Source organism: Neltuma alba, unplaced genomic scaffold (genome assembly GCF_004799145.2).
Source record: "Neltuma alba isolate B1F8T4 unplaced genomic scaffold, ASM479914v2 tig00010956_pilon, whole genome shotgun sequence".
Classification (NCBI taxonomy): domain Eukaryota; kingdom Viridiplantae; phylum Streptophyta; class Magnoliopsida; order Fabales; family Fabaceae; genus Neltuma; species Neltuma alba.
Window position 1 is genome coordinate 59,875 of NW_021635723.1, and position 72,089 is coordinate 131,963.

A 72,089-nucleotide genomic window follows, 5' to 3' on the forward strand; every position below is an offset into this window, starting at 1 on the left:
GAATCCATGATGATCTCAGGTCAAAGGGCACGTACAGTGACATGGTTTGTATATGAGAGAAGCTTATGACTTAACCCATGCAGCTCTCTCATAGCGGGTCAGTCCAACACCTTGTACTCTTACATGTGCCTATGACTTTAATTTATATCTCTATATATCTTTAAAGTCATACTGGTCTTATTTCATCTCTGCTCCCATATAGATGACTGACCAGGGACATTTAGGATAAATCATGAGTTATCCAAGGATAGTCATCACAATAAACATGCAAATAATATGATAACGTAATTAATAAATTCATAAATCAACAATGTTCATAACATAATGATTGGCCCCTAGGGCACAATTTCCAACAAATATATAGGCCAGCTACAACATACTCTGTTACTCTGTAGTGCTCTGTTTTTTCCCCCCTTTTCCATGAAAATTCTGTTCACCATATGCATAGCTAGAATGAAGGAGGCAGCGGGTACTATTACAGCTGTGAGAAGGAAATAATTGAAATTTAAGAGTAAAGCTTTTGTAAGAAGAGATAAAGAAGATGATGGTGGAGAGAGAGATTTGGAGAGGAGAGGGAGAAACTGAAAGAACAGACAAAGATGAGAGGGACGGGATATGAATGGGTAGCGGGGAGAAAGAGAACTGAGTGCGGAGACAATGCGATGGAGAGAGAAGAAGACGATGTTAGCTTAAATTAATAGCTAAATTAACAGAAGGACTTACATTATTAACAGCGCAAAAAATAAGGATTTAATAAAAAAGAAAAAAACTATAAGGACTTAATTCAAAATCTGATGAAATTATGAGGACCGCCATATTAATTTTCCGAGAAAGATATAAAAAATTAGAGAGACATATAATTAATCAGAATTAAAAATAAAAAAATGCATTAAATGATAAAACAACTCCAAATTATGATCTCTAAAAAGAATCAAATCCTTAGAAAGATTTCATGCTTGTATTTTGAATGGAGTAGAATGTCTTATAAGTTAAAACATAAACAATTATGTTTTATTCATAATTTTTATTTGCTAAGGAGTAAGGATAGAGCTGGAAATGCGGGCTGGCGGTGCGGATACGGGCCAGCTCGCAGCGGTGCGGGCCAAAAGCGGTGCGGGCTGAAGTAGCCCGCACTTTGGCGGGCTGGCATTTTGCCAGCCCGAGCCCGCCGGCCCGCCTAACTTTTTTTTTAAAAAAAAAATTATTACTTGTATAAGTTTGGACTTAGTTTGTAATGTTAAAATTGGATTTGGAGTTTTAAACTTGAGTAATGAGTTATAATAAAATAATGTGAGGATTAATTTATAATTTGAGAAGATATTTTAGAAAAACTAACACATATTTTTTTCTAAATAATTAATTTGACTATTTTTCTTATCCAAATTAATTAAGTAGATCTTTTATGTATGTATTACATATGCAATTACATGGATGAGAAGATGTAAATATGAAATTTGGGGGTTAAAATCCTCCAATTATGTTGTATAACATATTAGAAATTATATAAAAATTAAAATTTAAAAAAAAAAAACGGGCTAGCCCGCCAACTGGCGGGCTAGCCCGCGGCGGAGCGGGCTGAAAACGGTGCGGGCTGGAGTAGCCCGCACCTTGGCGGGCTGGCATTTTGCCAGCCCGAGCCCGCCATTTTTGGCGGGTTGGCGGGTTGGGCCCGCCGTATTACCAGCTCTAATAAGGATACTGCACGGCTGCCGGGACACTGTACAGGGCTATTTCATCCCTCCCCCACTCACTCTTGCGCCATTTCCCCGCTCTGATTCGTTCAGCCTTTTTCACAGGTTTATGCTTCTATTTTGGCTGAAAACGTCGTCGTTTGCGACAGCGGATGAGTGGATGGCAAAGGAGAGCAGCCGGATTCCACCAGCACGTTGATGGCGGGCAGATTCCGCTGTAGTGGCTGATCCTCCACCTCGATCTTCTTCTTCTCCTTCGAACTTTATGAGTTGCAGACTGGTGTAGTAACTCTGATTCGCCGCCCCAGCATTAGGCTTCTTCTTTGCCGGATCCTTCTTCCGTCGGCCTTCGTCAAACGGGATTGCAGCTCCAAGGTGCGTTGTCAAATATCCCTTGAATAGGAATTTCAAATGGCTGTATAGTTTATCATTCAAGTGAACTTATGCATAGTGAATACCCAACAAGGACTTAATTTAAAGATTGAAATGCTACAATTAATCTCAGTTGGTGGGTTTTTGCCTATATTTTTATGCGGATTGAGTCAAGGGTTGAAAGGGATGAATGTTACAAGTTTGCAAGCGGGAAAGCAATGGGCCAAATTTTTATTTCTTTTTTTTCCAATAGGCTAAATTTTCAGATAAGTATTATAGGAGGATCCTTGATCTTTCATAAGTTTCTACTACAAGAGGAAGAAGAAAGAATACAAGAATCATGGAAATCGGACCTTTTCGAAGTCTTAATGTTTGAAGTGAGTTTGACACTTCCGTTTTTAGTTTTCTAAATTCACTCCTAATTTGGTGACTGGAATTTACAATGCAATACGATTTAGTTAAAGCTCATTTGTTCAAGGTTCGGTATTTAATGAGATGCGTCCGCGCAATAGTTTCTGCATGTCCGACGTAATTTTGTCAATGAATAAATCTCTGTCAGTTTCTATTATTGGGAAGGAAGGCAGTTTGATGAACTATAATTATCTGTCCCCGTAGGAACTCGAGATCGTGGGATAGAATTCTTGTGTTTGAGGAAACGTATTTCATAGTCTTGCAATGTACTATGGCTAGCGTCCGAATGGCAACATATAGTGATACTGATGGTGACACGCCTAGCAAATTGACCTTGAGTCTTGAATTTGATAGTTTGCTTCCTAGTTCTTATTTCTTAAATAACCCGTTCCTTTATTTTTTCCTTTAAATGCTTTTCAGACATGAGATGCTAGGTTATGCAGGAATCAAAGACAAATACTATGCAGTTAAATTCCACAAAGTTATTCCTTTTTTATTATGTAATATTACAATTCTAATATGGATTAAGTGGTTACTTGCTGTAATGGTATAACTTACTGTAGCTTCTATATATAGTCAATTTTCAGACTTTTCTAGGCATGACCTTTTATATAATAATTGAATGAATGATTTTTACATGTAAAATAATTCTGTAAACTTTATGCATGTTTCTTTATTCATTATGTTCTTGTAAAGTACCGCGCAAAAATATGAGTCTCTAAAACTAAATTGGCTGTTTGGATGTGGAAAAGGTGGCCTAGCAGGGGATGGGTTGGGCAAGTCCAGCCACGCTAATCCATATCCCTCAATGTAATGTTATGTTCTGGCAAATGATGTAGGTTTGAGGAATGTTTCAGAGGGAGTGACTTTGTCTCGGTGTAGATTACATGCATCCCTATATATTTTTATGAACATGACATTTTGACATGAATTAGTTAAATTGTTAGTTAAATTGGTGATTTATATATCTTGGAATACTTTGAATCTTTTGGTGGGTCAATTGTCTTTAACATGATGTACCTGGGAATTATTTTTATACTCTTATTTGCTTACAAAACTTCCTCTTATACATTACAGCTTTTTTGATAAAAGTTATAACTTTTGAGTAAGAAGCACTGGAACTTTCTACTTTTTTTTTTTTTTTGATGCTCTTGCAAGCCTTATTTTCTCATCCTCTCAAGTCTTCAAAACGTACCTTGATTTTAAAACCTTTTAGCTTGGACGAAATCTTTTTTTGGATGATGAGATTTGGACTTTTGACTTATTTGTGGTCTATTCTTTCCAATTCTTTTTCCAGTTCATGATTTATTAAGCAAATAGGTAGTAGTTTCTTGTTTTAGAACTCTTTTAAGACGCATGGCACCATCTAAGCTGAGATTTTTCATTTCGACTTTAACATGCATTTCTATCCATGGAAGGTTCTACTCCCAATAATTCCATATTGCAGAGATCTCAACCCCATACGCAATTGTCCTTTCCTTTACTCTTGCTAGATATATGGGCTTCCTTGACGAATATGCATTAGGATAATATGGCTTTATTGTGATACTGGGATTACTTTGTTCTTTTATATTTTGAAGGTTGAATAAACTGATCTTATTCACTTATTTTCATCAGAGATTACAGCAGTTCAAATAGATAAAAAGTCTCTCAATCATTAGAGCAATATTCTCGGATACTAGAAGAAATACTAGCTTAGATAAAAACCCCTGCATTTTGACGCATCCTCTATTCATGACATAGTTTTATGTTATATATAGGTATCTACTGGTGAGAATGCTAAATGCGTCCCTGTGACTCTTATTATGTTACATATATTTTAGTTTCTTTATCTTGTTTATTTTGTTTTATTTTATCACGTATCTAGTAATAGTCAAGTTAAATCTATGTAGTTTGATGTCCTGATTTACTTGAGAGAATCAAGTGTCTCGATCTCTCTAAACCTACAGACTTCAATATGTGTAACCTAGGTTCTGATTGAGAATAATATGAACCAGACAAGAAGTTCCTCCTGGTATTTTTACTCAATGTTCATCTACAATAATTTCTACATTGTTCTTGATATATTTTTTGGAATTGAAATATTACTTACAGGGAAAAAATGAAATTGGATCCAGGGATGTTATGATATTGGAGTTTTGGTGAACTTGTACTCAGTTGCTTCTTTTCTACTTCAGTTTCTTTAAAAAAATTATAAAAATTTTGTCTTCTTCCTTGTTTTGACCAACCACAGAAATTCAGAGACTTAAATTCAGCGAATCCATGTGCTTTCTATTTGGAGCTTGGGTTTTCTTCTTGGATTCAATTTATTTTATCTATCACAGTAATTTTTGTTCAAGTGCATCAATCATCGAATTCATACTTTGTCTTGTAGATGATTGATTTTGTTTTTGATTCTTTATGATCAATAGTATTCACCCCCGTGTTATCTCTTCACTTCATTTTTCAGGTTTTTGCTCTTTTATCTCCTCCAACGTTTAACCCTCAACCGTAGCTGATCAAGGTATGCCCTTCTCAATTATCAATTGTTACTATGTTTAGGCAACTTGAATACTGTAAATTCTCTATCCATAAAATTAGTCTAGCTTCTTATACTATCTGCACAAAAATGGTGGCAGTATAGAGAAGTCATTATCCATGGAAAATGTCAAACTGGATGCTCAATGTGTTGCCCAAGTCTTAGATAGATGCTTTCCTACAGAACCTCATTCGGGTATTAGATTTTTCATTTGGGCTGGACTGCAGTCTAGGTACAAGCATAGTGCTTACTGCACAAGAAAGCATCATTTGGCATGAATCAAACCTCCCTCTGAAATTTAAGATTTCATTTCCAACCACCCAAATCATTAGTTGAATGTTAGGTCTGACTTTAAATTATTTTTTTGACCAAAATGCCCCTTTTTAACTTAATAATTATTTAGACATTTATATTTTCCAAAAAATGTTCTTTATAAAATCAAAAAATAATTCTAATACATATTTTTTAAAAATTTCTAATATGTTATAGAATTTATTAATTTTGATCCAAATCATAAAATTTTTTAATTTTAACATTTTATCACATTCATTGGAAGTTATTTACTTTGATTTCTTTTATATTGTAAAAACGTATTTCAAATACATAGTTTTTATTTATCGTGAAGTTTAAATGATATAAGTTTTAAGAATTTTATAAATTATTTAAATTTATAATTCAAAACTTTTAGACACAACTTCGTTACAAAGAGTATATATATTTATGAAAAAAATTAGTTAAATTTTTAATCAAGTCTTTTATGTTTGCCTTGACAGAATAAAATTTGTGTCATTGCTAAAATATAATTTAGGAATTTACTAGAAGGAGGGGTAAAATAATAAATAAAACTTATTTTGATATAAATTTCAGTTAAAAATAACATTTTTAGAATCTTTTTAGAATGTTCCTAGCAGTGTTAACTAATGGACTAAAAATTGCATGTTTTTAAAATAGAGGGGAGGTCTATGTAATTGATGTAAACTAGAAGGTTACTCAGAATATCTTATTCTTTATATTAAGAAGTGGGTAGTATATATAGATGCACGCATACTTACATTATGTAGCCCACTCGGATTGGATTTAGATTTTGTGCATCTTTTCCTTCTTGCAAAAAACACGTAAAAGAAAATTACTGGTCATCGGTCTCTGGGCAGCAGGGAAGAAGAACGAACCAGACCACTGAACTTTCACTTTGGTGTGGACGAAGGTAAACGAACCCTTCAACAGAGTTGTGAGAACCTACTCATCGAAGCTTGGAGATGTCAGAGTAGTCAGGGAAGTAGCCAGAGCACTTGGATGACTATGAGAAATGATGGATTAGTCATTGAGTTATAGAAATTCCTCAGTCAGCTATCTCAAAGTACGATTTCCACAAAGGCTTTTAACTGTCTCCATCTAGGTCATTTGCACTTAACTTGTATGGAGAAACATCTGCGAAATCAAGCTTATGTGCATTATAACCATACTAATCCTTGCCAATATGTGAGATGGACTGCAAGGTAACTTATTAATTTGATGGCTTGCTTTTGAAACTTCTTTAAAGTGATGGCTATTTTTGGATTTGACAGGGAAAGCTACCAATTTATGTATGCAAGGCCTTGGCAACTAATCAATGATTTTTATTTGCATGTTGTTCAAGGGAGGTTGTCTTTACCAGCTCTGTTTGGATCCCAGGTGTGTTGTTTTCTGAAGGAAAATAATACTTATCTTCCAATATAGTTCCTACTTTCCTTCATCGTTCGTATGCATCATACTGTGAAAAGTGGATTACTTGCTATTGGCATTTGGTTTCTATCTAGCTAATAATGTTCGTAAACAACTAATGTCAAGTTAATGTCTTTTAAACTGGTGAAAGGAGTAAAAGAAATAGAACTTTATTGTGGGAATGGTGGAGGTTTCTTACCTATCACCTTTCCATGTTGGGGGTAAAAGACTTTTCCTTATCTTTACACTTTTATTGTGTTTTTGATTCTGGAATAAATCCTTATCCTTGCTTCTTGAACTATGGTCTCTGAGTTTGATTGGTTTGTATGCACATTGTATAAAGGGTTTATGAAACAAATTTCATTTTGAATCAATAACTTTTAATTGGGTAAATTGAATGATTTGGAGAAGACTATGCTGTATAGTTTGCATTTAGTTGTTACCACTCCTTTGTGATGATAGTAAATGAAGAGCGTTATGTGTGTTGTGTTCTTGTGCAACCAGTGGACCTCCATGCTATGGCACCAAGAAGACATTCTAACAAGTTCAGTTTGTAGTCCTAATTATTTTGGGTTATATGGGGCAGTTTTTTTTTTCCCCGTCCCTTTTAAATATTATTATATGGTTATTTCTCTTTATTATATGAGTTATAATATTAACAATAAAATTGAGTAAACAAACTGTGAAGAAGAAGACTTGAGGAAACTTTTCAAAAGTAAAAATAAAAGCAATCTTCCTTTGTCCTACATCCCAACTGGTGTCATGGCTGTATTGATTTATTGAGTTTGTAACTTGTCAATTACTTGTCATCTCACTACCTAATTTTATCAATTTACATGCGAAACTTTGAGTATCGGAAAGTGATATTTTATTTAAAGGAATTTTATTACATATATAGAGGAAAATAGGGTCGATCGAATCTGATTTGGCCTCCAATAATCCTCCTAGAATCATGGAAATAATGAATCCTAGGATTATATCTTATCATGAATAATGGCTCCTGCTAGCTTAGCAATAGAGTAATTAAGTTAAACTTCTAGGTTTAAAATTTTGAATACTTTATTTTCTTGAATGGTTTTCTTAATTCTTGGATTAATCATGGGCCACTTCATTCATTGCAGTGCACTTCACTCAATTCTTGAATGGTTTTCGCTTCTACTATTTTAATAAGTTCTAATGATCTATGAAAACAGCCAATTACATGATTTCAAAAATACAGGGTAAGAACCATAAGGAACGTTTAATAATTTTGAATAGCTTGGAAATAATCATTGAACTAAAAGGTTTCCCCCCCCTACTAGCCTCGCATTTGCTTTCAAATTATTCAGAGACATGTTGCATCAATTTTTCTGTATGGCCTACTGGTTTTCTTTCTGAACATTAGTATATCATGGCATCCTATGCTATTTGCTTGAAGATAATGCATAATAGGTATCACAAAATGCTGTGTAATTTTCTATGTATTATTCAAAGGTTGATGAAGTACATAAATAGGGGTCGGATTCCCTACAAAAGGCTGGAAATCTGATTGGATTAAATGGTAATGATATTGAGTAATCAACCCATAGTTAATGCCCGTGATCCTAGATTCAGAAAAAGGAAAGAACATAGAATTAAGGATGTGATTCCAACAGCTAGTAAATCTGTCTTCGACTCTAACACTTCTCCTCTGGTTGGAGAGTAAATATCTAGCATTCTAAGCTTGCTTCGAAGACTTTCAAATTGGACTCTAGCTAGGGGTTTGTTCATTATGTCAACAATTTGATTTGATGATGTTGGCCATGGGCCTAAAAACCCTAACCCTAATTAGCATTGATTTGAAATTTAAATTTATGATGTAATCTAGTATCTAGGGATATTATTCTGATTTCATCTTTATTATTTGAATTTGTATTTCCTAGGATCTAGGTCAATCACTAGGATTTCAGCTTGTCACTCTCATCTATTAGGGTTTCTGTACTCTATTTATAGCCAGCACCTCATTTGAATAAAATATAAGTTCAGAACCATTAGAGTTCTTCATGGTATCAGAGCAAAATAATAACCTTTGGTATAGGCCTACCTAACGAAGGAGAAAACAACCCTAGATAGCCATAAACAAACCCCACTAGTTTGGCAGCAACAACAATCAGTTCAATTAACAACTAGAATTCATCCAAGCCCCTTCCTTTGGCCATTACCATTCATCGTCTCAATGGAGAATATTACCTCCAATAGTCCTCTAGTGTGAGACTCTTCATCATAGGCAGAAGAAAGTATGGATACCTTAATGGTACTATAAAGAAACCCACAACTAGCGACCAAAAGTATGCCACTTGGGAAGCAGAAAATTCAATGGTGCAGGTGTGGTTGATAAATTCAATGACCACCGAAATCAGCACTCACTTTTCTTTCTTCTCAACAGCAAAAGAAGTATGGGATGTTGCAAGGGACATGTTTGCTGTGATAAAAAACAAGGCTACCATACTTGAGATCGAGCGCTTCCTCCACGATTTCAAGAAAGGTAACCTTTCAGTGACCCAATACTACACTGAATTAATTGTTAAATGGCAGCAACTTGATGCATATGAGCCACATGCTTGGAGTTGCACTGGAGATGCAGTGCTCTATGCAAACATTAAAGAAGAAAAGCGCATCTTTAAGTTCCTTCTTGGGCAGAATTATGGGGCTTGAGAACTTGTCCCCACTAAGAGAAGTATTCTTTACAGTACGTGCTGAAGAGAGTCGAAAGAAATTAATTACTGACAACTCTGTTGAAGTTGTTCAGCCAAGTGCACTAACATCTAAAGGAGCAATCCAGGATAATCATAGAAAACTCAACAAATGGTGTGATCACTGCCTCCATGTGTTTTTGTGGTTGGTGCATGAATTGGCTTATTATTCCCACTGCATAGCTTATATCAGGGCGTGTATGGGTCAAGTAGATGAGCTTCCCTACTAGTCTCCTGTATTTCTCAGAGTCAACTAGGGTGGCCTTTGGCTTGACTTCTAGGTTGCATGAGGCCTCCACAGGGGTGTCACTTGGTGTAGCTTAAAGCATTCCTGATTCATGGAGGAGGTCCAGTGCGTATTTTTGTTGAGATACATTTATCCCTTTCTCAGTTCTGGCTACTTTCATGCCTAGGAAGTGTCTCATTTGACCAAGGTCTTTCACTTGGAATTCAGTTGCTAGTGCCTTCTTTAGAGATTCTATCAACTCTTCATCGTTCCCTGTGATAACAATGTGATCTACGTAGACAATTAGGATGGTGACCTTTTTGTTTTTGTGTTTTGCAAATAAGGTGTGATCAGCTTGACCTTGTGAGTATCCAATCCTCTTCAAAGCCTTTGCAAACCTGTCAAACCAAGCTTTTGGGGTATAATGATTTTTTGAGTTTGCACACTTTAGTGGCATTTTCAGGTCTTTGCACTCCTTCAGGTATTTCCATGTATACTTCCTCCTCTAGGTCTCCATTTAAAAAGGCATTCTTCACATCTAGTTGATGTAAAGACCAATCTAGGTTCGCTGCCACCTAGAGTAGGACTTTGATGGAGTTGAATTTGGCTACTGGGAAAAAAGTGTCCTGTTAGTCTATTCTGGAGGTCTGAGTGTATCCTTTCGCTACAAACCTTGCCTTGTATTTGTTTAGGCTTCCATCAGGATTGAACTTTGGAGTGAATACCCACTTGCATCCCACTGCCTTTTTTACTGGTGGTAATGTAGTGATATCCCATGTCCTGTTCTCCTTGAGGGCTCTCAGTTCCTCTTCCACAGCCTTTTTCCAATGCTGGCTAGTCATAGCCTGTTGGAAAGTTTCTGGTATTTTTATTGGTGCATTATTAGCAATAAAGTTTTGCATTTGATATGATAAATTGCCATAAGACACGAACCTTTGGATGGGATACTGGGTGCAAGACCTGACCCCCTTTCTTAGAGCGATTGGCCATCCCAATTCTTCAAGATTTATCCTCGAGTTAAAGTCATGATCATGCCTTATAGTGGGAGTACCCTCTGCTGATTCTTCATTAGGATCACTGTCATTTGTAATGTTATTTAATTCTTGATTTCCTAGGCTTTGTTCAGCTTCACTCTGGTTGAAGATTCTAAGTGAGTTTTGCAATGTTTCAATTCTGTCTTGAGGCATTTCAGTCCTAACTAGTGGGTTTTCTATTGAGATTTTGAGTTCATTAGGAAGCTATGTTGTTTCTGGTCTGATTGTTGATGTTTCAGGTCTATTTGTTATTTCTGGTATTGTATCAGGGCTGGTTGTTGATGTTTCAATTCTGTTTGGTATGTCTGGTATTGTTTCAGGTCTGATTATTGATGCTTCAGGTCTGTTTGGTATTTCTGGTATTGTTTCAGGTTGTTTGATGTTTCTGGCTCTCTGCTCCATAGTTCTTCTCCTAAAGGGGTAATTTAGGGTAGTAAGTATCATCTTCATAAAACACAGCGTTTTTAGTGATGTGGACTGTCTTGGTAGTAGGAGAGTAGCATTTGTACCTATTAGTGTTTCTGAATGATTCACAATATATTTCACTGAATAGCAATTTACATGATTTAATGATTCACAATATATTTCACTGAATAGCAATTTACATGATTTATAGGATGGGGAAGAATATTCCTAATTATTATAGATCTGATTTGGTTTCCCTAAATAGCTCCTAGAATCATGGGATAGGATAATAATCAGATATGATCAGATTTTATCTCAATCTGACTATTACAGCATTTATGATTAAATGATCCTGGACTACAGCATTTATGATTAAATGATCTAGGAGATTTAGGGTAAAATACTGGTTCATGGGCCGCTAACAGCCAGCCCACTTTCCCACACTCCCCCTCAAGCTGGTGAATAGATGTTGATCATTCCTAGCTTGTTTCTGAAACCTTCAAATTTTAGTTGAGTTAAGGACTTTGTCATCACGTCTGCAATTTGATATCTTGAGGGTATGTAGGCTAGGTCAATCACTTTATTGTCAATCTTTTCTTTGATGAAGTGACAATCTATTTCCACGTGCTTTGTGCGATCATGATGTACAGGATTGTTGGCAATTTTTATTGCTGAGAGATTATCACACCACACCTTTGTTGGTACCTTGCCTTCCATCTTTAACTCCTTAAGAAGCCTTACAAGCCATATCCCCTCACAAATACCTAGAGCTAAAGCCCTATATTCTGATTCTGCTGAGCTTCTTGAAACTACTGGTTGCTTCTTACTTCTCCAGGTTACTAAGTTTCCCCATACGTAGGAGCAATAACCAGTGGTAGACCGTCTATCCCTTTTAGAGCCTGCCCAGTCAGCGTCTGTGAAGAGTTCCACTTCTCTAGAGTCACCTTTTGCAAAGAATAGTCCTTGTCCTGGAGTATTTTTCAGATATCTTAAGATTCTGTAAACTGCTACCATATGTTCCTTTTGGGGACTGCTTGAGAATTGGCTTACTACACTAACAGGATAACAAATATCAGGCCTAGTGTGGGATAGGTAGATGAGCTTCCCCACTAGCCTTTGATACCTTTCTTTGTTTACTGCTTCTCCATCGGGTTTTATTGTCAGCTTTTGGTTTAGTTCCATTGGGGTGTTGGCTGGCCGAGATCCTAGCATCCCTATTTCCTTTAGGAGGTCCAGTGTGTATTTTCGTTGGGATACACTTATCCCCCTTTTTGTTCGTGCCACTTCCATCCCAAGAAAATATCGTAGTGGGCCCAGGTCTTTTATTTCGAACTTTGTTGCTAAATTTTCCTTCAGCCTTGCAATTTCTTTTTCATCATTACCTGTCAATACTATATCATCAACATATACAATGAGAGCTGTTAGTTTGTCATCATAGTGCTTAATAAATAATGTATCATCAGCCTGACATTGTTTGTAGCCTTGTCCCTTAATTGCTTGGGAGAATTTCTCAAACCAAGCTCTGGGGGACTGTTTTAGTCCATACAAAGATTTGTATAACCTGCAAACTTTCCCACAGTTTTTTGAATTTCTCATCCCCAAAGGGATTTCCATATAAACTTCTTCTTCTAGGTCTCCATTTAGGAAGGCATTTTTAATATCAAGTTGATGTAAAGACTAGTCCAAGTTTGCAGCAATAGACAATAGTACATTCACAGTGTTGAGTTTTGCTACAGGAGCAAAAGTTTCTTGATAATCTATGCCATAGGTTTGAGTAAACCCTCTAGCAACTAACCGAGCCTTATATTTATTTATACTCCCATCTGGATTATATTTTACTGTAAATACCCATTTACTACTTACCATTGTCTTACCTTTAGGCAGATTTGTAATTTTCCAGGTTTTATTCTTATGTAGAGCTCTTAATTCCTCTTCGATAGCTCGCTTCCAATTTGGATCTGAAATAGCCTCACTGAAATTCTTAGGAATTTTCACATTTTCTACGTTAGCTACAAAAGTCTTTAGATGAGGAGAGAGCTTAGCATAAGACACATACTTACTGATAGGATGCTGAGTACAGCTCCTTTTACCTTTTCTTAAAGCAATGGGCCAATGGAGATCTTCAGGACTAGGTTGAGGTGCAGAATCATGATTCTGTGTTGGATTAGTTGTGGGCCTTTGTTCAGTGTTTTGCTGTTCTTCGCTATGAGGAGGTGATTCTATCAAGTTTTCAGTCATATCTTGATCAGAAATAGAGTTTAGGGGTTCAAACAAGTTTCTGTTTTGAGGTACAGGCCTGTTTAGGTAGTTTTCAGGTCTGGTTGGGGTTTGGTCAGTCCTTTCTGGGCTATTTTGAAGGCTGTGTTGGGGTTCTGGAGATGTGGCAGGTATAGATGGTGGGGTAATATGTATATCTAGAGGCATGGAAGGGTTTGTGTAGGTTAAAGGTTCTGTTTGCTTGTCAGAGTGATCACAAATTATCCAATTATTTCCCTGATTCTCCCCCTGAATAGGTGATTTGTGATAATATGGCTGTGTTTCAACAAATCTCACATTCATAGTAATATAGATTCGGTTAGTGATGGGAGAGTAGCATTTATATCCCTTTTGGTTTGAAGAGTAGCCAAGAAAAATGCATTTTATTGCTCTAGGATCCAGTTTCCCCCTATGTTCATTGTAAACAAAAGCAGTGCAACCAAATACCTTTTTAGGTAAGGAGGTAAAGAGGGCAGAGTTGGGAAAATGCTCAAGAAGTGTCTGGAGAGGAGTTTTGAATTTTAGGACTTTGGAAGGCATACGATTTATTAAATGTGTAGCAGTAAGTATAGCATCTCCCCAAAATCTTGAAGGAACATTTGTTTCAAACATGAGGGCTCTAGCTACTTCAAGTAGGTGCCTATTTTTTCTTTCAGAGATGCCATTTTGCTGTGGAGTGTAGGTGCAAGAGGTTTGATGATGGATACCATTAGTGGCTAAAAAATTTGTAAAAGAGGAATTTAAATACTCTTTGCCATTATCAGTTCACAAAATCTGGATAGAGGTTTGGAATTGATTTTTAATAAAGGTATAGAAATTTTGAAAAAGCGAAAAAACCTTAGATTTATCTTTCATTAGAAAAACCCAAGTTAATCTTGTGTGGTCATCAATAAAGGTTACAAACCAACGAGCTTTGGAATGTGTTTCAGATTTAGATGGCCCCTAAACATCACTATGTATAAGGTAAAAGGGGTGAGAAGGATTATATGGGTGAGAAGAATAAGTATTTCGAACTTGTTTGGCAAAATAGCAAGTGTCACAATGAAATTCAGCAATAGCAATATCATTAATATTTGGAAATAAAACTTGCATATAGCGTAGACTAGGGTGGCCTAATCTAGAATGCCACAACATTATTTCATCAAGGGGCATAGGGGATAAGACAGAATGACAAATAGATTTTTGTAGGGAGGACCCTTGTATATAGTAAAGGCCATTCCATACTTTAGCAGCGCCAATCTTCTTCCCTAATGCCAAGTCCTGAAAAACACAGCTAGTGTTATCAAAAGTAACAAGACAGTGAAGTTTTTCAGCCACTTGTTGTACTGAGAGCAAGCTGCATTCAATCTCAGGAACATATAAGACATTATGCAGAGTAATATTAGGAGTAATGATCACAGTTCCCGAGCCCCTGACTTGAGCAAATTGCCCATTTGCAACTTCCACAGTTTTGTGTATGGAAAAATCACTAAAGTCAGAAAATAATTCCTTAAATCCAGTAATGTGATGAGTTGCGCTAGAATCTATAATCCATAGATTTTTAGATGTAGTCAGGCTATGAAAAACATGAGTGAGAGCAGTACCTGCATGGGCTAGAGTGACAGAAGGGGTAGTGTTCTCACTGTTAGGAGTAGAGGGCAGGTGCTTATCCAAAAATTTGCGCAGTAATAGCAGCTCATCATGACTAATGGTTTCATTAGAGTTAACACCTACTAGCATTCCCTTGCTGCCAGGTTTGCCCCTAGGTTTGTTGTTTGGAGGCTTGCCATGCAGCTTCCAGCACACTTCTCGGGTGTGACCACTCTTGTGACAGTGGTCACACCACTTATTACCCTTTTTTGCTTTGGGATCACTTTGTGGGCCATTGACAGCGAGAATAGAGGAGTTAGTTGAAGTAGAGGAAGTATTAGAGGCAGTGATTAATACCTTTCGGCTTTCCTCAAATTTAACAGTGTTGAATGCTTCAAGTAGAGATGGAAGTGGCTTGAGACTCATGATTCTTGCTCGCACATCCTCATAGGAATCATCAAGACCAAGAAGAAACTTATAGCAACGTTCTTGATCCACTAGTTTTTTGTAATACATGGCTGCTACAGTGCTGGGCCATTCATGGACCTCATAGAGGTTTATTTGCTGCCAAAGTTTCATTAGAGCAGTATAATATTGGGTAATAGTTTGATCACCTTTGGTTAGGTCATGGAGTTGTCGCTTAACCTGAAACAAAGCTGCTGTGTTTTCGGTGACAGAATAGGTAGCTTTAGCAGAATCCCAGATTTCTTTGGCTGTGGTGGCAAGAAGATAGTTTTCTCCTATATCGGCAGTCATGGAGTTAATAAGCCATGCCATTACTAGGTTGTTTTCTGCACACCATGTTGCAAATTGGGAGTCGGTGGACACTGGTGGAGCTTTAGTAAGATAGATCTCCTTATTCCGTCCCCGAACAAACATCAACATGTATCTGGACCATTGTAGGTAATTATGCCCATTTAGGCGATGGGTAACCGGGAATTGGGAGAACGCATCAGACTGAGGGACTAGGGCTAGTGTCCCTTGCTGTGAGGGATCGGAGTTGCTGCCTTCAGCAGCGAAGGCGCGTGGCTGCAGAAGAGCAGCTTTGAACGCCATTGAGAATATTTTCAGATCAGTGCTCTGATACCATATTAGTGTTTCTGAATGATTCACAATATATTTCACTGAATAGCAATTTACATGATTTATAGGATGGGGAAGAATATTCCTAATTATTATAGATCTGATTTGGTTTCCCTAAATAGCTCCTAGAATCATGGGATAGGATAATAATCAGATATGATCAGATTTTATCTCAATCTGACCGTTACAGCATTTATGATTAAATGATCCTGGACTACAGCATTTATGATTAAATGATTTAGGAGATTTAGGGTTAAATACTGGTTCATGGGCCGCTAACAGCCAGCCCACTTTCCCACAGTACCCTTTCTGGGTTGGCGAATAACCTAGGAAAATACATTTTTCAGCTTTGGATTTGAATTTGCCTTCATTTTTGTACACAAATACAACACACCCAAAAACTTTAGGAGGTAACTAATTGATTAGAGGGGAATTAGGGTAGCTTTCAATTATTTTTTGTACTGATGATTTAAAATCTAAGACCTTGGAGGGTACCTTGTTTATAAGATAAGCTGAGGTTAAAACTGCATCCTGTTAAAATAGATTGGGGACATTTTTTTGGGTCCTAATGGCATAGGTTACCTCTAAGATATGCCTGTTTTTCCTTTCAGCCACTCTGTTTTTGTTGGGGGGTATAAATACACGAGGTTTGGTGATGTATTCCCTGTTGTTCGAGAAAATCTTTAAAGGCTTTACTCAAATATTCTTTTGCATTGTCACTTCTAAGAACTTTGATGGTAGTTTGAAACTGATTTTTTTACAAACATAAATTTTTTTTTGAATGTTTCAAATATTTCAGATTTTTCCTTTAATAAGAAAATCCATGGCATTCGAGTGTGATCATCAATAAAGGTAATAAACCGGTGAGCGTTAGAGACAGTCTTTGTTTTGGCTGGGCCCCATATATCACTATGAATGAGTGTGAAAAGAGCAGTTGGTTTGTTTGGTTGTTTTGAGTAGGTGGCTCTAGTTTGTTTTGCAAATTGACAGATATCTCATGTAAGTGAAATAAAGTTTTCTTTATTAAAGAGGTGGAAACAAGTGCTTCATGTAATTAAAGCTAGGGTGGCCTAACCTATGATGCCACAATAGAATGTCTTTACTTTTTGTGTTGTGGCTAACCATGGCTTGATGTGTTTCCTTATTGTGCATTTTGAAGTAGTAAAGTCCATCTCACTCTTTAGTAGTGCCAATCGTCCTCGCTGAGGCTAGATCCTAAAAAATACAGCTGCTATCATCAAATAGGACATGACAAATTTGACCCTTGGTTAGTTTGCTTAAAGAGATGAGATTACAAGGGAGTTCTAGCGCGTATAACACTTTATGTATGGCTAAATGATTAGATAATTTAACTGTTCCAGAACCACACACATAGACACTGATTCCATTTGCTACCTTTACTTTTAAGTTTTCATGACAATGTTTAATAGTGATAAAAAGAGATTTGTTACCAGTTATGTGATCTGATGCTCCAAAATCAACAATCCATATATCATCACTAGTCACCATAACATTAAGGGCTATTATTGAGTTACCTGATTTTACTAGGTTGACATTAGGAGTGTTGGTTTGTCTTTCCAGAATTCGCCTCAGTAGTTGAACTTCTTGTGGCTCAATTTTTCTTCCTCTTCTTCTTTTTTCTTTGCATGGTAGCTTTTTCTTTCACTTTTTTGTCTATTGTTCAGATTGGGAGGTTTCCCATATAGCTTCCAGCAAATTTCTTTGGTGTGACTCTTTTTCTTGCAATGGTTACACCGCTTATCACTTTTCCTTTTCTGATTTGTTGTATTCCCACTCCTGATTGCCATTGCAGAAGCTTCATTTTGGGTTACTAGAGCTTGGGTGAGTTGCTTTCTGCTCTCCTCACATTTTACCATATTAAAGGTTTTGAAAAGTGAGGATATAGGTTTGAGTCCCATGATTTTGCTCCTAACTTCTTCAAAGGTGTCATTGAGTCCTAGCAAGAACTAATAGGTTCTTTTTGTTTCAATGAGCTTTGTATGATACTAAGTATCATTTAAACATTTCCACAAGTGAATCTCAAACAAATCTAATTGTTGCCAAATTCTCACGAGAGCTATAGTATTGGGTCATGGTTATTGTATGTTGTCTGAGTTCTCTAAGTTGTTTCTTTAATTGAAATAATGCTGCTGTGTTTTCCATAGAAGAGTATGTCTGTTTAGTTGCATTCCATATTTCCTTGGCCGTCTATGCTAGTAAGTAACCTTCACTGATCTTCGGTGTCATGGAATTGCATAGCTAGGTCATTACTTAGTTATTCTCGGCGAACCAGGTATCAAATTTTGGATTATTCGTGGCTAGTTGAGGGGCTTGATCGTTGATATATTTTTCTGTGTCTACCTCAAAGGTACATCAGTATACTTTGTGACCACTGGAAGTAATTATTTCCATTGAGTTTGTGTGCTATCGTGGGTTGTTCATTCTCGCTTGTAGCGGTAAGCTCTAGGACCATAATCGATCCTTGAGAACTTGCATTTGTTTCAGGAGATGCTGAATTAGATTGAGTTGACGTGGTGGACTTGCTATCTGATGATGATCCGACCATTAGGGCAGTTGAGTTAGGCCCCTTGTTTGCCTGGTTTGATCGTCGTCCCTTGAATAGTGGTGGGAACTTGTCACTGTTCATTTTTCTTTTCCAATTGCTCTGATACCATATCAGAAAATGTTATGTAATTTTCTTTGTATTATTCAAAGGTTGATGAAGTACATAAATAGGGGTTGGATTTCTTACAAAGGGCTGGGAATCCAATTGTATTAAACGGTAATGATATTGGGTAATCAACCCATAGTTAATGCCTGTGATCCTAGGCTTAGAAAAAGAAAAGAATCACAGAATTAGGGAGGTGATTCCAACGGCTGGTAAATTTGTCTTCGATTCTAACAATAGGTATATGGGTGTCTTTTGCTATTACAAGTTGATCATTCTCATTTCATGCGACTTTTTAACAGGCTTTTATTAATCAAGGCTTTTGTTAATCATGATACTAAAATACTAGCACACTCTAATGAAACTAATTCGGAAAGTTCTCTATTTGAAATAACTGTACTTAGTGATCAATATTGGCATGATCTTCAAATAAAAGTTCATTAATCTTATTGACTGGTTAACAGATACTTAATGATCAAAATGATACTGAAATACCAGTACTTTCTGATGAAACTAAGTTGGAAAGTTCTGTTTCTGAGGATCGCTTTGGGAGGTGGGCAAGAACAACATTCAAAATTGTTGTTTCATATCATGGGGCCTCATTTGATGGGTGGCAAAAGCAACCAGGATTGAAGACTGTCCAAAGGCAAGCTCTTATCATCATCATATTTATTTTAATTTATGCAGTTTCTGAGGCATTCTGGGTATCTTAGAAAGAAATAATCCTTTCTCCAAGACTTAACTTGTATATTGCCTAATGATTGAATTAGTTGTTTTTATTTTTGCAAAATTAAGATATGGCTAGTTGATGGCATTTACATATCTAATAACAAATTAGCTTTGTAGATGTGTGCTTGATTATTAGATCTATGACAAAATTTATTATGTATAATAATTATAATTATAACATGTGATATAAAGAGATTTGGCAAGAAAAAACAATAATATATGTTTAACGGATTATTTTTGCTCTTTTACTTATATTTTGATGCAGCATAGTAGAGGGATCTCTTGGGGAATTTGTTGATGAAAAGAAAGCACGACTGCTTCGGGATAAAGGTTTACTTGTTGAAGGCTGTGCTGTTGTGGCTGGGCGCACAGACAAAGGTGTGACAGGCCTTCAACAAGTATGTTCTTTTTGTAAGTCATTCCCCTTTTCTTAGAAGTTTGTCCGCTGTGTAAACTGAGATTTAATGGGAAGAATTGTACTTTATTAAATGATACGGAATAGAGAGGAGTATGATGTATAACCTACCTTGGCTAATTAGGGCAAATCTAGGGTAAATCAGAAAAGTAAATATATCCTAATGATAATGCTAATAATCTGGAAACAATCCGAAATCAAAAAACATGATATGAAGATAATACTGGATGCTAGTAAATAAAACTAAGTTTATTGGGCTTGGACAAAAGTTTATTGGGCTTGGGCTTTGTCTTCCAACTCCCCGTATCGATTATTCCTAGCTTGCTTCTTAGTCCTTAAAACAAGTTTCTTGGTAATGGTTTAGTGAACGATCCACCACTTGAATTTTGGTGCTGATGTAGGACAAATCAATGATGTCTCCTTCAATTTCCCCCCTTAATAATGTGTCTGTCAATTTCAACATTCTTTGTCCTATCATGATACATAGGATATGTAGCCATCTCTATAGTTGACTTAATATCATACCGTAGTTTCATCAGTGCATTGTGCACGAGTCTCAATTCTTTCAATACTCTGGTATGAGCTTCGAAAGAGAGAGAATGAATCCGATCTTTATTCCACGTGTCATTGATACAACTCAGTCCTATTTAGAAGTTGATAAGACTAACTAGTAGACTTGGTTAACAAAATAATCGAAGTGGTTACAACTATGCTACCCACTTAATACTCTAAATGAATGACATGTATCAAATACTCCCCCTGAAAATATATCCTTGTCCACAAGGATTGTATGACATGGACGGGTATAGGCTAGAAAATCAGGAAATTGTTATCGGATAAATGCCAAATCTTCTCACATAGTGTCTTCTGGTCATGGTAAATCGTCCTTCTTCGTTTGTATGTGGCAAGAACGTACTAACTGGGATACCGGTACGAGGAGCTTTCTTTAAAAGGGAAACATGGAAAACTGGATGAACTCTACAATTGTCAGGTTGCTTCAACTCGTACACTACTCGGCCAACTTTCCTAAGGACCTCAAGGGCCCGAAACAGCTAGCTGCCATCTTATGTAAGGAAGAGTTATTAATGAGGTTTTTTTGAAAAGGATGGAGTTTCAGATACCCAATCCCTCATCGCTTGATCCGAACTATGCTTGTTAGCTTGCTGAACCATTTGATTTTGTGCTTCCAACAAATGAGATTTTAAAAGTTGCGTGATGAGTTCCCTAGAGAGGCACACGCTATCAACCACCTCATTATTGGAATCGCCTGCCAAATATGGTAGATGAGTTGGCAGAACCACACCATAAATGGCTTGAAATGGAGTCGTTCTAATGGCTAAATAGTAATTAGTATTGTATCAAAGTTTAGCAAGTGAAAGCTACATAGCCCATTGCTTTGGAAAATCACCCTTCATACATCGTAAATAACATTCCAGGCATTTATTAAGGACCTTTGTCTGACTATCAGATTGTGGGTGATAAGCTGAGGAGTTTTTTAATGTCACCCCATAAAGTAGAACAGTTCACGCCAAAATTTGCCATAAAAAATAGGATCTCTGTCAGTTACAATGGACTTAGGGAATCCATGGAGTTTGACTATATTATCCATAAAGAGTTGAGTTAATTCTAGAGCAATAAATGGGTGTTTCAGCGCAATAAAATACACAGCTTGACTAAGCCGGTCCACTACCAGCATAATAGTTGTCTTAGGGTGAGATTTAGGCAGCTCACTAATGAAATCCATAGATAAATCAGACCAAATGTGATTTGGAATAGCTAATGGTTGAAGTAGGCCAGGTGAAGCCACTGTCTTGTTCTTAAAATGTTGACAAGTGACATAATTATGGACAAATTTTCTTGCAGCTTGTTTAAGGCCTTTCTAATAAAAATTAGAAGAGATGTGCCTATATGTGGGAGTGATTCTTGAATGACCCCCAATAGCATCGGCATGAAAGTAGGTAAGGTGATCATTTCGTAGTCATTTATCCGCACCCAAAACAAGTTTTCCCTTTCTTTTAAGCAACTCTGCTGATTATGCATACTAGGTGTAACTATTGTAAGCTCTTTAATCAACTTCTAAATATGGTCATCTAAAACCTATGATTGCTTCACTCTGTCGTACAAGTTAGACGATAAAAAACTGATTGCAGCAACAAAAGCATTGTAGTGCATGGGAAGTGCATCGGCAGCCACATTATCTCTGCCTTTGTGATATTCAATTTCATATGATAAACCCTATAATTTATTCAACAATCTCAACTGGTTAGGAGAGACCAACTTTTGTTCTAACAGATGCTTTAATGATAATGATTTTTTCTAATCACTAAAATATGACCAACCAAGTATGATCTTTGCTGTTTTCACAGCAAAGACTGTCCATCAACTCATGTTCATAGGCCGATAAAATTCACTTCCTCGGCCTTAAGGCTTTACTTACTAGTGAAGGCCAATGGTTGCCCAACTAGGAAAGCACCGTGCCCATCCCTAACCCAGATGCATCTGTTTCAATAACAAATTGGTCATTGAAATTAATCAATGCTAATATAAGGGGAAGACATAGCTTGCTTCAGAGTAGAAAAAGCACGCTTAGCATTAGAAGACCATATTGACCATACTGATTTACTAGAAGTTTTAGAGGAATAGTCAATGGTTGACATATAGCCCTATAATTCCTGATGAATAGTTGATAATAACAAGTGAGGCCCAAGAAACCTCATAAAGCCTCATAAAGCTTTAACAGTAGTAGGAACGGGTCAAGAAGAGTTAGCTTTAATCTTCTAAAGGTTAGCTTGTACTCCTTTAGCAGAGACTAAATAACCCAGGTAATCGACTTGTGTCGCAACGAAAACACATTTGCTCTGTTTTGCAAATAACTTGTGCTTACAAAGAACAGACAAGGTTCCAGTCAAATGCAATAAATGGGAAACTAATCTCTGCTATAGGCTAATATGTCATCAAAAATAAAATAAAATAAAATTAAAAAAAATAAAAAAAAACGAATTTCCTCAAGAATGGTTTAAAAGTAGAGTTCATCAAGCCTTGAAACGTAGATGGGGCGTTGCTCAACCCAAATGGCATAAGAACAAACTCATTACGTCCCTCATGTGTCTTGAATGCTGTCTTGTGAATATCACATCAATGCATGCGAATTTGATGGTAAATGGAGCGAAGATCTAGTTTAGAGAAATAATATGGCTTGTAACTAATCGGTTTCTCATCCTTGAGATGAATTTGGTGGTCGAAATCACAAGGAGGGAGCAATGTAGTGGGAACCTTAAAAACATCAGTGAATGAAATGAGCAGAACATCAAGTTGCTCTTGGCTGCTAGAAGGTAGGGTTGATGTTGTACCAAATGGACCCAAGCTTCATCTACCTTGGGCCTGACTTGCAGCAAAAACAAATGTTGGGCACAATTCAAACCATCATAGTCAATTAGGGCCTCAGAGGACCCTTACTAATAGATTGCATATCACATAATTCGTAAAATTGATTATTCAAATAGAAAGCTATGTAGTGGGCCTCCATATCTAAAATTATTCGGCCTAAATGACCGAGTCATTAAGCACCCTAGATTAGATCAAATTAACCTAAGTCCATTACTAAGAAATCGTCAGAAAGAGGAGAACCATTCATTGACCATACTAGATTGTGATAATATTTATCTATCAACATTGACCAACTAATGTAGAAGGTAACAACTCTAGATTGCTGAAATAATTCTTCTGTATATTCATTGTATTATTCGGTCAAATATATACACAGAGGAGATGTACAGGGCCGATCAATGTGGCCTGATTCCATGCGATTACAATCAACGTAAAAAAGGAAATGATATCCCTAATATCTTCTACCCATATCTACAATTAAATCGCTATATCTTCTCCTAATAATCCGCAGCATATTCTACACTCCCCTTCAAGTTGGAGCATAGATATCAATCATGTCCAACTTGCCTATGAGAGATTCGAATTTGTCTTTGGGAAGTCCTTTTGTGAGGACATCAGCAGTCTGCTCTCTTGAAGGTATATACCTGAGATCGATCAATCCACCATCAATCTTCTCTCTTATAAAGTGTCTATCAATTTCCACATGTTTCGTCCGGTCATGCTGGACGGGATTATGAGAGATGTTGATCGCCGCCATGTTGTCGGAGTAAAGTTTTATAGGCAGGTTTACACCTATTTTTAGTTCTTCAAGTACTCGCTTTGCCCATATACCCTCAAAATTCCAAGGGCAATGGCCCTAAACTCTGCTTCAGCACTGCTTCTGGCCACCACATTTTGCTTCTTACTGCGCCATGTGACTAAGTTACCCCAGACAAATGTGAAATATCCCGAAGTTGATTTTCGATCATCCTGATCACCTGCCCAATCTGCGTCTGTGAACATTTCAATGTTCCGCTGGTCATTTTTCCTGAAGAGGAGACCACGTCCTGGTGAACCCTTTAGGTACCTTAGAATTCTATACACCTCATTTAGATGTTTTGTTTTGGGTCATGTGAGTGTTGGCTTACCACACTCACAGCAAAGGCAATGTTTGGTCGTGTGTGAGATAAATATATCAGTTTTCCCACCATTCGCTGGTATCTTCCTAGGTCAACTGTCTTTCCTAGGTCTTCGTCATCCCCAATCTTGTCTGTACGTATGGGGGTGTTACTTGGCCTACACCCCAACATCCCAGTTTCTTTTAGGAGATCTAGGACATATTTTCTCCGTGAGATGTAGATTCCCTTCTTTGATCTAGCCACTTCCATTCCTAGGAAATATTTCATCTCTCCTAGGTCCTTAACCTGAAATTCCTTACTTAGAGCCCCCTTGATACGATCAATCTCTGATAGGTCATTTCCTGTAAGCACGATATCATCCACATATACTGCAAGTACTGTGATTTTCCCATTTAGATGCCTGAAGAACATAGTGTGATCACTCTGTCCCTGTTTGAATCCTTGTGTCTTGAGGACACCAGTGAACCTTTCAAACCATGCTCGGGGAGACTGTTTCAGTCCATACAGCGACCTCCTTAGTTTGCACACTTGGCTTGCCTTTCTTCCAGGGAATCCTGGGGGTAACTTCATATATACTTCTTCCTTCAATTCACCATTGAGGAAGGCGTTCTTTACATCCATCTGATAGAGTGGCCAATCTAGGTTTGCTGCCAGTGAGAATAGAATTCTGATAGTATTTAGTTTTGCCACGGGAGCAAATGTTTTTGTATAATCCATGCCGTATACTTGAGAGAATCCTTTGGCTATGAGTCTCGCTTTATATTTGTCAAGGCTGCCATCTGCTTTGTATTTTAGAGTGAACACCATTTGCATCCTACTGCCCTTTTCCCTCTTGGTAAGTCAACTATATCCCAAGTACGGTTGTTCTCCAAGGCTTTCATTTCTTTCATAATTGCATGTCTCCATTCCGGATGGGCCAGGGCTTCCTCTATGTCATTTGGGATTCTGACATTATCAAGGTGAGAGACAAAAGCACAATATTTTGATGTGAGGGACTGATAAGAGACGAACCTCTCAATGGGATGTCTAGTACATGTTGTGGGTTGTTTCCGGACTGCAATAGGCAGGTCAAGTTCATTTTGTTCCTGTCTCTTTGTAACCTCTTCTCTTTCATGTTGCATTTGGTCGGGACCTGTTTCTGGTTCGGATTCATGGGTTATTTCAGTAGCTTGAGGAACAGTACCTGTCTTATGTCTCCGTGCATAGGTTTGTATTTGTTTAGATGCGTCTCAACCTAAATCAGTAACCTCCTTATTACTTGTGGGTATTGGTTCACTCTCAGGATCTTCAAAGATAGGGAATGGGTCAAATAGGAGCTCAGTGTCAAGTTTTTCAGGTTTATGGCCTAAGGTTTCTTTATCAGTCTGAGATTCACTCCAATGCTCCCCCTGAATTGAAGACTGGGAGTAAAACGGAATGGTTTCATGAAAGGTGACATCACAGATAACATGAAGACGTTTGGAGTTAGGATCGTAACATTTGTACCCCTTTTGAGTGCTAGAATAGCCCAGGAAGATGCAATGGATGGCTTTAGGATCAAGTTTGTGATGGTGATGGAGGTGAACATAGGAGGTACACCCAAACACACGGAGAGGCAAGGTATTTTCCAAGTAAGGGAGGTTGTAGTGGGTGTGAAGGACCTGCAAGGGTGTTTTGTATGACAAGGGTTTACTAGGCATCCGGTTGATGAGGAAGGTGGCAGTGAGGATAGCATCATCCCAGTGGTATTTGGGTACATTGCTACTAAACATGATGGCTCTGGCAGTTTCTAGGATGTGGCGGTTTTTCCTTTCGGCAATGCCATTTTGTTGAGGTGTGTGTGGACAGGTACTTTTATGGAGGATGCCATGTTCTCTAAGGAAGGATGACAGGTTGGTATTGAAGTATTCAGTGCCATTGTCAGTGTGAACAATCTGAATTTTTGTTTGAAATTGTGTGTGGATCATGTGATAGAAGTCAACGAAAGTATGATAAACATCAGTCTTATCTTTCAAGAGGAAGACCCAACTCACACGGGTGTGATCGTCAATAAAACTTATGAACCATTTTGACTGTGTGCGATTTGGAACACGAGCAGGTTCCCATAGGTCATTGTGGATAACGGTGAAGGGTTTGGACGCACGATACGGAACACTAGTAAAGGAGGTACGATGATGTTTAGCATGTTCACAAGCATCACAGTAAAATTCGAAACAATCTTTATTAGAGCAAATAGAAGGGAACATTTGAGTCATATAATGAAAATTGGGATGTCCTAACTGTTTGTGCCATAACTCAAAGTCACTAGTCCTAGGGAGAGACACTTTATTACAAGAGCTAACACGGTGATCAACACAATCATCCAGGTAGTAAAGACCATCAAACTCCTTAGCAATGCCAATCGTCGTCCCCGTCAACAGATCCTGAAAAACGCAATAAGTGGCAAAAAAATCAGCATGGCATCTTTCTTCTTTCGAAAGTTGACTCAGATAACAGATTGCATTTCAAGTTTGGAACATGTAAGACAGCATGCAAAGTGAGTGTGGCAGATATCTTAATACTCCCAATACCAGCAACTACAGAATCAGAGGCATCAGCAATTTTAACCGGTGGCAATGATGTGGTAGGCGTATAAGAAGCGAAGAGAGTGATATCATCAGTCATATGATCAGACGCTCCAGAATCAACAATCCAACAGTGTCCAGAACTCATACGTTTGATTGTGGCTAAAGCCTTAAAAAAGTTACCTCGTTTAACTACTTTGGCAACCGGTGGCTTTCTAGGTTGTTGATTGTTCTCTAGTGCAGCAAGACGTTCGAGGATCTTACTCAATGCATCATCAGGGCGACCTGGGTTTGGTGAGGCAGAATCCTCACTTCAAGATGCTTCAGCTATATAACCACGGCCTTTTCCCTTCCGGGGCTTCCAATCAGCTGGCTTTCCATGGAGATCCCAGCATGTATCTTTGGTGTGGCCCTGTTTGTTACAGTGCTCACGTGTGGGTCTCTGTTTGGTGTTGCTATGGCGTTGATTAGCGGAGCGAACGGCAAGTGCAGAGGGTTCTATGGTGGGAGGCCGAGGAGTGGTGTCAATTTTCATCATAACCTTCTTACGGGAGTCCTCGCTTCTTAGTATGGCAAAGGCCCCACGAACTGAAGGGAGAGGATCCTGGCTTAAAATACGGCCTTGGATATCATCAAAGGTAGGGTTGAGACCAGCTAACAGTTCAAAGAGGCGCTCCTTTTCAAGCTTCTTTTTATTGTTGGCAACATGGGAGGCACAGCACGGACTGTCGTCACTAATGAGGTCTAATTCCTGCCAAAGGGTAGTTTTGGCAAGATAATAATCCCCTAAGGAGAGAGACCCTTGTTTTAGGTCCCACAATTTTGCTTTGAGGTCAAACACCTGAGACGCATTCTCTCCATCCCCGTAGGCTTCACGGACGGCTCCCACATCTCGCGCGCAGGGGAAAGGAACATGAAGCACTGCTTGAGGGCAGGAGCCATGGCATTCACCAACCACGAACAGACCATAGCGTCCTCGGTTCTCCAGATCGTCACGGCTTTCGCATCGGACGACGGTGGGGGCGGCGAGTCACCAGTGATGTGCCCGAGTTTGCCACGACCTTCAAGGGCAAGTCGGATCGACTGTGCCCATTCTCGATAGTTGTCGCCAGAAAGCTTCTCCGGGACGATCAGAACGACTGAGCTTTCGAACCCAGCGGGTACAAGGCGCGATGCGCCACTAACAGAGGAGCCTCCTATCATCGGCGACGAGTTCGGCTCGGGCTAGAGGAGTGTCTCCTTCTCGCTGCCAGAAGATTCAGTCATCATCGTTGTTTTCCCTCACGATTGCTCTGATACCATGTAAAGGTAACAACTCTAGATTGCTGAAATAATTCTTCTGTATATTCATTGTATTATTCGGTCAAATATATACACAGAGGAGATGTACAGGGCCGATCAATGTGGCCTGATTCCATGCGATTACAATCAACGTAAAAAAGGAAATAATATCCCTAATATCTTCTACCCATATCTGCAATTAAATTGCTATATCTTCTCCTAATAATCCGCAGCATATTCTACAACTAATGACCCCTACATGCATGGTTTGTCCTGAGAAATCGACAAATGCAATCGCTTCACAATGGAAGTATTGACCATATTACGAGTACTTCCAGTGTCAATAAGAATCACTACATCGCACTTTATGATGAACCCTTTGATTTGCAGAGTTGAAGCGCCCTCGCTGCTAAGAACAACATTGATAGTAGCGGTGGGTAGGTTAGAATCAGAAACAAGCATATCTATGGCATTGACAAAATTATCATTATCAATGTCCTGAATCACCAACATCATATCCTGTGATTCCTTGCATTTATGAGACATCATGTATTTATCATTACTCTAATAACCAAGCCCCTTGCGACAACGCTCTTCCATATCTTTTTTAGATAAGGATAGGGTGAGTTTCTTAGTTGAGGACGATGAAGCCACCAGAAATGGTTGTGGTGATGGCAACTTAGGGCCCTGTACAGAAGAAGAATAAAAGGAAGATGGAGAGTAAAAGAACTTTTCCAATAACCATAACTTTTTCAATTTAAATCCAAACTAGGCAAACGATACGAGTGTGGCCTAGTGGTTACCTCACTTAGCCTCCTAACCAAGTGGTGTGGGTTTGAATCTCACCCTTGGGCATGAAAAGCATTTCATGGTCAGCCGTTTAGTTATTGTTATTGGTCATGGATACCTTGGTGTATGCCTCGAAAAAAAAAAAAAATCAAATTAGGCAAATGACCTATTATTGGAAAGATCTGAGTCTAATATCTAATGCAATAAGATCCATTTAAAAATCTTTTATATTTTGAAAGGTATGATAGCAATAGGAGCAAAGGTCAGAAACATTTTTTTTAACCAAAGTGAAGCGCTAGATTTCAAATATCCTATCTATTTCATATGAAAATATTTTTTATCATGGTAGATGTTATTGAAAAGTTTATTAAGTCAATTTTGATATGAAATAAGGTTTGCTTCCAACGTATTTATGGTTTGTGATATATTTTAAGAACATTGATCAAGTGTCAAAGCTAAAATGTTGCTGACCTCTACGCACTCTTGTGATTATATATTTCATAATGGGAAGAGTTTCCAAATGGGGCTTGTTTCATTGTAAACATGAGTCATAGAGCTTTCCTAAGATAGGTCATTTGCACAATTGAATTTAAATTGCTAAAATTATGTCTATTTGAAGTTGAGCTTTAAACATCGCAATCCAGAAACAAATTGCAACATCCATTCGCTTCAATATTTTTCAGCAGCATGAATGTGATGGCCATTGTAGAAATAGTAAACTGAAAAAAGCACTCTGTTTATGTCTCTTTTTTCAATGAAAGACAAAGTAGTGTTACAGCACCAAATTGTTGTCAACTTCATTTGTTTCAGTGGATATGATTTTTCCACATTCTTTCTCAACTTCTCGTCCATCTTTTTAAGCTTCATTTTCACTAAAATAGAGTATTCTTCACATGAATGCTTAGCAAATTTGAATATATGGTACAAATTCAAATTTGTTGAACTGGAAATGCTTAAAAGGACTGCTCAAATCTGAATTTGTCGACAAAGTTATGTTTATAACACTATTTGATACGCTAGAGGTTGAGAATAGAAGCCCTCATCCTCACTTGACTGAAAAGATGCTTTCCCCCATCCCCACTTTTGTTCAGCTGCAACATCCCTCTGCATTGCCTCAAACTCATCCCCACTGGCTTGAATAGGAAGAAGAAACAGAAGCCAAGGCAACATTGTTGAAGTTAAAGGATGTGATCTAACAATAAATCTAAGTTATTTTTCATGAGCAAATTTGTCTTTTGGATTATCCTACTCGTGAATGAAAATTAGTTCTCACCAAAAGGGGTGGGAAGCATGCTTCCCATGTGCAAGGCAAAATCCTTTGCAGCCAGAAATTGGGTTCCAAAAAAATTGTACTGCCAAATGTGTCTCATCAATGTAAAATCAGAATTTTCTTTTTCCTTCCCAAGATTTTCAACGTACCAAATGTGCCCTAAGGTTTTCGAAAGAAATTCATATTTAAATTTTTAAGTAGAAAGCTTTGGTGTTTTACGTGCGGATGTAGGAACAATAACACAATATTGTATGAACTTAGAGTTTATTAGGATATAGGGACCTAATTATACAATTTTAATGCGTTTCTATTATTATAGATTTATAATTCATTGGAGTAATTGTTTGTGTTCTGTGAAATAAAATAAATTGCTGAAGAGCTAAATATCTCTCCCTCCCTCTCTGGGAAAGAGGGATGGGCCGGGGGACGATTCATTTTGGGTGTTTATTTGTGATTTGTATTCGCTATATTATGTGTATAGTCTGAGTGGGACATAGACACTTGGAGGAAGTGATGTGATTTAACTGATCTGAGGGGACATAGAGATGTGATATTGAGGATGCAATCAATCATGCAGCACCAGGAAAAATTAGGGTCATATCTGTTTCTGAGGTAATGTGCAGTTTAAGTAATCTGTAATGTACAACTAAAGTTCAGTTCAATATAATCTATTATTAATTTCTTTGATATTCAAAGAAAAATAAATTTGATCATTTTTATTATTATTTTGAAAGTTGAATCTAATGACAATAAATGCAATTTACTTTAGGTGTCACGCATCTTTCATCCTAACTTCTCTGCAAAATGGAGGCGTTACCTATATATTTTTCCGCTCACTGATAGTGAGTATGGAGACCAAAGCAGCGGAAACGGGTCCTGTGAGAATGTTGAATCTGATGATATTCATGATTCTACCGACATTGAGTCTCAAAGTGAAAAGAAATCTTATGTTTTCACTGTAAGAAAGGTGAATCAACTTTTACAACAATTAGAAGGGAAGGTGTTATCCTACAAGATGTTTGCCCGTGACACAAAAGCTTCAAGAAATGAGTAAGTCTGTAATTACTGAATTTTCATCTCAACCGAAATGAAATAGCTAGTTTGCTGAAAGCATATTCATAAAAGGTCCACACAAGTGACTTGTCAGCCCCCCTCTTTTTTTTAATCTTACCTCGTATCTTACCTGTTATAAGAAGTGTCAAAATTTCCTTTTTATAGCTAGCTATTCAACGGAGTGTTTGAGTTGTGTCTTCAGGAATAAAAATAAATCCGCATTTAAATCCTTGTTTTGTTAGACTTTAATAGTTTCGCTTTGAGACTTGTGGTTAAAACTTAGAACAGATTAGGTTGTTAGAGCACCCGGTTAAAGGATTCACTCCACACAATCATGTTTTGAAAGTGTTAACTACAAGAAAAACTCAGCAATAAGGAACAGTGATAACTATATATCTCCCAATGACAATAAAGATTTAAGTGCCATAAGCCTTTGACATTTAGGATTCATTTAAAATGGCTTATAAGCATCTTTTCAATTGTGATTTACGGAATACGAAGTAAGTATGTGAGAAGAGTTTTGTCTTGGCTTACATGAAATGTGCTTATATGTGATTTTAAACGTGATGACAAATGGGGTCTCAGTCTTATTGATCTAAGAGGAGTGGAAAGAGGATGGGGGAAGAAGAAAGGAGAGACGAAGAGATAGTGATAAGCCTCTAATTATTTATTCACATAGGAAGCAACATGCAACAAATGAAGGTTGTTTGCTTCTGTTTATTAGTCTGACTGTGTCTGAATTTTGTTATTTTTCAGCATCTTTATTGTTCCCGTTCATGCTGCATGAGTTTAGGATTAGTAAAGTCAGTCAGCAACTTATTGCAAATATTTTTTTATTAATTTAAATAAATTAGTTCAGGTTGTTATTCCAATGTTGAATCTGTTGGTGAGACATTTTAGGATTGTATATGTATTTGTTTATAAATATTTCATTTGGTGGCATTTAATATCGTCTTGAATCAATTGGGGGATTGTTTATCTTTATTGGAGATTCTCCTTTATAGGCTGTTAGTACTTTTTGAGTGAGATTCTTGCGTATTCAGATTGGTAGATTGATTTTAGTTCATACCTTAAATTTTCTCCTTAGCCATAATCTCCATAGCAATTCATCTCAAGGTTTGGCAATGAAAATAACCTGGGGCTTTCTATAGAGTCCTAAATACAATTATAATAACGTAAATCTAAAATGACATAAACTCTAACTTCATTAAGAGTAAACGAAAAGTTACCTCTATGTAGAAGAAAGCACAAAGTAGGAAGCAACCTAAGAAAGCCAAACAAAATAATATCGCAACTATAAATTACTAAAACATCAATTTAATCTTTTCCTAATTTCCCATCAATTCCTTTCTCAACACTTTTAAGTTATTCAATACTTTCTCTCAAGGTGAAGTTTCAAACATGATTTCTTATATATAAAAACTAATTAATAACATAAAAAGAATCTTGCTTAAAAATCTAGCTGACCCGTAGGGTTTCATATTGATAATTAGTTGCAATGTACCAAGTTGTGTTCTTATTAATTATCAATTCAAGAACTTCAACACATAGGGCTCCTTTCAAGATGTACTCACTAGACAAAATAGCTCTTGGAATTCTTTTACTTGTTAATTATCAAATTATCAATTCAAGAACTTCAAAACCTAGTGCTTCTTTTAAGATGAAGTCACTAGACAAATAGCCCTGGGAATTCTTCTACTTGCTTCCCATGAATGGCCATCTTGATGTTGTTTACGTTGTTTTCTTTGACTTCATTTCCCGCTTGGCTAATTCCCTTCATAGTTACTTTTAATAATTGAACAGTATCTGAGCTGGAAAGATACAGGGCAACGTTAAAATTGGATTAGCAAACAAAAAATAATTGAACCAGAACCACTGTAGGTCTGCAAGTATGCTTTGGACTCTCACCTGGTAAGCTCAACACTTTCAATACTTGGGTTTTTCAGCAATCTCCTCCGGATTTCTTTTCCTTCTTTCTGTTAATTGAACTTCGAATTGACTTGTTGGAAGTATTTCTATACAAATATGTATGTTATGAACTGGTCCTAAAATAAGGAGACTTCATTGTTTACATTATTTAAACGTAAATTGCCAATGTCTTTGATTATTTAGTTACCAAACAATTCATAATGTTTAGATCAAAGCTCCAATGTGTGCCTAATATGTGATGATGCAAGGGAATAGCAGCCCACATGGATATTTCTTAGCATATGATGATAATTTCTTAGCGCAAATTGATATTGACAATGGTCATTCTGTTTCAGTGGTCCACCTACAGAGTGCTTTGTTTTCCATGCTCGAGCTATGGAAGCCAGATTACCTGCTACTGTAATGTTCACTACTACTTTTTAAATTTGAATTTCTGTTTTCCTGCACTTTTTCTTTGCTGCCTACCTACTCGTAGTTGTTGGCCTCTTATTTGAATGTGATACAAGACCTCATGGGATTTGGCTTTCCTTAAAAAGCATTTTCCTTCTGAGATTAGCAATGCATGCTGTTTCAATAAAAAAAGTTCAGCATTTTATAAAACTAGTGATGGTCCTCTATACCATACAGGACCTAAGAAATGAGTCGCATTTTTCTTGGCCCAAGAGTGCTGCTTGTTAGCTTTTGTATTAGATGTACAATTTTAGTAAATCTGAACCCTTTCATAGAATCTTACTTTCTGAGAAGCCTTTTCTTCTGTAGATTAAAGCCCATAGTTGCCAACTTCATGATCATTGTAAATAGTTCTTTTTTTGGTTCTAGATTATAGATTATAGATATCATAATTCGCAAAATTTTTATTTAGGAAATATAGTTCAATAATCTCCAAATTATCAAATAACATGAGTGTTGCAGGTTTAAAATAGTGACGACTCATTATTCAATTTGAAATTTATTTCTGTTCAGAGCGATCTTCAAAAACTAACTGTTGAAAGGCAAAATGTACCATGTTTATTGCACACATATTATCATTATTTAATATTCACTATTCTTTTTTCTTCGGATACAATTATCTAGTGTTCAGTTAGTCTAAATTCGGTTATAGTCAAGCTTATATGGGAATAGTTCTCCGAATGTAGTTACTTCATTCCTACCCGCACCCCACAGCAGGAAAAAACAAAAAAAGATATTGAGATCATTCCATTCTACATGCCAAATGACTGCATTAGAATTATTTTGGATTTGTTTATCTCGATGCCTAACAAGAAAAGCCTTTAATTCTTCCATGACTCATTAAGATCTACGACAAATCAAATATATCCCATTGCTTGATTTGTAAATGTTTAACTTCACCCTTTTCTTTTTCTTGGCAATTCACCATTCTCAATTATCAAGCTTTTGGTTTTCCCTTTTTTAAAAACTTCTTTGTTGTTTGAGGGAAAGTGGTCTTTACTTGGGTTCTCCTTTAATGAATTGTGCATTTATAATTAACTCCAATAAATATATGTGAGTTTTCATATTACTGAGAGCACAAAGTTTTCATTGATTCAAGTGAATAATTCTTAAGTAAATAGTGATATGTTATTATAACTGTCGGAAATGGGCCCTAGGGAGAGGCCCAATCATCCTATTAAACCAAGAATCATTACTGCTATGTATACTGATTTACTAACCGTTAAAGACCTGATCCTTAGGCGCTAAATTAGGGATTACAGAATATATTTATTTCCTGTTTTGCTTCCTTATTAAATCTGGAGGATTTCATGCGATATGCTGAATCACTCCTCTCCCTATATGTATCGCACAAATCTGTGGAATAAAATACAGCTTTTCTGCACACAAACTCTCATGGTATTAGAGCGCTACCACTCATGTCTTTCAAAGAAGCTCTGACATGAAATTCCAGAGCTTTTACAGCTGAGGGTGAGTCCACCTCAGTGACAACTGCACCCCAGAATATGACCGAGTCAGAAGAGATGCGGTCAACTAGTTCAGGCGCACCAAATGGATCTGGACCAGATTCCTTGTCCCAACTGATTATATCCCACCGCCTCAATGGCAACAACTACCTCCAGTGGTCCAGAAATATTCTCATGTTTGTGCGTGGAAGAAACAAGGAAAAATACCTTACTTGGAACCCTCAGCCACCAAAAACCGAGGACCCACAGTATGAAACATGGTGTGCAGAAAACAACACCGTAATGACATGGCTTGTTCATTCCATGCTTCCTGAAATTAGCGAAAACTACCTACTTGCTAGTTCCGCACGAGAAATATGGGAATCAGCAAGGCGGACATACTCTGTTAAGGAAAATACAGCAGCTATTTTCCAACTCAAACGCATGCTACGCAGCCTCACTCAAGGGGAGAAGTCTGTCACCCAGTACTACAGTGCCCTGGTGCGACTGTGGCTGCAAATAGATCTCTATGAAGTACACAAATGGTCCTGCCATACAGATGAAGTCTACTTCAAACAGGTAATAGACCGAGACCGATGTTATGATTTTCTTCTTGGCCTTAACGATTCTTTTGAAGATATCAGGGGAAGAATAATGAGCATTAAGCCCCTTCCATCACTGGAAGATGCCTTCAATATGATTAAGAATGAAGAGAGCCGGAAAGCACTGGTTCAAAATCCATCTTTGGTTTCCCCATCAACCATAACTGAAGGCTCGGCCATGGTGACTAGAAGCAACCAAGGTGGAGACACAAGGGGAAAGAAGTCCCTAAGGTGTGACCATTGCAACAAAAATGGCCACACCCGTGACACATGCTGGAAGATCCATGACAAGCCAGCCAATTGGAAGCCACGGCCTAAGGGAGAAGGTAAAGGACTTCTAACTAGTAACACCCCCAATGAAAGTGAAATCCTAAAGCATGAGGAGCTTGCAATACTGAGGAAAATCCTTGACAAATACTCCCATGAAAAGCTAAGTGAGGATACCCCAACTGTTTCCTTGGCTTATACAGGTACAGAACTTCTAACTGCACTTAGAACAGTCACTAATTCGAAAAATATCTGGGTGGTCGATTCTGGAGCTACTAATCATGTTTCTGGATTTAAAGAACTATTTTCTGTGTTTAGTTCATATTCACAGCATTCCCGTGTGCAGGTAGCAAACAATGAATATGCAAAGGTTATGGGATCTGGCACTGTAATTCTATCTACTGATATCATTCTTCATGATGTACTTTATGTGCCTGATATACACTGCAACCTACTGTCAGTACAGTGCATAGCTGATAAATTAAACTGCCTAGTTGGTTTTAATAAATCTCATTGTGTCTTTCAGGATTTAGTCTTGAGCAAGCTGATTGGCAAAGCTAAAGAATGTAATGGGCTGTACTACCTTGAAGGGAACCTGAAAAATAAAAGCCCCCTAGCTACTGCTACTTCTGCTATTCATGTGACTCCAAACAATGCTGCTGTGTCCCGTGATGAAATAATGTTATGGCATTACCGTTTAGGCCATCCTAACTTTGATTATATGAAAATCCTGTTTCCCAATTTCATGAATAAAATATCTCCTTCTCAAATTCAGTGTGACACCTGTCACTTTGCTAAACAGACACGAAATTCCTATCCAGCGAACCCCTATACTCCTACTACTCCCTTTACACTCATTCATAGTGATGTTTGGGGACCCTCTAGAATCGAAACTAACTCCAAGGCCAAGTGGTTTGTTACCTTCATAGATGACCATACACGCCTCACATGGCTCTTTTTAATGAAAGACAAATCAGAAGTTTTTCCACTGTTTAAGCACTTTCACGCCTTTATTCAAACTCAATTTAATGTTTCTATAAAAGTTTTTCGAAGTGATAATGGAAAGGAGTATGTGAATACAAAATTTAAAGATTTTCTTATTGAAAAAGGGATTCATCATCAAACTTCTTGCACATACACACCACAGCAAAATGGGATAGCTGAGCGGAAGAATAGGCACCTCTTAGAAGTTGCTCGCTCACTTTTAATTGGGAGTAATGCTCCCAATATTTATTGGGGTGATGCAGTTCTCACTGCCACCTATTTAATCAATCGGCTGCCCTCCAAAGTACTAAAGTTTCAAACCCCAATTGATAAATTTTTAGAAACCTATCCCAATTCCTACCTCCTCAACCATCTCCCTAAAAGAGTTTTTGGTTGCACAGCTTTTGTGTTCAATGAAGATGGTGGCAAATTAGATACTCGAGCTCTTAAATGTATTTTTCTAGGTTACTCTTCCTCCCAAAAAGGTTACAAGTGCTATTCTCCTACCACTAGACGTGTCTATGTCACCATGAATGTTCAATTTATGGAATCACAACCCTTTTACCCCAAATTACCCATTCAGGGGGAGAGAGCTAATGAATGGCTAACTTGTCCTGATAGTAACTATACTAGTGACACACAACCTGAACAGCAAAGAAATCAAAACAGTAATGGTACCCTAGCATCACCAGCAGCCCCTATAGAGACACCTATTTTTGAACCTGACCTTATTACACCGTCCAGTGACCCTGCAACAACTGTCACAACACCAGAAAAAACACCACACACCCCTGACATGGCACCCAACAGACCTGAAACAATTCTAGAAGTGCCCAATAACACTGAACCTATACCTGAAGCCCCCCAAGAGACAAACCAGCAGTCACATACCACAGAGACAGAGGTGAACACAACAGAACAGCCAACAACCAGAGAAGAACCCATTAACATTCCAAGGCAGAGTCATGAATCTTATCTTGAGATTAATCCTGAAGATCTACAGTGGCCCATTGCTTTGAGAAAAGGCAAAAGGAGTTGCACTAGACACCCTATTGGGAGGTATGTCTCCTATGATAAGCTTAACTCTCAATTTAAAGCGTTTGTGGTTAATCTTGATAATGAGGAAATCCCAAAGTCTTTTAATGAGGCTAGTTCAAACCCTAACTGGAAAGCAGCTATTAATGATGAATTAAAGGCTCTAGTCAAGAACCAAACATGGGAAATAGTTAATTTACCCCCTGGGAAATCTGTTGTTGGGAGTAAATGGGTTTTTACAAAGAAGTTTAATCCTGATGGTAGCATCAACAAGTATAAGGCAAGATTAGTTGCAAAAGGGTTTACTCAAACCTATGGCATAGACTACCAAGAGACTTTTGCTCCGGTAGCCAAATTTAATACTATAAATATTCTTCTCTCTTTGGCTGCCAATCTGGACTGGCCCTTACATCAATTAGACATTAAAAATGCCTTTTTAAATGGAGACTTAGAGGAGGAGGTATACATGCAAATACCCCTAGGATTAGAAGGTCCTGGAACCCGTGGAAAGGTATGTAAACTACACAAATCTTTATATGGGTTAAAACAATCACCAAGGGCTTGGTTTGAAAAATTCACAAGGGCTGTTAAGGAGTTTGGTTATAGGCAATGTCAAACTGACCACACTTTGTTTGTGAAACGCTCTAATTATAAGATCACTGTCCTAATTGTCTATGTAGATGATATAGTTTTGACAGGAAATGACCCTGAAGAGATTGCAGTGTTGAAGCAGAAATTGGCAGCAAAATTTGAAGTAAAAGATTTGGGAAATCTAAGATACTTCCTCGGGTTAGAGGTAGCTAGATCTCCAAAAGGCATTTGTGTAACTCAGAGGAAGTACACCTTGGATCTATTGAAAGAAACAGGCATGGTGGGAGCCAGACCTGCTGCGACCCCTATGGAGCTCAATTGTAACTTGGAAGTCAAACCTGATGGAAAATCAGTTAACAAGGAACAGTACCAGCGACTAGTGGGGAAGCTAATTTACTTGTCTCACACCAGGCCAGACATTTCATTTGCAGTAGGGGTAGTAAGTCAGTTTGCAAGCAACCCCCAAAAGGAACACATGGAAGCAGTACAAAGAATTCTCAGGTACCTTAAAACTACTCCAGGTAAAGGTCTGTATTTTGCTAAAAGTGGACAGAAAAATGTAGAAATCTATACAGATGGTACAAAAAGAAACTCCAGCATAGAGGGAGACAAAGATATAGAAGTCTACACGGATGCTGATTGGGCAGGAGCTATCTATGACCGACGTTCTACTATTGGATACTGTACATTTGTGTGGGGAAATCTTGTGACTTGGAGGAGCAAGAAGCAACCAGTTGTATCAAGAAGATCAGCTGAATCTGAATATAGAGCTCTGGCTCTTGGCATTTGTGAAGGGATATGGGTAGTACACGTGCTAAGGGAACTTGGTATAGAAATAAATGCACCAATTAAAATGTGGTGTGATAATATGGCTGTCAAGATTGCAAACAATCCTGTCCAACATGACCGAACAAAACATGTTGAAATTGATCGTCATTTCATCAAGGAAAAGATTGAAGCTAAAGTGATCGACCTAACCTACATTCCCTCTGGAAGACAGATTGCGGATGTGATGACCAAACCATTGATCAAGAACAAGTTTGACGAGTTGACTAGCAAGCTGGGAATGATTAACATATATTCTCCAACTTGAGGGGGAGTGTCGGAAATGGGCCCTAGGGAGAGGCCCAATCATCCTATTAAACCAAGAATCATTACAGCTATGTATACTGATTTACTAACCGTTAAAGACCTGATCCTTAGGCGCTAAATTAGGGATTACAGAATATATTTATTTCCTATTTTGCTTCCTTATTAAATCTGGAGGATTTCATGCGATATGCTGAATCACTCCTCTCCCTATATGTATCGCACAAATCTGTGGAATAAAATACAGCTTTTCTGCACACAAACTCTCAATAACAACAAGATCAATCCCACAAAACCAACAATTACAATGCTAAATAACAAAAACGCAAATTGATTAAAAAATATGCTAGAATAAAAAAATCAGGCAATAATATGTATGAGATTCTAACACTCCCCTTAAACTAGGCTATCCATGTTGAGAAACCTAGTTGGGATGTCAAATCTTTAACTCTTGATGTTGCCTCGGTTCAGATGTCATCCACATGCTTAGTAAAATTTTGTTGGATTCAAACATTTCCTTCATCAAGTAACAATATCCATAGGAGGTGTTTTGTCCTCGATGCACATGATTTTTTGGATTAAAAATTTATTCATCCATCCTTCCAAGTGACTCTATGTTCTTCAAGAAGTTTTTTCCACCAGGATCCTCTGCAAAAACATTGAGCAACAACCTTACCTTAAACTCTATTTTGGTACCTATGGGGTAATCATAACAGGATCCTTCCTGTGTAAACTTTGATTCCTATTTTCTGATTACTTGAGGTGAGATAGATACCCTTGGTATATATCATTTTCAAATATGTAAGATTTCTATAAACAAACCCTAAGTGTTTTTGATTTTTTTCTTTTTTGGGTGAAAAAAGTGTTTTTGATTTGGCTTCTTCATAGTTTGGTTCACCACACTTGCAACAAAGTTGGGATCAGATTTTGTATGTGAGGGATGAGTTAATTTGAAAACTAGCATTTCTAACATGATGGTGTCATCCAACACGCTTTCAATTCAATCCCAACCTTATAGTGGAAAGACAGGGAGAAAGAAGACGGGAGGGTGAATTAGATGGTATGTAATCTCTATTTTATTCAACTCATCAAAAAGTCTACAATGAGAATAATACTAATGCTATTTATGAAGCCCTAAGTGTAATTTTTAATGTAATAATTTGACCAAATAAAATAAGATACAACCCAACCTTAACTTCAAGTAAAAGAAATCATAAAATAGGAACAAATCCAATAAAGCTTGATAGGAAAGAAAATAAAGTTGTAATAATAAATGGCTAAAACAGAACAAATTTTTGCCATTATCCCATGATAAATCCTTCCTACTATCCCATAGTTTTCTCCTTGCTTGATGAACTCTCCTGCATAGATTAGTATTGATGTTGCAACTCCTACAAGGCAAGTGGGGAACTCCCCTAAAAGTAGTTAAATTGGAAACCCTTTCCGGCGGACAAAGATAATGGTAGAGGGGGTCATGCAATGTGCAAACAATCTGACCACCCTTGATTATAGCAACATGTGAAAAAATAGATGTTGGAGGTCAAGAAGGCTTGATAATATTCCAAAAGAGTGGGATCCAAGCAGAGAGATTGTTTTTTAGTAGTCTAAGTGACATCCAAATTTGATAAATCTTTCCAATGCTAGAGCATGTCATAAGTAGAGAATAATATGCCATTCCTAGGTTGCAACAATTTGCATAATAGTTGGAACAACTGATTGATAAGGTGGAATAGGGGAATGATGAAGCTGGGCATCACTATTGACAACCTTGAAAGGGACAACTTCCACTAACTGATTGTAGAACCTGGTTTCTACTGAAAAATTCCTTTCTTTTGACTACATTCTTGAGCACTCTTCTCAATGCTTGAAGAGTGCTCTTAGTGAGCCTTTATATGGTTTTTGGGAGAGAATCCAATAAATTGTGGCAAAAACATTGACCGTCATCAAATAACCTATTAGATTGTTAAGAATTAGCACCAGTAGATACTCTAAAAGCATAAAACTCGCTCTCTTGGACACTACAAATTCTTACATGAGACAATAATGACCCTACAAATTCTACTAGTTAATTCTTTGTTGAGGAATATGCTTGCTTGGAAAAATAAGAAACAACCTATTTTTGCTTGACATAGTGCAAAAGATTCATACCACCTAAGACCTGTTTGGAATAAAAAGATTCATACCACCTAAGACCCGTTTGGAATAGTTTATAAATAACTTTAGTCATGATTTACAAAATACGAGGTAAGTATGTGAGGATTTTGTCTGGACTTGTGTAAAATGTGGTTATAAGTGCTTCTGAACCCTATCCCAAACAGGCCCCTAGTCAGGTTGAACTTTTACTTGCGCGGTCCATAGACAATCTTTTAATAGAGCAAGTTTGTGTGCCATGCAAGGTTGACCAGTCCAATATAATCATGATGCTCCTTTAAGATTTCCTTTTGTAAGTTCCTTTAGATAGGTAAAAAGCCTTGATTGTAAATAATGTGGAGCATTCTATCTGTTTTCCAGAATCTTCAAGTCTAGCTAAGTAAGCTAAATTCTACCAAGTTATGGAATTTGAGTTGAGTCACAGTCTCAGAATGATTAAATTCAGACCATTTTGTTTCCATATTTTCTCAAATTTGTTTTGCATTTTGTTTGCTTCTTGATTTTGTGGGGTTGATTGGTTGAACTATGGGAGCGTTTGGTAACCCCTGAAAGCAGTGGAAAAAAGTGTTTTCAAAAAAGTCAAGACAAAACTTCTCTCATATACTTCATACACCATAAAATCATTTCTAAAAAACTAATCCAAAAACTATTTGTTCGGTGACCATTTTTCATTTGCATATTCTCTTCTCATTCCAATGACAAAGCATATTTAAAACTCTAGTTATTCCACATCTACTTTTTCTGCTGTTCCTGCAGGGAACTATATGTATCACTTGTAGTAATTGTAGCTCTTACTGTGTTCAGGTTCATGTGAAAGAATCAAGGCTTATATGCGTTGAGTTGGTTGCTAATCGCTTTTTACGCAAGGTAGCTTTTCATGTTTGTGCTTTCTTTGGTTCATATGGGACAGTAACAAAAACGATAAAATTTATTGGTATTAACACTAAAAGCTTTGCGTTGTTATGGAAAGTTTCTCCTTAGTGTAACCTAGATATGTGGCCAGGTCTGAGCAGCAAAGCTTTGCTTCATGTGCTGAAATCCATAATAAAGGACATCAAGCTTTATGCTCTTGTGAATCCTTCCTTTTTTTTTAAATTTTAGTATTGATTGCTCATGAACAAAGTTAATGGTCCTGCTGTATTCATGGTAGGATGCTTTTGGAAGCATACTTCTTCACGTATTGACTGACTTGGTTCATACTGATGATAATATGATAGATGGTTCGAGTACTTGTGGCAACCTCAATAAGAGAAGCTGCTGCTGGTGCGGAAGATGATGCCTTATTGAAGCTCATGGAAGCCACATGCAGGCGTGCCACCGCTCCTCCAGCACCACCTGACGGCTTATGTCTTGTTGATGTAGGATATGCAGAATTCAACCCACAAATATGCTTCATCCGGAAATAGTAAGAGTTGCTTTGGAAGCTTAATAAAATCCTACTATGGAAAAACAAGCCATGTATTTCATCTTGAAATGTACTCCAGAATACTCCCCATTGATTCTTTGTGCATTTTAATCAAGATATATATTTAACACTTTCATGATTACGATCAGCTCTACCGTTAATGTTTCACATATAGTTAATAGGTCCTTACTATAAACTTCAAATAATTAATTTGTGAATAACGACCAATCAATTAAAATTAGTTAAAAACAATAAATATGCTAGAAATATACTTTGGTTTTCAAATTTGTCCTTGTAATAAAAAATGAGAAAAAGTACAGAAGAGAATGTGCGGGAAAAGATGATGAAAGAGATTATGGCCAAAAAACAAAAAATAATTAAGGGTAAAAATGAAAAAAGTGCATTAGATGTTAAGACAAATATCAAATTGAAGCTACACATCTCCAAATTTGAAATTTTTAAATTGGAATAAAGGAAAGAATTAATAATGAAATTGCAAAAAAGAGTATATGTAACTTTTCTATTATTCATTAATTTATTAGTATGGGGTAGTATGATATCAGTTATTAGAGTTTATGTCATTAGCATTTTGAAAGTAAATCCTTTGAAATATTGCCTTCTTTAAAATAAAGATAACATGAAAATGTGAGGGGAATGCATGTTAGTTTGCATCCAAAAGGGTTACGCATTTTGCTATTGAGTGTTCTTTCCCTTGAAACTGTGCATGGATCCAACGACGAGACTTGATTTCGTTGCCTGTTAATTGGCAGAAAAAGGTGAATGAAAAGGTAAACAAGGAAAGGAAGTGTCTTATATTTGAATTCTGTTAGAATCGAATCCTTAGCAATAGCCGTTAGAAGCAAATCCCTTAATCCTTGTATTTTCCTTTTTAATCACCTAGAATCTCAGCCCCTAACCATGGGGGATTTTTTGTCTTAAATTCTATTCAATATGATTAGATTTCCAAATATATTGTGAGGAAATTCGTCTCTACAATGTAATAATCAAGCAATTACTTGGATTCAATTTCTTTGATATGATATCAAAGCTGCGAAGAAATAATGGACAGCAATGAGTTTCCTCCCCTGTTTGGATTGCTGAGACATAACTAGTTGAGTAAGGGCTCATCTTCTGCTGTACTAGTCCATCCAATGACTCTATAATGGTGTCGGACCACTGAAAATCAAAAGATGGTGAGAGCCCACGAGTTGAATGGAAGTAATTACCTCCAATGGTCACAAAGCATCCTAATTTACCTGAGAGGACAACACCAATAAAAATATATTAACAACCAAGCATTGCAGCACCTGTCATTTGATACCTGGTTATAGCCTAGTTGTGTAACTCAATGACCTTGGAGATCAACAAAGGGTATTTATTCACAAGGACAACAAAGAAGTGAAAACAAAGCTGCACTCTACCAACTAAAGAAACAACTCAGGGAGCTTAAACAAGGTATGATGACTATAGTGCTCTCATGAGAATTTGGCAATAACTAGATCTTTTTGAGGTACACTCTTAGAAATATGCTGAGGATGCTCAATATTATAGACAACTTATTGAAAAAGAAAGAACCTATGAATTTTTGTTGGGACTAATGCTCAATATTATAGACAACTTATTGAAAAAGAAAGAACCTATGAATTTTTGTTGGGACTAACCAATACTTTTGAAGATGTTAGGGGCGAAATTACAGGCATCAAGCCTCTACCTTCTCTATTTGAAATGTTTAACGTGGTCAAATATGAGGAGAGTAGAAAGCAACTCACACATGTCCTTATGACATCGATTAAGGCATCTGCACCAGCCACAAATAGGAGCAATACAAATGACCAGAAAAGAAAGGCAAAGAAATGGTGTGACCGTTGCAGCAAAAAGGGTCATCCTAAGGACATTTGCTAGGAACTCCATGGAAAGCCACCTGACCTGAACAACAAGTGGAAAACAAAAAGCAAAGGCTATCATGCTGAGAAGAGAGAGGACAAGGGAGACAAGCCAAATCCTGAGAAGCTCCAAATGCCAAGGGGAATTCTAGGAGAGCAAACTAGGGAGTTTGGTAAAGTCAAATAATTCTATAATTGCTTTCAATACTATGGTGACTAGTGATAATATTTGGATTATTGACTCTAGAGTCTTAGATCACATGGCTGGTAATAAATTTCTTTTTAAAACTCAAGTATTGTAGGCAAGAGTGGCAACTGGAATCACTACTTGAGTATGTGGACTTGGAATCATTGAACTTTCTGAGCATCTTACTATGTATCAGAACTCACATGCAATACAATGCCATGTCTTAGTTAATGACATTAGATGTGTGTTTCAGCATCTAGTCTTAGGGAGGATGATTGCCAAGACTAAGGAGTTGGATGGACTTTACTATTTCAACATAAACAAAACACACCCCAACGTTTGTTTCCATAACTTTTCAATAAAGACTCTTTGAATTTCTTTAGTTATGATAGTTGTCAATTTGCTAAACAAACTAAAGCTACCCTCACTGAATAACCTTATAAAACCCACTGCTCCTTTTACTCTTATTCAGTGATATTTAGGGACCTGCAAAAGCTAAAAATCTCTCTAATGCTACCTTTATTGATGACCACACTCAAATGACTTAGTTTTTCCTTTTGAAAGAAAAATTAGAGGTATTTGAAACATGCAAGAAGTTTTTCATCTTTGTTACAAATCAATTTCAAACCATAATCAAAGTCCAAAGATGTGATAATGCAAAAGAATATATGAGCAGACCTTTTAAAAGTTTTCTTGAACAAGGGGTGCACCATCAAACCTCATGTGTTGGCTGAAAGAAAGAATAAACACTTGTTGGAAGGAACTCGTGCCATTATGATTGAGAAAAACGTACCAAATTTCATTTAGGGGGATGCAATATTGATAGCAACATATCTTACAAATAGAGTACTTTCCAAGATGCTGAATTTTAAATCTCCCGTCCAGAAATTGCTTAAAAACTATCCCAGTTCTCCTTTAATTAATAATTTACCTCCTAAGTTTTTTGATTGTGTAGTGTTGGTGTGTAGAAATACAAGTAAACTTGAATCAAGAGCTAAAAAAATGTTCTTTTAGGATATTCCCCAACACACAAAGGATATATAAATGCTACTCTCCAACCTTTAAAACTATTCACATTACTAAAAATGCAGTCTTCTACGAAGAAGAAGCCTATTATCCTAATTTACCCATTCAAGGGGAGAACTATGAGATAGAATGGCTAATTTAAGAACCTAACAATGCTCAACTCACACCTAGAACTAAAATCACTCATAGACCAATAGAAAACATGCGCAACAGACTTGAACCTATAATCACTTCACCAGAGAAGCTATAATTCGGACCTAGAAACATAATTACTCCACTATAAAACCCACAAAATAGCTGAAATCACACCACATACTCTAGAAACCTCACATGATAAACAAGAAAACACAATCAGAAATGAAACTCCTTAAACTAGAACCGATACCAACCCACACAACCCTTAAAACACTGAAAATCAAGAAACAAATTACTCTAACGACAAGAACAACCTTGAAGATGAAAATGAAACAAGAAACTCTCCCACTTCAAGGCAGAACCATGAATCTAACACGGAACTGGATCTTGAAGACATAGGATGGTCAATTGCCTTGAGGGAGTAAGATCTTGTACTCAACATCCTATACAAAGATTTGTATCTTAGTAACCTTTCTACTAGAATGCAAAATTTTATCACTAATAGTGCATGGGTCAAGATACCAAACACCTTCTAATAAGCCATAGCCGATCTGAACTAGAGAAAGACAATCGAAGAGGAACCCAAGGCCCTAAAGGAGAATAAAACATGAGACATCACAGCACTACCTCCATGAAAGAAGGTGATAGGTTGCAAATGGGTCTTCACCCCAAAGTTCAATCTAATGGCAGCCTCAGTAAGTATAAGGCAAAGATCATTGCAAAAAGGTACACTTATAGCTATAGATTGGACTATGAGAAGACCTTTGCCTCAATAGCCAAATCCAACACAATTAAGGTTCTACTATCTATAGCAGCCAACTTTGATTGGCCGCTGCATCAACTAGACATAAAAAATGCATTCCTCAATAGAGATATAGAGGAGAAAGTCTACATGGAGATCCTAGAAGGTGTGAGAAAAATTGAAAATTCCATAAAAGGCTGCAAGCTCAGAAACTCACTATATGGACTAAAGCAATCGCCTAAGGCTTGGTTTAAGAGATTCACTAGGGTCTTGAAAAGACTAGGGTATCTCTAAGGGTTTGTCAAGTATAATAATGGGATGGTTACAAGACTATAGTCTGTGTTGATCACATTGTAATCACAGGAAATCAAAATCAATCAATTGATCTGCTCAAGAGGGAACTAGCCACTAAGTTTCAAGTTAAAGACCTTGGGCAAATAAGGTCTTTAACTAAGAAGGGGATCAATGTGTCCCAACAGAAATACACACTTGACCTTCTCCATGAGACAAGAATGCTCGGAGCCAAGCCAAGTGAAACACTAATGGAGGCTACATTCAACTTGGAAGTCAAACCAAAAGGCACCCTAGTTGACTCAGAGAGGTATAGAAGACTGGTGGGAAAGGTTATTTATTTAACTCACACTCGCCCTAACATAAGCCATGGAGTAGGAGGGGTGAGTCAGTTCATGCACCAACTTTAAGAGGAACATATGGAAGTAGTGTATAGAATCCTCCGCTATCTAAAACTTAACCTTGGAAAGTGAATTTTCCTTGAGAGAAATAGAAGAAGAGGCACAGCAAAATACATAGACACAGACCGTAGGAGAGCTGTGAAAAACAGAAGGTCCACTACAGGATATTGCACGTATGTGTGGGGGAATTTGGTAACATGGAGAAGCAAGAAGCAATTCGAGGTATCAAGAAGTAGCACTGAATCTGAGTTAAGAGTTGTTATCCTAGGAGTATGTGAAGGGATTTGAATCACAAGGCTCCTTAAAGAGCTTAGAATACCTTATGAAGGACCCTTTTATCTTTTCTATGACAATAAGGCAAGTATTGAGATGACAAAGAACCTTGTCTACCATGACAAAGCATGAAAATAGACAGACACTTCATCAAAGAAAAGGTGGAATCAGGCATCATAAACCTGTCCTACATAAGGTCTTTGAACAAAGTCGCAGCTATAATGACTAAGCTACTAGCAGGGGTACAATTTGAAGGACTCTGAAACAAGCTAGGAATGCTTGATATTTATTCTCCAGCTTTAGGGGAGTGCCACAATCGAATCCCTGGCACTAGCCATTAGAACCAATCCCCTAATCCTTGTATTTTCCTTTTTAATCACCTAGAATCTCGGCTCCCAATCCTGGGGGATTTCCCATCTTAAATTCTATTTAATATGATCATATTTCCAAGTATATTGCAAGGAAGTCTGATCCGATTTATGTACTACCTCTACAATGGAATAATCAAGCAATTACTTTGATTCAATTTCTCCGATAAAGTAGAAGATAGGATATTATTTTAATGTTTTACATTTTATGCTCTGATTATCTTCCCTTGTCTAATATACAGATGATTGCTGAATATTGAATCTTTAGGAGGTGGATGGAAATGATAACATGGAAGGGTCTTTTGATAAAAGAAAGAGGTAGCAACATTTTTTGAGAGAAAAGGAGGCAAGGAAAACAAACTCTTAATTTTTCGCAACAAGGGTTCAAGAATGGATAAAGGTGCTTGTGATAGAGTGATGCCCCCAAGAAAAAGCTATGTCTGGTTGATGTCACATATGAGTCTTGACACCAACAGCTGGAGGGGAGATATAATATGATTTGCATTGACTCTTTTGCCTTTTGATATTTAACTTTGATTTTCTTCCATTACAACTTTATATTGTTGGGATTAATTTTATTTTGTTCTCTTGCACCAAACTGGTCATGCGTGCGTTGCATTTGTTTTGATAACTCTTTATCTACTTTCGAATGATGTCTTCATCTTTCCTATCCTACGCTGCGTGAATATGACCTCTTCGTGACTATCACATTGATGCACCGTTATGCTTTGAGATTAGTATGAATATACGTGTTAAAACCCCGTTGTCGCATCATAAACACTGCTGAACTTTGACGGATATTTGGCACAATATGAGGTACGTTGCTTCGACTCTGTTTCCACATTTATACGTCCTTGATTTACTGAATAATATGATCATTGTGTAGTGATTAATTGGATTCTATATTTATTTCCACGCATACCATGAGTAAGAAATATATATATAAAATACGGATACTAAAATTTGGAAATAATATCAAAATAGCTCTTTAATCAATCAGATGAAACTTGTGCTTTACAAAAGCTGTGCTATGTGCAGCATTATTTTGCCCCTGTTCTTTTGTTTTTTGTTTTTGTAGGTCAAAGTATTATTAAATCTTTTTGGGTTTGAGTCCAATCTTTGCCAAGCCGGGAGCGTTAAGATTAAATCTTTCCTAACAAATGCGCTTCCTGGAATTTGAATTTATATCCTCCTCCTCACTTACTACCTCAACCACTAACAGTAAGCTTGTTGGTAGCATTATTTTGTATTTAATTATTCCTCGTCAATCTTTCCACTATGTGATCTTGCCATATGTCCAAGGCATTTTTCCACTGTACTTTATAATATATTAATCCTTTTTCAAGTTTTGCCTTGACAAATTGTATGATTTCGACATATTCCTTTTCATCAAATTAGCATTAAAATAGGGAGAAAAATAAAAGAAAATTCGTATATAATTATACCCTTAGCTATTCTTCCATCTATTTTACAATTTTACACTATATCAAGTATTTTTTACGAATCCTAACTTACCCATATCACTAGCAGATATTCTGGCACCTTTTTCTTATTATAAGTAACTCCATATTATATAATAATGCCAAATATTAGGCAAGCCTTTTAGGATTTCTGTCCCTTAAAGGAAACACGAAATTATTTTATTCTATTGTAACATTGGCCAAATAGTTTTTTATGTTTTCTAGCTCCAAAAATTCATTCTTTTACTTCATTAACTCCCTTTCATTGTGAGAAATTTCTCTAATTTTTTACAAACCAAAACCTGTAGATTTCCCAGATACCTCTCTTTCTATAAAATTCAGCTTTATATTATTTTAAAGCTAACTTCTTTACTTTCAAGAGTCAAAAATAATTTTACAATCTTAATTACTTAAATAATTAATTCCTATTTCTGTCTAATTATTTGAGACATTCTTATATTTTAAATAATTGATTTTGATAATTTTTTCTTAATTAGCCAAAGTTTTCATAATTCGCCGATTTGCTAAAAATCCATTTCAAGAGCATCTTTATCATTTTTAACCTTAAATAGCTCTTAACATCTTGTCTCCTATTTGTTGAAATTTTTCTAAAATTTTCTGATATACTTTCCATCATTAACTTTTTCGACCCGAAACTTTTTGAAATTATAATTAGATCCTTGCTAGGGTTTAGCGTCAAGAATCATCCCTTTGAGTTCTCTAACATATCCTTTTGACCATATTCATCCTTATTTATCATACTAGGCCCTCGAGACTTCATTGGAATCTCTATCTTCCTCATTTCTTAACCCCAAAATACTTTTACTTTGCAAATTAGTCTCTGAAAATCCTCTTATCCCTTTAGGGAACTTCTAGGACTTTTTCCAATTGGGGTATGATAGCTTGCCTATTTTAGGCTATTTTGTACATTTTTAGGCATAAAATTCAGGATGTTATAATTCTCTCACTCTCAAAAAAAAGTTCGTCCTCAAAATTTTGGGGTCAAACTTCACTCATACTCCTTTTTTAGAGGTTAACTCAGGAGATGTCTCCACATATGCTCAAATTTTGTCTCTAAACCTAGCGTTGCGCTTCATAGCTAGGTTTTGATCTTGGGTTCAATACTTACACGTCATATTGTTGCATATATTTCTCGCATTTACATGAGTATAGCCCTTGCTTTTAAGCATTTTATCTTTACTACTCACATTCTTTCAGCTATTTAGGCACATTTACTTGGGATAGTGCTGTGACAGTGTACTCATCTTCGTGGTATTTTACTATATCATGGTGTTTCAAATTTCTCTTACTTTGCCTTAATCAAGTCTTCTCCACTCACACTATCATTTTCATTTTTATCTTAAAGGCCTATCTTCTTTTTTCACATTCTCATTTCATACCTAGCTTGCCTGAATGCATCATGTCCAAGACTTACAACTCTAAACTTCTTTTTTTAACTCTTTCTTTCCTTATTTTCCTTGGTTGACCAAAATATATATATAATCGCATATATTGATGAGCACAAAATCCTCATTAACCAATCTAAACACAAATTAATCATGCAACAGCAATTGCAATCATAATTAAAGAGTTTAACTACAAATTATTATTCCTAGGACCTAAGAAATCAAAAACTTATAGCTAAAACAAAGGATAAAACAAGAGAACTCCCCTAGTGAGCTTGGGAACTCAAGCACCATCTTCCATCTTTAAGAGGATGGAACATCCCATTCTTTGTTATATTGCAAAACAAGGTTTTTACAGTTCATGATCGATCACATAATTGATCATCTGTTGTCGATGATCATCTATTATCGATCATTCAATCGATTATCATATCTTTCTACATCTTTTTATCAAGACTTTTTCATATCAATTGTTCGATCAAAGGCTTATTCTGATTTTTTTAAATTGAAGCTCTTCACATTTATTGGTTGATCAAGTAATCGATCATTTGTTTATCAATAATATGATCGATCATCAGCATGTCACTCTACATATTTCATGAAGTTGTTTTGAATTGTTTTCATATGACATATTTGATCAATCTTTTATCGATGAAGTGTTCGATCATCATACTTTAAAAAATGCTTTCACAATAACTTTAAATTATCGATAAGATGATCAATCAAGTGATTATCGATCATCTATTCGATCAATGCATCAATTCATTACTCAAGCTAGTACTTCACAATGATCATTCATAAAACATATTTTTATTTTATTTTAAAGCTTTTTTCAGCCTTCCTTAATCATATTATTCTCTTTTTAAAGATACGAAGGCATGCAAATTTGGAGGAAATAAACCTTGTACAGAACTCAGAAATATTTCCATTTATAAAATCACTTTAGTTATATTTCACCATTTATTGATCACTTATTCTATCATTGTTTGATCTATAATTTACTTGATAAATGCATACTCAATTAAGTCTACTTCTCTTGTAATTAATCGATAATATGATCGATCAAGGAGTTATCGATCAAGAAAGATCTTCTCACTATCTGAATATCTAATGATTGATTCTATGTTTTTCATCTATTGCATAAATATCAAGAATCATCACTTTTTCTGTTATTCATTTATATTTACTTGAAGAAGAAAGCTTACTTGTACTAAGAGACTTCTACAAATTACGAAGCATAATGGATATATTATAGGCTTAACCTATTATGTTAGAAGTATTAATGGCAAACAACCGTTGTAACTGGCGAACACATGCAAACGATCTTCCAATGGCTAGACGCTCTTTAGTTTAATGGATAACTGAAATGCTCCAACTATAAATAGTGCGAAGAGCATTGAATGAAGTATTGAATTTACCGAGCTACCAACTGTCGAGTTAACTCTTATGCATTCAATACTTTGTTTTTTTGAATTGAGCTTTAGTGTTTAACACATATATACTTTGTAAGAGAGATTGTTATTCTGCTTTACTCAAATTAGTGAGTTACTCAAGAGTGTGGACTCTTGAGGGGTTGTAACCTTAGGGGTCATAAAAGGGAGTGATTGAGAGTGACTCGATTACTATACTAAGATACCAAGAGCTCATTTGATCTTGGGGATATAGTGAAAATCTCAAAGGTGCTCTAAGGACTGGACATGGATCAAGTGGTTGAGACCGAACCAGTATAAACTCCTGTGTCATCATTCTTTGATGAGACTTTCCAAACTCATCTCCATTGTGTTATCTGTTTAGTTATTTTATTTAGTTAAATTTTTATATGTCACCCAATTCACCTCCTGTTGGGTGGAGCTGCCATTAACAATTCCTACACAATTTTTCATGTAGAATCTAAATATCAAATTAGATTTAACAAAATCACACTCCTTTCTCCCTAAGTTGCTTTGGTTGAATAGGGTGAATTTAAGGTCTAAAATTTTTATTTTTGATTCCAATGATTTTAAACACTTTTTTTTAGTGTTTTCCTACACAAAAACACCTTTTAAGTTCATTGGAATCATCAAATCAAATTGAAACAATTTCTAACCTCGACAACCTGAGTTGGCCGAATAGGGTGCAAAAAACCCTAACTTTGATTTTCTTCCAAAATTCAATCCAAACACCAATCAAACATGCTATTCTAAGCTCATATTCATATTTCTTATCCTCCCCTAATGCCTTCTCAATTAGACTGAAAATTGGTAGCATAGAGCTTAGGTTTTATCATGAAATTTCTACTAAAACAACCCTTAAATCTAATTAAAATAAAGCTTAGACATGCCTTAATGGATCCTTGCTTCAAGCATGATGATTTTCCCTTGATTTGGAAGGTTTTAGGTGCTGTGTAATGGTGAGATTTTGGTTAGATAGAATTTTCCTCTTTTGTCTAATTTTGGCTGAGTTTCATGTATTTGGGGGGTTTTTATAGAGCTCAAAATCTGACCATAACCCCTCTAAAAGATGCCATTTTCTGCTACCTAAGGGGCCATGTGTCCCTCTTCTTAGCTTCCAAATTTCAACTCATGCGAAATGTTCCTTCTTCTTGATTTTTCTTTTAGATTTTGGGCTTAAATTGGGTTTGAACCTTTTTAACAAGGGGGACCATGGATTGCATGAGTTTAGTGGACTTCCTTGGCCTAAATGAAGTCAAAACTTATTAAAAATGAAAGGGAAGTGTGGCCCAATCACAAATTATCAATTTCTAACCAAAACTTATTATTTTGGTTACCATTCCCAAAAAAAGTTCTAGGCCTCCAAAAATTCATTTCTCTCTATCAAAAATTCTCTTTTAATATAGGGAAGTTCCCTAGAAATTTTCATAATTTATCTTAACCTCCAACTATTTATTTTGAATTTTCTTTGAAATCAAAGTTTACTGATAAGATTTTGGTAATAAATATTCTAAAATTAATTTCTACACTTCTAAGGCTAAAAATAATTATATAAACTCAAATAACTCCTTAAATAATTTTTTCATTTTTTTTAAATTTTTTGAGGCCTCTAAATATTTAAAATAATTATTTCTACTAAATTTTTACTATTTTTCTAGAAAAATCTCTGTTTTCAGGAAATTTTATAACAAGTAATTTTCATGTATTTCCACCTCTAGAGCCTCAAATAGGCTTTCAAAACCTCTAGTTTACTAATTTTTCATTTCTTAGAAATTTTCTAGAATTTTTGTGTAATTTTCCCATTTTGCCCTTCCTAGACTAATAATTTCAAAAATATCAGTTTGGACCTTATCTGGATTTTATGTCATGCCTGACTTCATCAGCCAGCCTATTTTTCCTATTGGTTCTTGACTTAATTTTTCATTCCCATTATCAGGGTTAAATTTAACCGGATGTGACACATAGCAGCTGGGAGTAGAGAAAAATAAGATGGAATAAAGAAAAAGTAAAGAAAATAAATGGGGAAGAAGATGGTGATGGAGCAGCAAGAAGGTAGGTGAAAAGAGGTGTTTTAGATGAGTATGGAGTGGTTATTCAAAAATAGAGTTTTAAAGAGTTTAAGGGGTCAATCTGGGTCGGATTATACAAGTGGGTGCTCCATTTTCACACTTAAGATCCGAATTTGGTTTGCTAATGCAAGGCCTTCATCACGGCAAAGACTAATAGCTACCATGGCATATCATATCCAAATTTTTAGGCCCACAAGCCCAAAAAGTAGCTTAAAGAAGGTAGGCTACTGATAGAACTCAATTTTTACATGGTTTTCTTAAGTGTTTTCTGGTATTTTGCAATACTTTTGCCCTCAGTTTGTATGCATTTATACCTTTTCGATTATGTCAATTTATGCACTGTATTTTGCAGACTAAGGGTAAAAAAACGTCAAATATCTCGTCCAATCTATAAATGCCTTGATCTTTAATTTGTTTAATTTTTAGAAAGCTATTTGCTTTTGTTTTTAGGCATTTGGAGGAGGCTTAATGACCCAAGCTGGAGCACATAAGGAGCCACAAGTTTAAAAGAGCCAAAACGCAAGATTGCAAGTGCCTTTGTGTCCCCAAGTCGTGACATAGACTTCCCTAGGTCGTGACTTGGATGCTTTTTTAGTGAAGCTGCATGTTTTAGAGTTAGGTCATTCTGCAGTGCCTTTGTGTCCCCAGGTTGCGACATAAACTGTCCCAAGTCATGATCTGAATGCATTTTTAGTGAAACTGTACATTTTGTAATAGGTCATTCTATATTCAGACTAAGAAAATAGCAACCATGAAATTCCAAAGCTCATTCTGGAAATTTGTGGGAATAGAAGTCTCAACCATTCTCTCTCAAGCCTCCACTCAACTCCAATCACAGTCTTCCTTTTTTCTCAATTTCTTCAACATTTCCTTCATTTCTGCACTAATTAAACCACTTCCATCATCTTCTTCTCTACATTTTGAACCACTTTTGCAACATTCCTCATGGTAGAACACCCTTGGAGTGATTGTGGCAAGGTTGAATCTATGAGAGGCTAAATCCTTAGGCTCTCAATGATAGAGGACAAGGCTTGAGCTCATGGACATATTAGGGGAGTTTTCTTAGTCTAATTCTGTACTTGAACATGTGTTAGATATTTCTAGATTTAGGAATTTCTACTCTTTGTGTAAGACTTGATTATCAATTGGTAAATCTTGTGATTAGACTATTGTAATTGAATTGGATGATGTCTTATGTTGGATTATATATATATTTTAGTTTTGATTCCTTGTTGATTTGTTGATTGTCAATGATTATTGATAGTTAATTTGCTTGCTTGGTTCCTATGGTTGTTGATTGACAATCATTGAGGGTATTTGCATCATCCATTTAATTGCACTCTAAGTAGTTTTTAATAATATTTTGAGAGGTGAAAATTAACTTTGATTAGAGTAAGTTTTCATTAATTAAAACATTAGACCCAAGTGATTGCTTGGGGTTTTTATCTAGACTTAGAGATTTTCATAACTCCCATGTCATTTTAAGAGCAATGATAGCCAAGTTTTCATCATCAAGAGCCTATCTCATCATATTTTCCCTTTAATCCAAAGCATTCCTTTATTAATTTGAAAAGACCTAAAAGATTTACTTCCTTGCATTTTACCTTTATTACACCACTATTTTTATTAATTAAAACCCCTCTTTTTACCCAAATTAATATGTTTTTTTACAACGAATTTAGTCTAGGTTTTCCAATAAAAGCGCTCCTCACGAAGAATGATAGGTTATGCCTATACTACATTATTTGGTGCAATCATATTTTTGATGACCTGAAAGGTGTGTACCAATCTAATTAGCTAGAACGGGAATAAGGACTAAATTGCAGAGTGAGAAAGTTTCTAAGGGCCAAAGTGTAAATAAAGTCATAGGCTTCAGAAGACTCTCAAGGGCTCAGAAAGGAAAAATAGGTTAGGTGTAGGCCTAAGGTTGAGGTGCAGGCCTCAAATTGATGATTCATGAGGCTAAGCCCAAACGGGGGCTAAACTGTAATTTTAAAAAGTTTCAGGCCAATAGGAGTAATTATGAAAAGTATATAGAAAATTCCAAAAAATAGGAAATGGAGTATAGAGACCTTTTTGATGAAGGTTAATGACGAAAATACCCACCCCTACAGCAGCTTTAATGGAATTTTCAGTAATAATGGAGGCTTGACTAATTAAGAAAAATTGGCCAAAAATTAATTATTAAAAATATGGGAAAATCCCAAAAAAGGTCATTGTAATATGGGAAATGCCAGATTGGGTCTTTAAATTTCAAAAATGACAGAATGGGTCATTGACCCAATCTGTTATTTGTGAAATTCAGGCGAATTGACAATTTTGCCCTCATTTATTCATTCACTACAATGATTCAAGGAATCACTATAAGAGTTTAGGTGTTACCTAGATTCGTGTAGCAAATAACTACTCACTTTTTCATAGTCAGGTGTCTTGTTATTAACTACAACTAATTCTGTAATCACTAGAACAATGTAAGCATTACCTAGATTTGTGTAGAGAATAACTACTCATTTTTTCATAGTCAGGTATCTTATTATTGTCAGGTACCTTATTATTAACTACAATGAATCTTGTAATCACTAGAACAGTATAAGCGTTACCTAGATTTGTTTAGAGAATAACTACTTACTTTTGCTCAGGGGCAAAAATGTCAATTTGCCTGAATTTCACAAATGACAGATTGGGTCAATGACCCATTCTGTCATTTTCAAAATTTAAAGACCCAATCTGGGATTTCGTATATTCCAGGGGCTTTTTCTGGGATTTTCCCTAAAAATATTTTAGAGCCTCAAAAAATTGAGAAAAAATAGGGATAAATGTACCTTTGGAATTATATGACATTTTACAAGTGATTTTATTCCCAAATTACCCCTGGTGAAATTATAAAGGAATTTAAAGGCCATTTAAGCTAATTGGAGTTTTTATTTGAAAATTTTCAAATAAATACTTTTAAGGATAATTAAATCCCAAGAAATTTCACAAGGTATTCCTAGGATTTATAAGGGATTATGAAGTATAAAGAAGTCTCTTAGATATTCTGAAACTCCAGAAATGTCTTCCCACGTAAAGAAATTACTATGGTAATTAAATTAGTTTTCTTCTTTAGCATTGATAGAAAATTGTGATGGTAGCAAAGGAGGGCATTTTGGGAAGAGAAAAATGATAAGAATGTATTATGGATTTGAAAAAAATAATTACAGTTGCCAGGATACTGTAATTGTGGAATAGGAATTCATTTCAGTGCAAAGTGTACTATTAAAGCATAAAATATATCCTTGTGTTTTACTTGGCTAGAAATGTGCCACTTGTCAAGCCAAGAATGGAGAGGGTTTTGGTGCCACTTGTCAAGCAAAAAGTAGAGAGGATTTTGACTTTGGAAAATTAATTTAATTTGGATTTAATTTAAGGATGGAACTTAGTGGAAGAAGCCTTGAGAAGTTGCCACCAAAGCATGGTAATTAGGGTGAACTTGGATGGCAAACAATTAGAGCTTAGCTCATAAATAGCCATCTCCCTCCCTCGCAAGCACACATTTTGACCAAGCATAGAGAAACTCTTGCAAATTAGTCTCTTGAAGATCAATCAATGAGAAGCACGCTAGTTTGGTACACAAGCTTGAATACAATGTTAGTTTGATGTCTTACCTTGTATTATGCTTTACTTTCTTGAGTTTTGTGGTTGAAAAATGTTGACTCCCTTAAAAGGAGGTCCTGATCAAACTTTATCATGAATGAGGGAGAATGATTTTGATGTTAAACCTAGTTTAAAGTCATTGATTATAGCTTGATTTGAGTGGTATTGCATTGAAATTGGAAAAATTGTATTATATGGAATCCAAGGGTACTATTCGGCCAAAGCTCTAACTATAACCTAGGATATGATTTTGTGAGTTGTGATGCTTCAATTGGGTTTAAAATGAAAAATTTTATAAGGTAAACCTAAAGGACAAGCTTTACAAGTATCAGAATCAAATTTGGAAAGTTAGGATTTTATAATTCTAACTTTCGGCCAAAACAATCTGGAAGAGAAGAAATTTTATTTTCATAAATCCAAGACCATGTTTGGATTCTACATGAAAATTTGTGTAGGATTGATCAAAAGCCCTTAGGGTTGGCAAGTCAAGGGAGTTAAAGGAAAAGTAAGAGTAAAGCTTACAGTATAAGGTAGTGAACTTACTTATGTGCTTGATATTTATGCTTGTTGTGTTGATTCGCATGATGCTAATTGTGATGATATGAGCAATGTATGAATGATGTATGTGCTGTCTCTTGATGATTTTATGGCCATGCATGTAGTTAGAGACATTAAGCATAGATCACCAAATTGGCATAAAGATAATCAAGAAAGCATATCATACACTTACATTCATTTTGTATATATTGATGATATTGTTTGCTATTGAGATTCCTCTGAATCTCACCCCGCCCTTAACCAACCACAGTAGGTCTAATAATGAGGAGAAAGCATGCATGAAAAAGGGCAATTAATGGCCAACTACACGATTTTTAATGATTTTTCAAAGTTAAGCTTCAGAATCTGAAAAAAGGATTTTTGCCAAATAGACAGAGGTGAATTTCATAAAAACTTGACACTTTTTCAAATGGAATTGGTTCATAAGATTATTTTTCCTTGAAACAGCATTCAAAGATCATTTTATAGAATTTTGAACCTGATTTACTCAGAATCTGTTCTAAACCTTGAAGGTTAAATCAAAACTTTTATGCAAGGATTGCACTATAGTGTGCAGCCTCAGGTCGTCTCACTTAAACAGTGCCTTAGCGAAATGGACCTAAATTAGCTTAAATGTCATGCAATGCAAACTTGAATGTACATAGGGGGTTTTGGTTTTTTGAAATCATTAAGTAAATTGAATGAATGGTAAACAAAATATACATATTTTTTGGATTTTAGGGAAATAATGATGAATGCATGTAGACAATAACCAAATAATGATGAAGTTCCTCTTGAAAGTGTGCTTAGGCTGTCATAGTTCAAAATCGATTGATGTGGGAGTAGAAATCACTAAGTTTCAAATTGATTTGATAAATGAATTCCATTTCTCAAGATCCTGTTAAGTGCTCTTAGTATGTATAGAAAGATTGATTAGTGCAATAGGTCAAATGCAATAAAAATCGACTCAATATCAAAACACAACCGTGCAAGAGTAAAGAGAATCAAAAGATTACAAATGACGTATATGAGACTTCACATATTTAAGCTCAAGGTTCTACAATAATCAATTCACTACACATGAAAATCCAAGCTGATTACAACTATAATCAAGTAGTTCAACTAAAAAATACAAATCCTAAACCAAAAAACTCATAAATTCATAGATGAACTAGGATTAAACTACTCCCCTTCTTAGCTCATTGAACTCCAGCCATTGCTACACCTTCAAGAGGAAGGAAAACGCCTAGCCACTCATAGAAATCTAAAGCATCTTGTCACATCTTACTATTATATTGACTTAGGTTCCTTTCAAAACCATTTTAGATTACATTGGATGGTCTTGGACTCGCTTTTTATCTTAAAAACGCTAAATTTCATATTTTTACTGTTCATCAGGTAAAAATCCAGTTTTTCTGGCCCAACTTCAAAAATTCATAACTTATTTCACAAAAATCTAATTGGGGTGGTTCAAAATTATATTTAAATCTCTTTAAGTTCTCTTGCAAGGAAAAATAATCTCATGATCCAATTCCTTATGAAAAAGCGTCAGGTTTTTGTGAAATGCAACACTGTCCATTTGCCAAAAACCCTTTTTCCCAGATTCTGACCTTTAACTTTGGAAAATCATTAAAATTCGTATACTTGACCTTTAAGCTCAGGATGTTATCTATAATCATGCCAAAATTTGTGATTAAACGCGTTCAGGAGCATAATCAAAAAGTCACATGAACATGGCAGTGTCAGTGTGCTTACAGCACTGTTAGCTTAATATATACATAACCAAAAAGGGTCCACAAATTTTATGGCAAGACACCATACTTTAGCCTCCAATTTACAGCTTGCTCATAGGAGTTTTAGGCCCTAAAATGTTAGATTATATTTGGGGGATGAGATTTTAAGAAATCCCAGTAGTAAGATCAATCAACCAAAACATTAACATGCATCATTACAAAGCATTTCAACATTAGCTATCATAGGAGAACTAATCTTTTTATAAATAGGCAATTTCAACATGTAAGGCCATGGCAACAAATGCAAGGAGCAACCATATCACAACATCATAGTTCAACCATATAATAGCAAGCATACATGCCATAAATAACAATGCAAAGTTAACATTAATGGCTAATTAAATCCCACTACCTTGATCCAATGCTTTTTGTTTTTCTTGTTGTTCCTTCTTGCTTCCAAAAGTTCCAAACCCTAACATGGCAATCCACAAAAAGGGCAACAAGAATCATCAACCATTCCTCATAAAATTAATAACTCAAGTAACTCCTAAACCCCTTAAAGATTCCATTTTTGTTCTTGAACTTTTAGAGTTGGTTTCCATAAACCCTAAAAATTCCCTCTTGACTCAAACCTACATTATTTTTCATGTAGATTCCAAATATCTACTTGGATTTAACAAAATAAATTTCCTTTCTTCAGTTTCAGCTTGGCTGAACCATTAGGGTTCAAAACCCAAAAATTGCAACTTTGATTCTATGGCTTCCAACACTTGTTCTTTAGGTTTACCCTACACCAATTTTCATTTTGAACACAATGGAAGCCTCAAAACTTTGGAAAACACATCCTAGAGTTCAGTTTTGGTCTTGGCCGAACCAAACCTCTTGAAGTTCAACCATGAAAAACTTTTCAAAACAACACTAAACCACTTGAAACCATCTTAAATCATAGTGTTCTAACTATGTTTAACAACAAAACCTCCTTCCCTACACTATACCCATTTCGGCCAGCAACAAGAAGGGAAAAGAAGTGATTTTTCCAACCATACAAATCAATAAAACAAAGCAAGCAACATTTTAAGACAACTTACCAAGCTTGGATCTTAGTTGGAAGGTCAAATATGCTTGCTTTTGCTTGATCTCTTCACAAAATCACTCTTGCTCTCTCTCTTTTCCCTTTAGCACGAAATGAGGTATGATCATGGGGGAGGAAAAGCTCATTAATGCTCACAAAATATCCCACCAACCATCATTAATGATATGCCATGTGTCAAGAGCCTAATTAGTCTTAATCCTCTCTCTTAAGTAACTTAAATCATAATGTAATTAAATTCCAAAGTCAAGATCCTCTCCATTGGTCGCTTGACACTTGGAAAGCTTTAATTACCATCCATTAAAAGCTTGACAAGTCACAACTTGTGGGCCAAGCAAAGTGTAAGACTCTACTCCTTGCTTTATCGGTGTACTTTTACTCCGGGTTTAACTTCTTTTCTATAATTACAGTACTCTGGCCTCTGTAATTATTTTCTGTCAGATCCATAAATTATTCTCCTCATTTTTATCTTCCCAAATTTCCCTCTTCGTCTCAAAATTAATTTCCTAGTAATTAAATAAAATGAAAACTAATTTTCTTCTCTTTAGTGATTTTTTCACTTTTAAGAGGAATTGGGAAAAATTTTAGACACTTGAGGGTCTTATTTCAATTCCATAATCTCTTATAATTTCTTGGGATATCATAGGAATTTTCTTGGGACTTTATTCTTTTTGAAAATATTTATTTGGAATATTCCAAATAAAGACCTTAAACTAGTTTAAATTGCCCTTAAATTCCTTTGTAATTTCTCTAAGGGCAAATTGGTCATAAAACCAATTTTATAATTCCATATAATTCTCAAGAAACATTTTCCTTATTTTTTCCTAATTTTCTGAGACTTGCAATTATTTTTCCATAATTATTCTTGGCCAATTTTCCTTAATTAGTCAAACTTTTCATAATTGGCTTGGAAAATTATAATAATTATTTTCCACCAAAATTCTTCTATTTCTCCTTGTCATTTTTGGCCTTTAAATATTTAGGAATATTCTTATTCCTAATTACCATATTACTGGATGTGACACATCTCAACTAAGAATGAATCTGAGCTTCCCATGGTAGAGGATTGATAGTGAAAAATGGAAGAAATTAGGGTTAGATGAGAGAAAGATGAGAGAGAACGAAGATGGGGGCTGTGGTCTGTGTGTATCCTACCACTTACACGAAAATAGGGTTTCTTAATTGGTAATGGGGTGTATTGGGTCGGTTTATGAGAGTGGGTAGGTAAAATTTCTGAAAATAGTTCGGGTTTGGGTTGCTGATTCTAGGGGTTCACCGCGGCGAACCTTGGCCAAGAGAACTTCTACTGATGTAGTGTCTTCGTCGCGGTGAAGACAAAGTTGGCCGCGACGAAACCTGGCAAAGGTCTCAATTCGTCTTGTGTGCTGGACTTTCTTGATCTTCACTCTTGGCTCTTCTTCTTGAGTGTCTTGAAATAAAAAGTAATAGTTTGAGGTATCGATTGTCCCAAAAATTAATTAAATCCAATTAATGAATAAATATGACAATTTTACCCTCAAATAACACTAACTCAGAACAAAGACCCTCAATCTCAATTAAGCACAAATATCACTAAAATGAGTCGAAAAGTGTAACAAAAATATGGAAAAAGTCATCAATTAGTATAAACAATTTGAGCTCAATCAAATTTCCCCACACTTAGACCTTTGTACTCTTGGACAAAGCTCAAAAAAATGATTCAAAAAGATACAAGTGCAATAAGAAATACTAACATGCTTAAAGATGATAGTAGAAGATTAGCAAGAAATTCCTACGGAGATTGACAACGGTAAAGTAAAGACATGCTAAGAAAGTAAACATTATAGACGTTTAATCCAAAAGATTGAGCAAAAGAGATTTATCTTAGAGGTATGTGTTTAGCTCTCAACTCACTTGTTTTGGGATTATTTCACTCTAAGTCTGTTCAGTCCAATCTCTACCATAGGCTTGTAATAATTCTACCTCTCCACCACAAGAACCACAAATTGCAAATCAAGAGGACCTAGGGTTCATAAATTTTAGTGATGGTCAAGTAAAATGGATGGGATAAAAGAGAAAGTGAAATTGAATACAAGCATAACAATTATTCTACCCATGCCATAAACATAAACCTTCCTGAAGAAAGGAGCTAATAATAGTAAAAAAAAAAATTTTTTTTTTGTTTTATTTTTTTTTTTTTGTTTTTGACATGGCCAAACAGAACAAAAAATCTACAATTTATTTGCATGCATGTACTCAAAGTGTAGGTCCAAAGGGGTTGACAATGGTAAGGTGTTTGGGTTTGTGTTTGGGTAATAGGGGTTTGGAATCGAATGCCTCTGTCATGTCCACAACATGTTGATTCACCAGGCTTTGATAAAGAATTAAAACAGGTTCTAGAGAGATATGAAACTAAACAGATTCACACAATTTAACAAATTAAGGCCCAAATATCCTTCTAACAAGGCTAGTATCTCAATTAATCAATCTTAAGGTTTAAAAGTGCATAATCCTATTTTCAAAGCATACCCTCATTTACTCCTCATAAAAAACAGTGGGGAATGACTAGTCTAAGTTCAACCATCATTTAAAAGTATGGGCAGTTTTCTAAAAACACAAGTATAATTTTGATTTTTCAATAATTTAAAAAAATGCAGGAGTATTAAGAATCTAAGTCAGGAGGATTTCCAAAGAAAGAAAAATGAAACTGCAAAGCATTTAAGTTTTTTTTTTTACTTCATCGCGGCGAACCTTAACCGAAAAGGAAAAACTAGTAGTAGACTTGCTTCGCCGCGACAAAACATAGGTTGGCCGCGGCAAAGTATGGCCGAGAAGTGAAAATAATTGAGAAAGAAGCGCTTTGCCGCGACGAAAGAAGGAGTTTGCCGTGGTGAAGGTTGATAGAGAGACAAAATGCAATGCAATTTTCAAACTTCCCTGAAAGTTAACTTCAATGACTTCAAAAATACCATAATTAATGAGTTCTAAAACACCTAAGGAATCAAAATAGATGCATAATGAAGCACTTGTTGAAATAAAAAATAGAGATCCCTCCCCTACACTTAAAGACAACAATGTCTTCAATGTTTAAATCGGTACATGTAAACCAATCAACAAGTAAATTAGAAGTTGTGAAGTCCAATTTTAAATCGAAGCACAACACGTCAAATTCACAAAGAGGAGGAAGAAGGGTGATAGGTTGTAGGCAAAACAAAAAGGATAAGTGAAAATAGTAAAAGGGAGCAATGCAGGCATAAAGATAACAACAAAAATAAAGAGGCTATCAGTAGCCAAATAGTTAAACCAGCATCCAATCTATCATAGTAATGAAAATACCAAAAAGCTTAACAAGTATCCAACAAAGCTGACGCAAAACAAACATAAAGAACAAGAAACAAAACACACAAAGAAAGAACTATTGCTGCGTCCCAATATCATCCGCCCCAGACCTAGATGGTCCTGCACCAGAAGTGCCTGGTTCAAATGTCCCGGCCTCTTTCTGAGGGTTATCCTCTTCGAGAGGTAGGAGGAAGTTCAACCGTTCAGCAATCAAAGCATCCACACGATGGCGGTAGTGCCAGTCTCTATCATACAGAGCGTCACGGTCCTTCTGCCTCTTCATCTCTCGAAGGAGTGTGACATGCAACTGTGGACATGCTCTGCCAACTCATCGATATCATCAGCCAAGGTGATAGGTTCAGGAGTTTCTACATCTTCCTGGCCTTGTTGGCCTTCTTGGGCTTCTGGGGCTTGTGCACCAGCCGCATGGGCTGCTCCAACATCATAAACAGGTTGGATGGGTGGAGGTGGTCCAATGACTGGCTGCTTAAGGCAGTCATATCGAAACAAGGGGCCTGGCTCAAAGTAGTTGTCATTGTTGTACTCAGGGACATTGGCAGCGTGGAAAAGGTCACTGACTAGGTGAGGGAAGATAATGTGTTGGTAAGTTTGGGGGTGTTGATGGCATCATGGATAACTAAGTAAATGGTGTCGGCTACATCAAATGAGCAGCCAGTCATGAGAAGATAGATGTATAGGGCTTAGCGCTTAGGAACGTTGGCTAGGTGTGTGGTGGGGACTAAGTTGTTGTAGACAAAATGCAGCCAAGGACGAGCCTCAGGTCAGAACTCAGATCGCTTAAGGTATTACTTTGTAGTGCGGGGTGTTAGATATGATTAGTTTTGATGATGTCAAATAATAGAGCAAAAAGTTTACATAAATTATTTATCTCATATTTTGACTAACTATCATACTTAATATCTTGTGTAGTTTCCTCAAGAAAAGAAAGGAGTTATTATGTTGCACTTTGAGTTATGGAGAATGATCAAGAGGAAGAAGAAGAAGAGAGATTGAGAAAAGAAGAACTTGCAAGATCAAATGAAAATATCAAGATTCAAGTTCATAGATTTGATGTTAAATGTTGCTATACTCAATCAGAAGTTTGAATGGCTCAGTCGGAAGCTAAAATATACAACCGGGAAGTTATACCATCATATATTGAGTCATCCTTCATATAAACATGGAAAATAAGCTTCAGAGGTGATTTTCATGGGCAATTATCGATCACTTGATCAATCATCCATTTATCGATCAAGTTATCAATAAAATACATCCTCTGTTATGCTCTGTTCTTCATTCAGCTCTGACATAGGTTCGGTATTTCTTCAATATCTCTCAAATCACAAATCTGTTTGAGGTGAAACTTGATTCCTATAAAACTAGACTTAGAACACGGTTCATGGACACCAAATTCACCTTCAAATACTTTCATATGAAGGAGATATGTTGTTCGAAAGATTGTAGTAAGGATTAACGCCTTTATTCCGACCTTTAGTCATTGTGATGAAGATAACTTTGCAACCACAACGAATTTTGGGGTGATTCTTGTTTTATTAGAAAGTAGACTCAAAGAGCTTTCTGGGGATAGGTCATTTACAAAATTTGGAGCTGAATTGGAAGATTTATGATCACTCAAAGTTGACCTTCGTTTTGCTTGAATCAGAATTCGAAATTATTGAGGTAAAAACCAGAAGTTCTACATAGATTGATTAAGCTCTTAAACAACATGCTACTCAAACATGTTATTGAGTAAAAGCTCTAGAAGAGATGAAGAAATGAAAAGCCATTATCATATGTTACTCGAGCCTGATCAAGCGACTACATACTCATCGAGTTACTAGTACTATCTCCTCAATTCTTCTCTTTTATCTTCATACATATTATTAAGGTTTTATCAGTAACATGTTGGATAAATGATTTTTGGATAACGTTATAGATGAATATGTTTATCTATCACTTGATCGATAACTGTCAAGTTTTATCAATCACGTGATAGATAATTTAGTTGCTCAATAACTTGCTAGATTGATCGATCAACTAATCGATCATTGGTATAGCTGCTTAACATAAGATGTTGCAAGAATTCAAATATTACATGTCTTCTTACTCGATATAGTGCTATGTCAAAACCATTCAAAATTTTTTATCGATCAATTGATCGATCAAACATTTATTGATCAAATGATCAGTTATTATCTTCACTGCATTAACTTATGTTGAATCATTTTTTCGATCACCTAATCGATAATTGATTTATCGATAAAATGATCGATCATCCGATTTCCTGAAACTCCTGTTTTCACATAACGTGATCGATAATCAGTTTCTTTACCTTACATGATTAAATCACTATTTTTCATTTTATCGATCACTTGATCGAATATTCATTGATCGATCACCTGTTCGATTAATCCACATAGTCTGTGTTTTTCGCTGAATATATTCTTACTCATTGTTTATCGATAACTTTATCCATCATCCATTTATCAATAATTTGTTCAATCATCAATGACTAAAGTTTCATTTCTATAACACTTAGATTATCGATAATCTGTTCGATCAACAAGTGTTCGATCACTTGTTCGATCATGAAACGTTTTCCGTTTAAACATCAGTCGACTATGATTGATTCTTAAAATCAATGATCTATTTTCTTTCAAGCTTTTCTCAGCCTTCTTTTAACATATAACTTTTTATCCAAAAGACACGAAGGCAAACGAAACTTGAAAGGGATTAACCTTGCATATTTCATTCAGAGTTCACTGTGTTCATGTTTCATCATTTATCGATCATTTCTTCAATCATCACATGATCCATAACCTATTCGATAATTGCATATATCTGCTATATCTTTTCTTCATATAATTAATTGATAATATGATCGATCAAAGGATTATCGATCAAGGCATCAATTAAGTAAGTTTATCTTACTTTCTGAATATCTGAAGATCTGATGATTGATTCCGTGTTTTCCAACTTATTGTTTCAAAGATTATCAGATACTTATCACTTGATCTGAGGAAGATTATTTCAGGTAAAGAGCCACAACGAATTTATGATGTGAAGAATCGACTTTTGTCAGAAGCTTCCAACGGCTAGATTCAACAGTCATATTCTTCAAGCCAAACGGGAAGAAAATGCTCAACGGTCAAGTACCCAACATCATCTATAAATAGAAGAGCATTGAAAACAAGAAAATAGAGAAGAGTCTGAGCTTACAACATCAAATACTAAAATGCCAAATCAACATATTTTCATTCAGAGCTCCGAGAGAAAACTCCCTGTCTCTGTACTTCATATACTAAAACATATGTATTCGTAAGATAGAGAGGAGAGTTTCCCAAACTGCTTAAGATTCGTCTATCACTTCTTTGAGAGAAGAAATATTCAATCTTCATTATCATTATTAGATTGTATCCTTACGGTGAGTAAGGGGGAGTATTTACTTTGGTGTGAGGTTACTATTGAATAGACTGGTTAGTCTAAGAATTGTAAGTGGCATCACAAGTGCCCGATCAAACTTGTGGTTGTAGTGGTTCTCAAGTACCCGTGTTAAACTTGAGGGAAATAGTCGATTGAAAATCTCAGGGGGAGCCTGGGGACTGGACGTAGGTCAGTGAGGACCGAACCAGGATAAATCACAGTTTGCATCTTCTCTTCCCTTATCTCTTTATATTTCCAGCTAAACCATTTTACTACTGTGATTATACTTATATCAATTCATTGTTTTTATACTCAGAATTTATTATGAATTTCATTACATTGCAAAAAGATTTTTGTTTTTAACTAACACCCAATTCACCCCCCCTCTTGGGTGTTCAGCTATTCTTACACGGGGGCGATGCCAAGTGGCACCCTCATGACACAGGGTTTGGAGAACATCGTCAAAAGGATAGTTATCACGGTAAGCAGAATAACCAGAATGGCGATAAGGAGGTAGGCGGTAATGGAAGCGGATGTTTTTAGTGATAAAAGAATGGTGGACATAGACATTGTGAAAGTCAACGATCATGGAACTGTGGAATCGGGCATAAGTGTAACAATGGTGAACAAAAGCGTCATTGCCAAAAGAACGCTCCAGGACCAAACCGGTCAATTGGGATGCACGAAGCTAGTAGACAAAAGGGTGATCTGGGGGGGTCTAAGGGAAAAGGTTGCTCCTTGATGAGAGGTCTCTAATCAATTTTATTGTATAACTCCTCAAAAGTATACTCATCCCCAGAATCAGATTCAAACACAGGCGCAGGGTTGTTAGTATGAGGCATACTCTGAACACAACAAACAAAACAACTAAACAAAGACCAACCAACAAGAACTAAACTACCCCAGAATAACCAAAATTAACAACTCAGGCAATAGCAATTGGCTATGTAATGATTCATAGGTTTTCTTTTTAATTTACCAAAAACTTTCAAAATTGAGTAAGGAAATCAATGAAAAACAAAATGCACCATGAATCATTAGATAGCCTAAGAGCTACACAACTAAAAATGGACAGCAAAAAATTAACCCAACTAAACACCCAACCAAAGGAACTAAACAAACAAGAATTAACTGAAAAAGAAAGAAAGAAGAAAAACTGAAAGAGGAAAAAGAAAAAGAACTTATGCAGAAGAGGGAGTAGGAACTGAAAATGAGGAGCACCACAGGGATGAAAGATTACCAAGAAGAGGATGCAGGCAGCGGGATGGACGGAGGAGGAGAGGGAACCGAACACGAGAGAGGAAGGAAAAGAAGGTAGGTGAGGAGAGGGAAGGGTGAGAGCCGCCAGTTAGAGGAAGCTGAAAGAGAGGGGGGCGGTTTCTATGAATGAACACCGAAGGATAAGGAATTAAGGGAGAGGGAGGGTTAAAGGTTGAGGGGAGGTGAAAAGACTAAAATGGAGTTAAGAGAATTGAATGGGTAGGTAGTTACAAAGGGCAAAGAGGTAAATTGACACTGAAAAATCAGATTTAAATAAAACATTTTGCGCAAAAACTGGGATTTCGCCATGGTGAAGGTATGGTTCGTCGCGGCGAAACCTTCCTGAAGCAAGGAAAAAGGTGAGAAAAGGGGCTTTACCGCGGTGAAACATAAGTTTGCCGCGGCGAAAGTATCATGAGAGCAAGTGAAACGTCCTGCCTTTAACCCCTCGAGTACGCATTCGTAAGCGTTATGGTTCAAGCAGATCATGACACAAGCCTGCAGATTTAAAAATTTCAACATAATTACTCGGGTTACTATTCACTGTTTAACTTCCAGATTACAGGTCCAATTTCAAAAATTCATAACTAATTCCATAAAAATCGTATTGGGGTGCTATAAAATTCTACAGAAAGATATTTCAATGCTCTTTAGTGAAAAAATATCAAATTGTACTTATCCTTGACCAATTCATACAGTTTATTCAGTAAATACTACTGTTCATTTCGTAAAATCTGAAACTTCCAGATTATGTGCCTCAACTTTGGAAATTTGTATCTCCTTCTGTACACATCTGATTGAGGTGATCTACCTCTTGTTTTAAAGCTTGGGATGTGTACTAAGTTTGCCAAATCTCATGACTTAACTCATTCGTTTGATAGGTCAAACTGGAGTTACAAGCTTACTGCTCCAGGACCCACGTTTTATCCCTTAACATCTCTTTACTTAAATTCTTTTTATTTCTTTGGCATACATAACATGGGCTTACTCTTTCCCATTCATGATCATACATTTCTGTACATGCCATAAGCATTATAATTAATTACATGGCATCCTATGCATCCATAACATAAATTACACAATAGGAGAATTACACATTGAATAATAATATCATTCATTAACATGAACAATTCTCCACTTTCTTCTCCTTGCTTCTCATGCCATTATTGCCCATTGATGATTGACCTATATGGTTGGTTAGGGAGGGGTGAGATTCGGGGGAATCTCAGTAGCAAACAATACCATATTAATCATGCTAAATGGATGCTCATGCACTACACGCAACTTGTTTATTCTCTTGTTAATTAGTGACATATTAGCATGCTCAAAGCTAACTTCTTGATGCATGGCCATGGAGACATAATCTACTCATCATGAATAGCAATTACAGTAGCTAAAACATATCACAATAACATTCAATAACATATACACGACAACACACAAGCATACAACATCAAGCAATGACAATAGGTAAGTTCACTACCTTGCACCTCAAGCTTTCCTCCTAGTTTTCCTTTGACTCCCTTGACTTTCCAACCATGTGGGCATTCGGTCAACATCACCAAACATCCTCTTGGATGTTTCAAAGGTCCTAAACATAGTCATAATGAACATACAATCTATTAGGACTACTAGATTACATAAAGTTCAAGACTACCTTTCTTGAATCTCAACCCTTTCTCTTAGTCTTAGGGTTTTCTTTCTAACTTCTCTAACATAAATCTTATCATTTCCCATTCTTAAGATCCATTTCTTGTCAATTAGAACCACTTTAGATGGCCTTAGATTCAAGAAGACCAAATCTGGAAAATTTGGTTCGCGGTACTGTTCACGCAGAATCTCCAGAATTTTTGCTCAACTTTAAAAATTCATAATTAATTCTAGAAAAATCAAAATTGAGTGGTTCCAAGTCTCACTGAAAGCTCCTTAAGTCAAATTTAAAGGAAAAACAGTCTTAGGAACCAATTCAATGCCGAACAATACCAGAATCGTACGGAACTCAAAACTTTTCCAAAAGTTCAACACTGTTTCCAGATTTCAAACCCTAACTTTGAAAAATCATCATAAATCGTATACATATCCAAATGAAGTGTTCTACCCATGGATTTAAATCTCACAGAGTGTACTTTAAGCATGAAAAATCTCAGAATCAGATACACACAGTAACTAATTCGAAATTATCATCAAAGCAGATACTATAGCCATGACATACCTTGATCTTGAAACTTGAATCTTGTTCCTTCTTC

At 36.3% G+C, this 72,089-nt stretch overlaps 1 protein-coding gene across 1 annotated transcript; it reads left to right on the forward strand.

Annotated features, from left to right (window-relative positions):
- Nucleotides 1-1,739: 1,739 nt before the first annotated feature.
- LOC114760264 (tRNA pseudouridine synthase A) lies at nt 1,740-43,320 on the forward strand. The gene is made up of 12 exons (XM_028949526.1): nt 1,740-2,066; nt 4,924-4,977; nt 6,147-6,488; nt 6,558-6,663; nt 19,110-19,291; nt 19,640-19,785; nt 30,675-30,687; nt 30,723-30,789; nt 30,947-31,227; nt 33,495-33,558; nt 42,578-42,640; nt 42,991-43,320. Exons 3-12 carry the CDS (start codon nt 6,409-6,411, stop codon nt 43,177-43,179), a joined length of 1,191 nt encoding a protein of 396 aa, XP_028805359.1. The 5' UTR covers nt 1,740-2,066; nt 4,924-4,977; nt 6,147-6,408; the 3' UTR covers nt 43,180-43,320.
- The last annotated feature ends 28,769 nt before the right edge of the window (nt 43,321-72,089 follow it).

Excerpts from the sequence above, each read along its gene's own strand:
- LOC114760264 (XM_028949526.1), top strand. The coding sequence starts at position 6,409 with ATGGAGAAACATCTGCGAAATCAAGCTTATGTGCATTATAACCATACT. Across the intron at positions 6,489-6,557 it reads TATGTGAGATGGACTGCAAG|GGAAAGCTACCAATTTATGT; the intron begins GTAACTTATTAA and ends TGGATTTGACAG. Across the intron at positions 6,664-19,109 it reads CAGCTCTGTTTGGATCCCAG|ATACTTAATGATCAAAATGA; the intron begins GTGTGTTGTTTT and ends ACTGGTTAACAG.